The sequence below is a fragment of the Nansenia antarctica genome (genome assembly GCF_963989245.1).
Source record: "Nansenia antarctica genome assembly, chromosome: 9".
NCBI lineage: Eukaryota > Metazoa > Chordata > Actinopteri > Argentiniformes > Microstomatidae > Nansenia > Nansenia antarctica.
The window spans coordinates 33,845,344-33,917,432 of NC_137679.1; the positions used below are offsets into that span (position 1 = coordinate 33,845,344).

The 72,089-nt window shown below is 42.2% G+C and overlaps 2 protein-coding genes across 2 annotated transcripts; one reads left to right on the forward strand and one right to left on the reverse strand.

The window, feature by feature from the left end:
• Window positions 1–3,569: 3,569 nt before the first annotated feature.
• Window positions 3,570–28,676, forward strand: slc12a4 (solute carrier family 12 member 4; the record flags this gene model as incomplete). Its single annotated transcript, XM_080539043.1, has 24 exons — window positions 3,570–3,711; window positions 13,006–13,103; window positions 15,022–15,153; window positions 16,098–16,244; window positions 16,581–16,635; window positions 16,743–16,873; window positions 17,085–17,326; window positions 17,630–17,844; window positions 18,899–19,063; window positions 19,373–19,471; window positions 19,582–19,639; window positions 20,351–20,525; window positions 21,496–21,614; window positions 22,118–22,216; window positions 22,957–23,076; window positions 24,413–24,517; window positions 24,733–24,901; window positions 25,595–25,790; window positions 25,965–26,134; window positions 26,243–26,374; window positions 26,527–26,634; window positions 26,841–27,028; window positions 27,417–27,550; window positions 27,787–28,676. The coding sequence occupies 24 exons, from the start codon at window positions 3,570–3,572 to the stop codon at window positions 27,876–27,878; spliced, it is 3,291 nt and encodes a 1,096-aa protein (XP_080395169.1). The 3' UTR covers window positions 27,879–28,676.
• A 794-nt stretch (window positions 28,677–29,470) lies between these two features.
• On the reverse strand, window positions 29,471–35,017 carry dpep2 (dipeptidase 2; the record flags this gene model as incomplete). Its single annotated transcript, XM_080539714.1, has 10 exons — window positions 29,471–29,671; window positions 30,220–30,355; window positions 30,440–30,515; window positions 31,973–32,057; window positions 32,644–32,820; window positions 33,415–33,484; window positions 33,831–33,975; window positions 34,308–34,437; window positions 34,568–34,694; window positions 34,857–35,017. 10 exons carry the CDS (start codon window positions 35,015–35,017, stop codon window positions 29,471–29,473), a joined length of 1,308 nt encoding a protein of 435 aa, XP_080395840.1.
• Window positions 35,018–72,089: the final 37,072 nt, after the last annotated feature.

Consider the following 72,089-nt stretch of genomic DNA (forward strand, 5'->3'; position numbering starts at 1 on the left):
AATTAACTGTAGTAATAATGAAATTAACGGATTCATTCTGTCTATATTATTGTCATGGAAATGAAAAGAAAATATAACAACAATAATTCAGTTATTATTTGCACTAATAAAACAGATGTGAGGTCAAATCCAGTATTGGGATTATTCCAGTAAGGGAATATCAGGAAACACTGTTGAATGCTGTACAAGTTGTTGTGCAACCGTGTGTGTCCTATGCTATAGACATGTTACCGGTACATGGGTTTCTCCCTTTTGAACGTCATGCCGTGGTTGCCAGATTCCTCACTCACGTGTTGAGTGTGCCTCAGTGCCGTTGGTGCTGGAGAGGCTAGTTCATGCTGTTCTCATTACCTATTTAGTACACACATGCCAGGTTTACTACATCCCCTTGCAATCAAGACTGGGAAATGCATTGTATTGACATGTTACATCAATGTGAACTTAAAATATGTGGTATTTGGGGAAAACAATTCAATGCAATCCTGAAGTGTTTGTCTTTAGCCCAAAGCTGCCCATGTCTGTCTTATCCACCAAGGGCCCATGTCTGTCTTATCCACCAAGGGCCCATGTCTGTCTTATCCACCAAGGGCCCATGTATGTCCTGATTCCACCTTCAAACACCAACATAACATAAAACACTTTTCTCATACAGTATATAGTATATAGTAAATAGCGGTGTAGTTGCCAATAATAGTCAACATGTAACATTTTTAGTTTTTGTTTTATTGTTTCAACCAAAAAATACCACAACGTACACCAAACAAAAACAGAACACACACATACCTACAGCGACAACAACAAGCACCTACAATCTGACACAATGCTTTTACTGAACAACACGAGCTTCCTACTCACTAAATAATTTCAAATAATGTTTTCAAAGATCTCAATGTAACTTCTCTGCTGCAGGCATGGGCGACAACAAACAAGAGGCAAGATATGATATATACTAATCACAAGTGATATGATATATACTAATCACAAGTGATATGATATATACTAATCACAAATGATATGATATATACTAATCACAAATGGGCAACACATTTTTTGTATTCAAATCCAATTATTACTATTGATATGATTCTCTTGAAAACAATACATTTAAACATTGTTCTAACTAAACCTAACATTGTTACCAACAGCAATAAGGAGGTCAACTTCTCTGAAGTACCAAAGCAGCAGCACTCAAACATATATTTTTAGAGTATCTGTTAACTTGTACTTCAGGACCTTCTGTTTGCACTCTTAACATCAATCTGCGGTGACCTCTGACCTCTGCTAACCCTCTGGGGCACGCTTGATTCATAGCTTTGCCCTAGCCTGAGGAAATGCCACACTGGGTCCATACAAAGGGGTGTGCGTCGTGCATAAATACATTCAGCAGCTTCTCAGTTCACTTCCTGCTGTGAATGTCGGTACACAAGCTGACTGTAGCAGGCCTCTATTCCCAGTAAGCTGCCACAGGTCCCTGGCTCTTTGACATGACTGAGTCATTGTGAGTGGGAAGGCTGAGTGTGTGTGTGGACCTGGCTGCCGGGTGTTCACTGGCCCTCTCTTACCGTATCCAGCAGTGGGATGGGCAGGCCGGGCCAGGCCTTATATGGCTGCTGACATCTCTATGGAAATGACATTACCAGGCCAGCACTGCAGGCGAGAACAAATGCTCCTCTACTACGTCATTGGCTTCCGTCTGTCCAAGGAGCATGGAAATGTTGTGTCTCCTGAGACTAGAGTTTCTACAAACAGACCAGTAGATAAGCCCCTTAAAAAAACATTTTGTTTGTAAAAGTGAGCATGAGGTTTTTTCTGTGCTTTTTACTTGGCAGGCTAAATCAAAATATCTGTCGGCGCAGGCTGGGTTTCACAGGCAAGTCAGATTCTGTTTCCACCTGAAAAGTCATTAAACTGACACGTAATTAGACAGAACCTTTGAACCATAGCCCAAACAGAAACCATTCTTTCAACGATTATCATTCTGCAATGGAACAGAAGAACATAATCCAAACCGATAAACCTCACTACCAGCTCAGTGACATTGGCTCTGGAGGCCAAACAAAGCAGCCGATGACCTCAGATGACTTAAAATAGGGCCTAATTACAGCCCTGCCATGGACCCTTTGATCAGTTGGTTTGGGGGGGTTGGGACTGATGTTTTTGTAAGAATGAAGACCATAAGTTATGTTATGAGGTTACTGTAGCTGCCCCTGACATCATAAACAGCTGCTCTTTAAAACTATGAATTATAAATGCCTTTTTGGGATTCATGGTTTGAAAATCATGAGTATTTACATTTATATTTACATTCAGTTATCCATATACTGTTAAATACAGTAAAGACAGGTTAAAACATGTAAGCCAATGAATCTCAGGGAAGGTTGGAAAATGATGCGAAGGCCAAAGGCAAGAGAGGGCATGACGCTTTTATTCCAGTTGCAGTCCATTACCAGTGCTTTGGGTTGGGTCGGTGTGGTGAAGACACTATAAACACTCCCAAAAAAGGTCAGAACAATTGCTTTACTGTTCTTACTACTGTATGATGGATAGTGAATCTCCTGAAAAATGAACATATCTGTGTGATACCACCAAAGAGTTTCAGAATGATATTAAAATACATAAATTATATATTTTTTGTTTTGTTAGCTGAAAGGAAGGGATACAACTCCAACAATGAACAACAGTGTGTGTGTGTGTGTGTGTGTGTGTGTGTGTGTGTGTGTGTGTGGGTCTTTCTCTGTCCCTCCTCTCTCCCTCACATGGCTTGATTATTTTCCAACTGCCACGTTGTGGAGTGTGTGTGTGTGTGTGTGTGTGTGTGTGTGTGTGTGTGTGTGTGTGTTTGTGTGTGTGTGTGTGTGTGTTTTGGGAGAGGCCCACATAAACAAGGGTGTCTGTCTGACTGTGTGTGTGTGTGTGTGTGTGTGTGTGTGTGTGTGTGTGTGTGTGTGTGTGTGTGTGTGTGTGTGTGTGTGAAGAGGCAGTGTTCACACACAGTGAGTGTTAATAATAAGTAGCATGATCCACGGAAGGAGCATAATAAGGGGCATCAGCTGTCCTTCTCTTTAGTAAGTAGATATAAGCAGATGTAAATACGTGGGAGTGACGGAGGGAGTGTCTCCTTAAAGAATACAGAGAGTAGACGTCAACTCTCCTGGGCTGAATGTCAGTCCCGGCCGCGAATTTGCGGAACCTAGGATGGTAGGGGAAGGTAGGGCAATACCGCTACCTGATTGGTTGGCGAGGAGTGCTTCGCCAACCAATCAGGTAGCGGTATTGCCCTACCTTCCCTGCTTCGCCAACCAATCAGGTAGCGGTATTGCCCTGCCTTCACCTACCATCCTAGGTTTCGCAAATTCGCGGCCGGCAGCCCCCTTCTATTCACCCAACGAGTCCAGGAGGCTGGCCCGTTATGTGGGTGGAGCGTATGCTAATGTCCCACAGGGGAAGTGAGCGCAGTGTAGTGGAATGTAGTTGCGATCAGTGGGAGTTCAGCTGGGTGGGTGAGACTGGGAGAGCTGCTCGCTGCTGAGCCTTATCTGGAGATACTGCGGTAGGGGGCAGATGTAAACATGCCCCACTTCACAGTGGTACCAGTGGAGGACAGCGCTGCTCAGTCTAACTATGACAGTCTGGAGGGGATTAACTGGGTGGATTACCGGGACACTGGACAACAGGGTTACCCGGGACACCTAGACACTGTCAGCTCTGATGGTGAGTCTTTAATAAACAACTTACACACAACTACTGCAATCCTGAACTTTTAAACTAAGACAGTTTTGTCTTTAGTTCCTACAAACAAACTTGGAACTGTTAATCACACTAGATGGTAGGTCTATGTTGATTAGGTCTTTTTATTGTATTTTATTCTTTCAATTGACTCTTTTGATCTATCTATCTATCTATCTATCTGTCTGTCTATCTATCTATCTATCTATCTATCTATCTATCTATCTATCTATATCTATTTTATGAGGGGGCATTGTTAGTTTGACCTTACAAGCCGTGGGAATGCTGTACATTGGGGACTCGAACAGTTGGTTCTATGGTAACCATGACAATTCTCTCACAGGGCTGTTTTTTGACAGCTTACCAAGGAACTTTTAGTGTGTTTTTTAAAGTTGTTTTCAGAGAAACAGGGCTGTGAGAGAAGCTCAGAAAGACTACCCTATCACAAGTCCCCTCTAACGCCTGAGATGTCTGTGGTGACAAAAGCTAAACAATTGGAAGGCAGAGGGTGGGGAGCATTGGGTGAGGGAGGGAGGGAGAGAGAGAGAGGGGGGGGGGGGACGGCAGGGGACAAGCCCTGCTGTAACAAGAATGGCCTCAAGTGTTCCCTTACACAAAAGATGGAGCTCTCTTTGTGCCAAGTGTGTCTTTCTTTCCACAGAGAGGGGCTGAGCAGGGCTGTTACACCGGAAAGCAAAAAGTTGTTTTCTCTCTACGCCTCAGCCTGTCCCTCTTTCTGTTTCTCATTTTGCTTCTGTAACAAGTGGGAAAGTGGAGGAACCACTCCTTGGCAGGGAGAAAAGAAGAGAGAAGAGGAGGAGAGAAGGGAGAGAGCGTGGCCTCTGTAGCCACTGGGCAGGATTATGTGAGACGGGCTGATTTGTAAAGGCCAACATGGGAAACCACACTGGCGTGTCCTGTTGTGTGTGGGTGAAAGTCTTTTAATAAAAGACAGCCACTGACTATTAACTACTAACTTTTACTGTCTGGCTAAAACATTTCATTGCACTGTATCTAGTATATTGTGTACATGACAGAACATTTTAATTTAAATTTGATTTGATTTGGATAGTCAATCCATTCCCACCACACTGGGTGTTCTCAATACTGAGACATTTGGGGCACTGTGTTGTGGGCTGAATACTTCTTTGAAATGTTAAAATTGTGTTCAAGATGGGCTACCACTGGTTGGGCTGCGGCGGGTACATGTGTGTGTGTGCGTCCAAAACAATTTGAACAACAGCTCAATTCAGCACATTTTACAACAAAATAATTGTGCACCATGACGACGCATCACATCATGTCTTAAAGGCTGTTCATCTGTTGCCCATAAGAGGGGCCTCATGAGTAAAGAAAACATCAGATGGCCTGAAATGACCTGGAATGTTCTCCAGTCGCTCTCTCACCACATGGTTCCTCTCACCATCTTCTCTCCCAGGCACTGAGGGGGGTTTCAGCTCCTGAGAACAGATCTATGGGATGCTGAGGTAGGGATGGATATACTGCGTACTAGAGTAGAGGGCTGTATGTGTTAGTATGTTGTAGGAGAAGGAGGAAGAGGAGGAGTGTAGGGTATTGAGTAAGAGGGCTGTAAGTGAGGCTGTAATGGGTCATTCCACAGTGGGAAGGGTGGGCCTGGTTTGGTGGGAGAGAGGGGGGGGTTATGGAGGAGCGGAGGTAGGCGGTCAGCCACAGTGCTACGTCTGTTCCAGGCTGTGAACTCAGCTCTGGTCTGGACTGGACAGCACACTGTCGCCATTGTAGCAGAGATGCATTCCACTGGAGTGGTAGCAGTAGCGCCCAGCCAGTCAGCCCATGACTAGGCAAAGCCCAAGTTATGGGTTTTAGCGTGTGTGTGTGTGTGTGTGTTTATGTGTGGGTGTGTGTGCATGCACTATGTGTGTGTCACATATAACCTTGCTGGAACCCAACCCACAGTCTTCCACCTGGGTACACCACTACTAGTGTGCCCTGAGCAAGGCACTTAGTTACTCCAGGTCCAAATGTAACAAATCTGAAGGTTTGTCTTTCATCTTTCATAGAGACAACCGTTGGCCACATACTGAACAGTGACATAATGTCACCAGAGTATCAGTTGGAGAATGCAGCATACTTTTCCTTCCTGACCCCCCCCCCCCCCCCCCTCCCCAACCAGCTTCAGGAAAAGATGTGTCCATTCCTGTCATGCTGTCCCACATGCCTATCAGACAGCATTAGCTGTGTGGAGATAAACATGCACTGAGGGAGAACAAATGTGGATCTCATGACAGAGCCTGTACAGACACACACACTCACGCTCACGCGCACGTACACACACACGCAGCCTCACATTCACACTCACACTCACACTCACTCTCATCCTCACACACATACACACACATACACACACACACACACACACACACACACACACACACACACACACACACACACATATATACACACACACACACACATACACACACACACACACACACACACACACACACACACACACACACACACAATGTGTGGGACTGTCAGGGTCTGGACAGCTGAACTGATAATGTGAACCCTGAGACAGAAAAAGACTGATATCAGTTGAAGGACGGTGTACAGACAGTTGTCAGTCAGATGGCTGAGCTGCTCTGGGGTTTGTTGAATTTCACGGAAGAGAGCTTTATAGTAAAGGCCCTCAACAATGTTACATATTAGGAGTTTGTCTCAAGGTCACCAGTTGTACATAACCATGTCAACTAAGGGCCAATACCACTTAATGAACTGTACACAACATGAAAGGTCTGTTTCTGCCTAACTATCATGTCAAAGCTTTGAAACAATTAACAACAAGTTACTATATTTACTATAACTGTGAAACACACCTCCTTTGTGTGCTTTAAACTGTTGTCCCAGAGTATGTTGTTTGTGAGAAACACTCCCAGTATTATTTTCAATCCCAGGTGGCTACTGCTACTGGGTTTGACTAATAACCCTTTGGGAATACGGCTATGTGAAACATGTCAAAACAACACTGTGCTATTTTAAAGTGGGAGCTGGCAGTGGTGTTGAGAAGGACTGTTTTCCACATCCTTTAGCCTGGCAACAATGGAAAACCTGGCTCCCTTGAGTATGCTACAGTGTATTAGTTTCTGTTGAAAGACACCAGAACAGTAGGAGAGCATGCCACTGTATAGTATTAACTTGTCTTGCAGACTGGCACGAAACCAACACACACCGGTTGAACAGAGCTCTCTGAATAGTGTCCTCTACCAAAGTCCTCTACCAAGTTAATTACCCAAAGATGTTGATTTATCCCCCAAATGAATGTCATGATGTTTTCAACAGACTATATTGTGTTCACCTTGTGTTCCTTCCAATTCCGTTATTTCTTGGTCCTGTTGGCCATTTTCAGGCCCATGCCTTCTCCTCTCAGTAGGATACAGTAGGATACAACCTCCCTGCACCTTCACCCTATCCAACTGCCCCTCCACCTTCACCCTATCCATCTGCCCCTCCGCCTTCACCCTATCCAACTGCCCCCCCGCCTTCACCCTATCCAACTGCCCCTCCGCCTTCACCCTATCCAACTGTCCCTGCACCTTCACCCCATCCAACTGCCCCTCCGCCTTCACCCTATCCAACTGCCCCTCCGCCTTCACCCTATCCAACTGTCCCTCCACCTTCACCCTATCCAACTGCCCCTCCACCTTCACCCTATCCAACTGCCCCTCCACTTTCACCCTATCCAACTGCCCCTCCGCCTTCACCCTATCCAACTGCCCCTCCGCCTTCACCCTATCCAACTGCCCCTCCACCTTCACCCTATCCAACTGCCCCTCCACCTTCACCCTATCCAACTGCCCCTCCACCTTCACCCTATCCAACTGCCCCTCCGCCTTCACCCTATCCAACTGCCCCTCCGCCTTCACCCTATCCAACTGCCCCTCCGCCTTCACCCTATCCAACTGCCCCTCCGCCTTCACCCTATCCAACTGCCCCTCCACCTTCACCCTATCCAACTGCCCCTCCGCCTTCACCCTATCCAACTGCCCCTCCGCCTTCACCCTATCCAACTGCCCCTCCGTCTTCACCCTATCCAACTGCCCCTCCGCCTTCACCCTATCCAACTGCCCCTCTGCCTTCACCCTATCCAACTGCCCCTCCACCTTCACCCTATGCAACTGCCCCTCCGCCTTCACCCTATCCAACTGTCCCTCCACCTTCACCCTATCCAACTGCCCCTCCACCTTCACCCTATCCAACTGCCCCTCCGCTTTCACCCTATCCAACTGTCCCTCCGTCTTCACCCTATCCAACTGCCCCTCCACCTTCACCCTATCCAACTGCCCCTCCGCCTTCACCCTATCCAACTGCCCCTCCGCCTTCACCCTATCCAACTGCCCCTCCGCCTTCACCCTATCCAACTGCCCCTCCGCCTTCACCCTATCCAACTGCCCCTCCGCCTTCACCCTATCCAACTGCCCCTCCACCTTCACCCTATCCAACTGCCCCTCCACCTTCACCCTATCCAACTGCCCCTCCACCTTCACCCTATCCAACTGTCCCTCCGCCTTCACCCTATTCAACTGCCCCTCCGCCTTCACCCTATCCAACTGCCCCTCCACCTTCACCCTATCCAACTGCCCCTCCGCCTTCACCCTATCCAACTGCCCCTCCGCCTTCACCCTATCCAACTGCCCCTCCGCCTTCACCCTATCCAACTGCCCCTCCGCTTTCACCTCATCCAAGGCAGCGGTCCTTTCCCCATCGTTAGTGCACATCAAAGTTAGCACTAAGGGCCCCAGCACAGCAGGCTGGCATTCCTCTGTTCTGTTCGGCTGCAGTTTCTCATGAAAAAGCCCTATTACTGCTCATGATGGTCCATTGTTGTGGCATGAAGTGTTTTTCTCACCAGGAAAGGGAGGAGGGATGATATTAATAACCCATGCCCTTGGTACTTCAACAGACTCTCCAAGTTAGCTCAATGAACTGAAAGGATCATCTGAAAGAAGCAGAAATGTGCTAGTGTGAACCCAGAGAATGTTTGTCCTCTTTGGTTGAGGCAGAATTGAAAGACTAAAGCAGGTTGTAGGGTGTGTATGCTTTTATGGATAAAGACCCATCAAGTGAGTTGTCTCCTCTCTTCCGAATATCTATATTTAAGCAGAGCAAGCGTGAGCTGAAAAGTATATTGAGAAAAGTGGAATACACCTAACTGCTTTGCTTTGAATTAGTGAGTGACCAACCCTCAGAGAAAAAAAATATTATTACCATGTGCAACTTGGTGTATTAGATTTAATCACAATTAGATTTTCCTATCAGTGAGCAGTTCATCTAATTAAAGTAATCTGATCAATTACAAATTCCTCCTCTTCCAATCCCAGAGGAAATTAAATACAATCGAATTTGATTACTATTAGCCTGTAATTTAGTTTCCCTCTTATTTACACTGTACAGAAAAGTAGGTAAGGATATGTATCACCTCTTTTGATTGTACATGTACTTGTTCTTATCTACATTATACATTAGTTACACTTTAATGACAAACTAACATCAAATTATTATGCACTGGAACTACACAACTGAACAGAATTTAACTGTCTAACACTTTCTAGTATTGTTGTGTACCCACCTTAGGTTTGGTTGACATCTCTGAAAGACTTTGGTGTCTGTCGAGTTGAGCTAATGTTGATTTACTGAGTGATCTTGGCATTGACCCAGTTGGTCCTGTTACATTATAAATATGACTTGTTTGGTCTCCACACAAAGTCACAATCACCCACACCCAAAGCCCCTTGACATGCGCACATTACCCAAGCAAACCTTCACACTCCTGCATGTAGTGTTAATATCTCTCTCACACTCTCCCTCTCTCATTCACACCCGCCCACACACCTACACCCACGCCCACACACACACGCACGCACACACACACACACACACACACACACACACACACACACACACACACACACACACACACACACACTCCCTCTCTCTAGGACCATTTTACCCCATTCTTGTCCCTATGCCAAAAATCCTGATGAAATTGGACCTGCCAGGGGGATACACCCTAATACACCCTAACATACTCTATATCACTTGTTTATCAGTTGGGCATGTTACACACACACACACACACACACACACACACACACACACACACACACGCACACACGCACACACACACACACACACACACACACACACACACACACACACACACACACACACACACACATTAACTTTGAACACCACTAATCACAATGCAACCTTCGCCAACTGACCACACTACAGATTGAGTGTCCTGCTGTAAGCTGCATGACTTCTCTACCTCTTAATGAAGTCTTAAATGTTCATTAAAGGAGAAGTTTAGCAAAGAGGCTTTCCTCCCTAAGCAGCTAATGAGGTGAGAAATTGTTTTCCACCACTAATCGGCTTTAGTGCTTGCTGACATGCAGAAGTGTCTGGCTTCCTGACCTGTGACTCAGGCATTAATGGCCTCAGCCACTGGTCACCCAGTCATAGAAATGAAAAGCTACCACATGTAAACACAAACTCTTCCTCTGTCCTAGAAAGGTTTCTGATAAGGTCCACAACAAGTGGTTGTGTGGCATTAGGTTATTGGGTCGTTGTGAACTTACCGTGACCTTAAGATTATGTCTGCTTGCCCTATATTGGTTGTTTCGGTAAACAACAGGTCAGACTCCATGTGAACTTTGGCCTTGGTGAAAGTTAATGTCTCAAATGGACCTAGGGCTTAACAGACAGTTTCTCGTACATGTAAAAAAGAGTAATAGACACTCAGACTGTACAAAGTAGATGGAACATTTCCTAAAACTGAATGTCTTGATAGCTATGGATGCTGTGCTGATTAAAACAAACATTGTTTGTCACAGAAACAAAGTAAAAGTAAAATGCTGTATCATGCTGACTTATACACTACAGTCATCGCAGGCTGTTCAGAAGTGACTGTTGTGTGCAGCTGTAAACTCAGCGGGATCGGCAGTCTCACTTTTTTGGCCAGTCTTTAATCCTGTGGCTGCGAGACATTCTTGTAGTGGCGACGTTGACTTGTTGGGACAAGCCCCTTACAGCCACTGTGCTTTTCTTTGCTGCACAGTGGGTGTCTGTGTGCCTTCATAACAGTGTGCTAATCTTTAATCTCTTTAATTAAACATCCAATGTGAGGTCATTAACAGGGCTCCACCCCCCATCCTTATAAGTGTAAGTAATAAGTGTGAATGAGGAGATTGTCGTGGTTGTGAGATAGCCAGAGAACAGTGAGGAGAGAGAGAGAGGGGGGGGGTTATTCAGCTTGTTTTACAATACAAACGCAAATAGATATTTTCTCCATTTGTTCACTACAATGTTCTAACATAGCACCAACACAAAATGGACACCAGAGGGCAGTATTTGTATAGTTTTGCTCTTTTGTTTCCCTGCACATATGACATCCTAGTGAGAAACACGCGCAGTACAGTTTTTCTGGCTGCATGCCTGTAGTGATACATACAGATACCTTTAACAAACAGCTGCTACTGTAGCCTATATTAAGTATGTTTACAAAATCCTCAACTGCAATTGTAGTTGCTTTGTTAGCGCAAGTCAGCTTATTACAATGACAGTAATACACACATTCTGTTGGCCCTCAATGACAAGTCAGGCCACACGTTACCCAAAAACATACTGTATATAATATACTGTACTTTCTATAAGCTGTGGCCTCTGCTTTAGAGAACCCCCTCTGTGTGTGCACGACACATCATATCCACACAGTGTGTGTGTGTGAGTGTGTGTGTGTGTGTGTGTGTGTGTGAGTGTGAGTGTGTGTGTGTGCAGGCATGCGTGCGTGCATCCTGGTTTGTGTGTGTGTGTGTGTGTGTGTGTGTGTGTATGTGTGTGTGTGCATACGTGCGTCCTGGTTTGTGTGTGTGTGTGTGTGCATGTGTGCGTCCTGGTTTGTGTGTGCGCCTGCGCGTGCCCCCTTGCTGTGTGTGCCAGATCAGGCCCCATAATGAGAGTTTGCCCTGGGTGACAGGGCGACCTGGCTGCTGCCTTACTATGCCCGAGCCTGAGCCCAGAGTACATGGCTCTCTGTACACAGCGTGGAAGCATGGTCACCCTCAGGAGCACCAATGGCAATGTGACGGCGGACACAGGTGGGTGTGGGTCGGGGATACGGGGGTCTGACTCTGTTCTTAGGCGATTGGCGAGAGCATCTCGCGTTGGTCTTATGCTCAGATCTATGCAGACTAGTGGGTTGAATATCTATACTGCAGAGTGTTTGTAGAACAACAGGTTGGATTTGGGATTTAGTTTGTGTGCGTGTGCGTGTGTGTGTGTGTGTGTGTTTGCCACAATTTTCCTCAAGCATCTGCTTTCTGTGTCAAGAGAAAGACCTCCAAATGAGGAGGAAGTTATATATGAACTTGTCGGTTATTTCTGCGATCAAACATTGATGGGTCTGGTTTAGACATGCATCTGCACTATGCAAATGCGTAGTATAGCCTACTGTATGCAAACGTGTTTTTTCAGTCGGTTTGTCTTTCATCTTGATTAAAGTGATGGGTTGCCACATTCTGCAAATTGTAATATTGAATGCTTGAGTTTTCATCGCTGTCCTCTCACCAGAAGCATTGGTAAGCCTTTACGATGAAGGTCAAGGTGGAAACATGACCATGTTCTATTATCCTCATCTAATGAAGTCCAGTTGTTTTCCCCCATCCACTTCCAGCTCAGAAGCATGGGAAGCCTGCGGGAGACAGTGATGTCATTCTTTAAAGCAGAGGCAGACTGTGGGAACCTTTGAGTTCGGTCAGTGTGGAAAAACTATTGAAGGAAACAGCCTGTCCTTTGCCTAACCCTAACATCTCATGGCACAAGATTCATCCCTGTCAGGGGTTATTAAATTGATCCAACCATTGATGAAATGGCAGCTAGGATACACCGTAGTTGCCGTTAAGTTGTTTCATAGGGAACATTTCTTTGTACAGTTGGATGGTTTTGTCACATGGCAAGCATTTTATTTAATTTGGCAGGCTCCCTCCTCCTGTATGTTATTATTTCTCTAAACTAGTTTACTTAGTTTACTTAGTTTAAAATGTCATGCCTCTGGTTTCCTGATAGCGGTATGTTTTTCGTTATAATTTTTTTATGCACTCTTTCCCAATACCAGCATGCAAAATGGGAGCTGGTTCTAAAAGATATTTTAACCAACAAAGGAGATTTACTTTATATCCCATCCCTTCTCCTCCTCATTAATCTATCATCTCTTTCCTTTCATCTGTCTTTACTTAGGACATGGAAATCACAAAGAGGACAGTCCGTTCCTCAGCAGTGCAGATGCTGCTGCAAAGAAGACGGATTTCTATGACAGGAACCTGGCCCTGTTTGAGGTCAGTGAGGCACCCTGTTTCCACTCCAATAACATGTACCACTCTCTTAACTGGTACCGGACTGGACAGGACTGTAAACACCTGCTGCTTTTTCAAAAGTACAGAACAGCCCGTTTTATAAACAAACCATCCAGACTATCAATGACACTTTAAAGCAGGGGTCGGCAATAGGCGGCCCGTGGGCCATTGCTGGCCCGTCACCAATAATATTTGGCCCAGCAGATTATTTAGAGAATCCACTTTTTTTTTTTTTTTTACAATATCGGACCGACAGTCCCACACCGCGCCTATAATGTCCAAATAGAGAATCTACCTCCACCTGAATAATGCTTATTGTACTTTTATTCATGTTGAGAGTGAATGACACAGGGACAGAAAATCAGGCAGCGGGGTGCACCGAAGCGCACTGACCCTGAACCCCTCAGAGTGAATCATAAGCAGGTGGACAACGTGTAGTGCTGAAATAGCCGACATGCGGTGTGGTTTGAAAAAAATAACATCAGCTCATTAAATCATTCAAACGTAATGTTTACGTATGTGACTGCAACACACATATGAACATCCCATCGGTCACTATTTGCTTGATATCTGGTGATATGGATGTCACTTTAATCCGCAGGCCAGGCAGTTCTCAAGGTTTTTATGCATCAATCAATTCCTCTCGTGCGTCTTTATCACATTCATTGAGGAAAAGGACGACCCGCATGTATAGAAAGGGAACATTGTGAGCACGTAAAATGTGAGTCTCACAACGGCTTTGCATTGATGAAACCAGGTAGGATGAACGTATAGTTCACTGTCCATTCCTCTTTAAATGCCCTGTTTTCACCGTCAACTTTCCTCTTTAGACCTTTGGAGAGTGACATGATGTTTCTCTTGCTAGCTAGCAGGTTAAATGTTTAGCCAACTTCACCCGACACGCAAACAATCAATCCAATAATAATGTGACCTTGTCTGGGAGGAGGGGGAATAATTCAGAATAAAACTATGTTAAATAATTATTAGAATAAGTTAGGCTGCGCTACATCGTCAGTCCACACATTTATTATTCAAAAATATGGAAAAGGGTGAAACTACGTTTCAACGTTGTTGAGAATCACAACACAAACTCGCTAGTCAAGCCCAAATACTGCAACGTAATGGATTGGACTGCTACCTAGTTAACTAGAACACTACTTTACATTGTTAGCAGGCTCACAAAACAAGCTGTGTTAGTTGACTAGCAATGTGTACATTTCTCGAAAGAAAAGTCAAAGCATTAGAACGTGTCACATTTTTTAACAATCAATTACTTAAATGAGCCTTTGATTATGTTCGGGCCCGCCATCTAGTGGCTAAACATTTTTTGGCCCCGAGGCCAAACCTAATTGCCGACCCCTGCTTTAAAGCAATGAGAGACTACTGCATCTACAGTACACGTTTCAGCCCAGCTTTTGCTCTCCTCACCTACACACAGAACGCGCGCAGACACACATTTACACTGCACATTATACATTTTGCATAATAGTTTGCATGACCCTACATTTTCTACAAAACCATGTGCAGAGCTCTCCCTTACAGGGTTCCCGCGCTGGTCTTAAAAAGCCTTAAAGGCTAAAATCCTGCAATCCAATTTATAAGGCCTAAGAAGGCCTAAAATGTCAGTTATTTGGTCTAAAAATGAGGTGCTAGGTCTTAAAAATGAGATCCTGCAATGAAATCAGTCCGACCACATCTATTTACTCAGAAATGTGCTTCCTTTTTTGTCTGTATGCCAGTGAAATCCCTAATTTCATCACCTTGAGGATGACAAAAAGCTATCATATGGTGTCGCGAATAGGTAAACAATTATTTTCAAAGAGGTCTAAAAAAGGTCTAAAAAGGTCTTAAATTGGACTTGTTGAAACTTGTAGGAACCCTCCCTTGTCTCGTCCCACAGGAGGAGTTGGACATCCGGCCCAAGGTGTCCTCCCTGCTCAGCCGGCTGGTCAACTACACCAACATTACCCAGGGGGCCAAGGAGCACGAGGATGCAGAGAGCGCTGAGTCATCCCGCAGGAAGCCCCCCAAGGTCAGAGGTCAACAAGACTCAAGACTGTAGACTCTCTGTCTCATTCTCTGTCTGTCTGACTGTGTGTGTCCATGTACTGGGATGTGTTGGTGTCTATCAGGAACAGGCTGTACCCGTAGGGCACGCTGATGAGAACTAAGCTGACTGTATGTATTGTGATTGTAACGACCTTGAAACATAAGATCAATACTTTTGATCAATGTTGCTGTTTCCAGTGTGTCCTAATGCATGTGCACTCATACAGAACTATGACTATAAAACAGTTTAAAACACTGCTGCCATAATAACTTGGTAGTAGACCAATTCGATCCATACAACAAATCATTTTTTTATTTCTCAATAGTATTTCCTGACAACATTTTAAAACATACGGTACATTCAGATATTAAGTGGTCAGCTTTCTGTCAGTTTCTTTGTTTGATTCCCCCTGCCCTCCTCAACCCTCAGTATGTTTTAGGACTGATATTAGATTGAACTTACTTTAATGACACTCATTTTAATGGAATCCGAAATTAATGGAAAGGTTCAGATAATTATACAGTGTCTATCTTCTCCAGTCATTTGGAGTTGATGCATATAGCTGTATATATAACAGTATATTGACATCCGACTACCGTTGAGGTCTGACCAGCGTCTGACCAGCTTTGAATTTACCTAACTGTACATATCTGTACTACATACTGTACTTATCACGTAATAACTGTACATATTCTATTTTGTCTACAATATCATGTTTTGCACTATATCACTATTTGCACTTCTGATTAGATGCTAAACTGCATTTCGTTGTCTAATCTAAATTTGAAATGTCATGTCCATTTAATCTCTCTCTCTCTCTCTCTTTCTCTCTCTCTCTCTCTCTCTCTCTCTCTCTCTCTCTCTCTCTCTCTCTCTCTCTCTCTCTCTCTCTCTCTCTCTCTCTCTATATATTTCTGTGTTTGCAGTCCCCCAACATGGGCACCCTGATGGGCGTGTATCTGCCCTGTCTACAGAACATATTTGGCGTCATCCTCTTCCTCCGTCTAACGTGGATAGTGGGCACAGCCGGCATCGTCCAGTCCTTCCTCATCGTCTTCATGTGCTGCTCCTGTGTTAGTACACACACACACACACACACACACACACACACACACACTCCCTCCCCCTCTCTAGGATACCATTTTACTCCATTCTTGTCCCCATGCCAAAGGTCCTGATGAAATTGGACCTGCCAATTGCTATGGCCAGGGGGATATAATACACCCTAACATACTCTACAGATATCACTTGTTTACTTCGAAGGAAATGAAATCTGTTGATGATTCAAGTATAATTCATGAATTATGTTATGTAGATTAACAGCATTAATTCTGTTTTGATGTACAGGCCAGATCTCTCACTCAGTGACAATCTTATGGTGATCTAATTGCTTACTTTCTGTCTCACAGACAATGCTTACTGCCATATCCATGAGTGCTATAGCAACAAATGGGGTCGTCCCAGGTAACGATATAAGCTTGAGAACATTTCAATAGTAACAGCACCATGTCCTTTGACCCCAGGTCAGGTTTAATCTTGCTAACTGTGTTTTGGTCTGGTCGGTGTTGCAGCCGGAGGAGCGTACTTCATGATCTCCCGCTCCCTGGGTCCTGAGTTTGGGGGCGCAGTGGGGCTCTGTTTCTACCTGGGTACCACCTTCGCTGCTGCCATGTACATACTGGGGGCTATCGAGATCTTCCTGGTTAGTCATGACCTTTGAACCCTGTAGTGAGGATACTCACAGTCACATTCAGGTGGCTTACATGTAAACAATGGGGGATGATAACATAACTAACATAACGAAAGAACTTTGCATCCCTCATACATGTTGGGGATGGATGATGTTCATGTGAAAAGAATTGCCAGCTTTATCATGGCCCTAAAATAACCCATGTCTTCCTCCCACCCCACAGAAATACCTGCTTCCTCAGGCGGCCATCTTCCACTCCACAGACCCACACGGGGGCGACGGTGCCATTCTCAACAACATGAGAGTGTACGGCACCATCTGCCTCAGCCTCATGGCGGTGGTGGTCTTCGTGGGGGTCAAATACGTCAACAAGTTGGCGTCCCTCTTCCTAGCCTGTGTCATAATCTCTATCGTGTCCATCTACGCTGGGGCGGTCAAATCCATCTTTCACCCGCCGGAGTTCTCGTAAGTCCGCGTAGGAGAAGGAGACACTTTGTTTACCGTCTCAACGGGAAGTGAGATGAATGATTGGGTTTAATTTGAGATTATTATGGTTGTTTGTTGGTCCCACAGGAAACCTAAGAAAGACATGTTCATGCTGTTCTGTTGCCTGCAAATTCCTTTGCTTTACTCTTCCTGAACTAAAAGGACAAACATCCTATCTATGGTTTTCAGTGCAGCCATATAGCCTACTATCTGATGCAGAGTGAGCATAGTTACTGTGTCATCCTCCCCATATCTCCACTAATCATTTCACTCCTTCTCCAGGATATGCATGCTGGGCAACAGGACGTTGGTGAGAGATCAGTTTGACGTGTGTGGGAAGACAGTGATGGAGGGTAATTTGACTGTACCCAGTCAGCTATGGATAAAGTTCTGCGGGGCGGGGAACATGAGCATGTCTCAGTGTGATGAGTACTTCAGCCACAACAACGTGACAGAGGTCCAGGCGATCCCAGGGATGGCCAGTGGCATCATCAGAGGTAACCTCCCACCCTCCACGGCACAGGTCCAGAGTCCAGAAAGAGTCCAGAAAGTCATGTCATAGTACTCCCATCTTAGCGTCTCTACACTGGCTCCCCATCAAATTTAGAATTCAATTCAAGGTTCTGGTCATCACTTACAGAGCCCTTCATGGTCAGGCACCTGCATACGTCTGTGACCTACTGTGTCCTTACAGCCCCAGTAGGTCTCTCAGGTCCTCTCTCAGGACCAGGGTTTGTTGGTTGTCCCCCATGCCAGATTAAAAACCAAAGGTGATCGAGCATCAAACCGTGGCTCCCAAACTTGGAATGCTCTTCCCTTGGATCTTAGATCGGCGGTCTCGGTTGAAGCTTTTGAAAAACAGCTGAAGACTGTCCTGTATAGACAGGCTTTTGGCTAACCTCAAAAGCCTGTCTTTTTGTGTCCTGTTATTATTTGTTGTACACTTGTTATTTGTTTCTTGTTCTTATTTTCACTTGTTTACCTATATCTTTTAACCTGCTATAACTTTTGCTCTTTTATTATGTTTTTATATATGTAAAGCACTTTGTGACCCCTGGTCTGGGATAGGTGCTTTAGAAATAAACTTGACTTACTTAATTACTTACTTACACAGCCAAGCACAGTCATATACAATGATCAAGTAAAAACATATTCGACACAGGTTTTCTGTGCTGATTTATGTAATAATTTGCTGTCTTGGGCACCTGGGTGGCGTAGCTCATGAAGGCACATGCCGCCACGTAATCACAGGGTCCCTGGTTCAATTCCAGCCAACAACCTATCCTGCCTGTCTTCCCACCTCTCTCTCACCCATCCTTCCTGTCAATCTCTACTGTCTCTATCCCAATAAAGTTGAAATGCCTAAAAACATATTTTAAATAAATAAATAATTTGCAGTCTGAATAGGTCTAATGCTGAGTGGTTGGTGTGCGTGTGCGTGTGTGTGTGTGTGTGTGTGTGTGTGTGTGTGTGTGTGTGTGTGTGTGTGTGTGTGTGTGTGTGTGTGTGTGTGTGTGTGTGTGTGTGTGTGTGTGTGTGTGTGTGTGGTAGATAACATGTGGGGAGACTACCTAGAGAAAGGGCAGTTCTTGGAGAAGGCTGATCTGCCGTCTGTGGATGTCAACGGTGCCTTGGAGAACTTTGGCCTGTACGTGTCTGCAGACATTGCCACGTCCTTCACCCTCCTAGTGGGAATATTCTTCCCCTCTGCCACAGGTAAGACCTGGCAACCCAGACCTTTACTAAATGGAGAATAAGGGACTGGATTCCTCAGTACCCATCTAGAGTGGAAGAGAGGAGTCATGTTTAATGATTGAAGTTCACATTCAGAGGACGAGAACTATGAAACAGATTAGCAGCACAGTGCCACTACCATCTTGTTTAATACTGTTGACTTTTAAAAAACGCATCTTGTGTCCACATTGAGGTTCTGATTTTTTTTTTATATAGCCAAGTACATGACCATGTTTTAGTTGGGAGTAATTTTGGTCAGTAATGTATTGTTCTTCTTCATTTTTCCAAAAGGTATCATGGCAGGTTCAAACAGATCTGGGGACCTCAAAGATGCTCAGAAGTCCATCCCTATCGGAACCATCCTGGCAATTACCACCACTTCCCTAGTTTGTATCCTTTCATGGTGCTAATATGGATATATGAACAATATGCAACTTTTGTCTACAAAAAGAGACTTGATGTTGTGTTCCTGTATGTGCTCCTTAATGTCCTGAAATCAGATTTCAGCTCTGTTGTTTTGTTCGGAGCCTGCATTGAAGGGGTCGTCCTGAGGGACAAGTAAGTGAATATCGCGTGAATATCAGCCTTTAATATTAGCCTTTAATATCAGCCTTTAATATCAGCCTTTAATATCAGCCTTTAAAACACAAGCCCATCTGGTTCTGTGTTTGTTGTCTTTTTTCTGCAGCTGATTCCTAGAGTGCATCATGTTAAATTGGTGCAATCTGTCAAAGAGATCATTATCCTGAAATGCCAATGGTTGCAACCTTCTACTTGGTTAAGAAAAAACATCTATTGTCCATCATACCTTTCTTGTATAGTAGTTGGACTCTTTTTTATGTATTTATTTTTGGTTTATTTTTGGTTTAGCTTTTCTTTCATCGTTCTGTTTGTTTGTCTAGTCCTGACATGTATGACCACTGTGGGGAGCTACCGCACAAGCCCTTTTTGGTTCCTCCTGCACTTACTGCATGTGCATGTCATTAATCTTGTTTTTAAATGTGTACAGATTGTTCTTTTGCACAGACAAAACAAGAACAATCTGTACACATTTAAAAACAAGATTAATTACAGGGAGACTGTCCCAGTAATCTCTGATTGTAAATCGCTTTGGATAAAAGTGTCTGCTAATGGTTAAAATGTAAATTAACACAAGTAATAAGGAAGAAAGAATGCACACCCTTACACGAAGTGCCTACTAATGGACCATAACTTCAAAACTTGAAGTTGAAATAAAATCAGCGCATCTACTCTTGTTGTGTTCCACAGATTTGGGGACGCGGTCAGTAGGAATCTGGTGGTGGGGACTCTGTCCTGGCCCTCCCCTTGGGTCATTGTGATTGGCTCCTTTTTCTCCACCGTGGGGGCGGGGCTACAGTCCCTGACCGGAGCCCCTCGTCTCCTACAGGCCATCGCCAAGGACAACATCATCCCCTTCATGAGGGTAGGACCCTCAGCCTGTCAATCAAATCATACACTGTACTACCACAGCCGTACCCATGTTATGGCATGGATGGAGCTATATTGTCATGCCGTTTTCACCAGCCCATACCTTTCCTTTCCTGTTTAAAAAAAATGTTTAGGGCATTTTTGCTTTTTATTGGGATTGAGACAATGGAGATTGACAGGAAGGATGGGTGAAAGAGAGGGGGAATGACATGCAGGATATGTCAACGGACGGAATCGAACCAGGGACCTTGCGATGATATGGCATATGCCTTAGTGTGCTATACCAATTATGCCCCCTCCAGAATGTACTTTTTCATGTAGCCACCTTAATTTAAACTGCTTCTAGCTGCACCCAAAGGTTCCACCACTGCTGGTGCACATAGCAGGTCTCTTTCCATGGTTCTCACAAGTCAAGCCAGACAACATGTTTACCAGCTCCATATTCTTGATGTGGATATTTTTACACTGCTACAAACTGTGAACATATCATGTTAACGGAAGCCCAGGGGACCAGAGATAATATTAGGTTGTCTTTGTTTATTCATTTGAATACATATACCGATATCGATATGTGCAAATAATTTTCCCTGAAAGATGTACTTAGTCCCTCTGGGTAAGAGAGGGAATTTGTTTTCTCGCTCGTAAAATTGATTTTATCTCAATGAGACTTACTGTGACCTGGCTAAATAAAGGTTTATGAAAAACACCCCAATCTATCCGAATCCTAATCTAGAACCAACGAAATTAGGTGGCTGTCCTCCAATTCTTAATGCCACCACTTGATGTTGCTTTTTTGCTGCTTTTATTGTATTGATCAAATATGTTTTAGTTGTTTTTTGTTTCTAACCTGTTCCTTTTTTCTTTCTTTTGCGCTGTATTGTACAGCACTTTGAGGTGGATTCTTATGTATGAAAGGTGCTATAGAAATAACGCTTGTTATTATTATGACTTATTTCCTTCTGTAGGTATTTGGGCATGGCAAGGCCAATGGGGAGCCCACATGGGCACTACTCCTGACTGGTCTCATTGCTGAGCTGGGCATCCTTATTGCCTCTCTGGACATGGTGGCTCCCATCCTCTCTATGTGAGAACACACACACACACAAACACACACACATGCATTCAGGTAAAATCAGGTAAAATGATGTTTGTACGTTGGTTGAGTGTTCCTGGACTTGTGCATCTCTTAAACTCTTGCCCTCAGGAAAATGAGATCACTTTTCCAGAAACATTATTTTTCCTCCCACTCACTGTAATCTGAATCATCTGTCTCCAGTGGTTTGTTCCACTCCATCTCACCGCAAAGAGTACTTTATTTACTTTTGTACTTTTTTAGACAAATTCTTAGGAGTCAAACTGCTCATGTCAACCGGCACTGTGTACACGCATCACAAATGGATGTGTGTGTGTATAAGGTCACCGCGGGACTTTTACTTCGATTTTCACTTTTACTTTCTTGTTTTTCTGTTTGGAAACGGAGAAACGGAGAAACAGCTGAGAGAGATTCTAAGGCTATGTATTCTGTGGCTATTTCAAGGTCCTATATTGTAATTCCACTAAGTAATCCAACATGTGTTTATTCAACAGGTTCTTCTTGATGTGTTATCTGTTTGTGAACTTAGCTTGTGCTGTGCAGACTCTACTGCGAACACCAAACTGGAGGCCTCGGTTTAAATACTACCACTGGTAAGTATAGTTGTGTGTGGGCATTGGTATGTGTGCATAGGCAGCATACTGCTCATTTGTATATGTGTGGGTGTGTTGGGTAGACATGTTAATGTGCTACAGCACACCTTTTATTTGAATAAGCTCATGTGGTCAGATGATATTGACAAGAGTATCAACTCTTTGTTGAGTTGTTGACTACACCTGCTGTAGTGTGAGTTATGTAGTGTTGATGAATGTGGTGACTCCAGTGGCATTTTGGTAATTTTAGCCTCCATCTTCAGACCACAAACATTGGTTGGGAAGAAGGATAATACCAGTACACTTGTAGAACAAAAACCTTCTTCAGCTGTCTAGGTAGAACTTTTTTTTTTTCTAAGAGTGTAACTAGAATTAGTTTTCATCAGCCCTGAGTCCTGTCATGTGCTAGCTGGCCTGTTTTGGTGGTTGTGTAAAGTTGACAAGCCAATCACTAATAGCATACGTGCACCTGCACATGGAAGTAGTTACCGGCTAAACATGCATGCATTCAATATCAACCAGCAGTATTTTATAGTGCTTTGTGGGAGCGTGCAGATTTCACACTATTGTAACGTGCATATGTGTACATCATGGTGGCCTTGTACTATTGTTTCTGGTGGTTCAACCAGAAGCAATTTGCGTTAAATTGAAGCTTCCTGCTCTCAGCTGTTTTTGTTTTGCTGTCTGGTTGTGCCAACTGTTGATGTGAAAGCTGACTGCACACTGTGTGTTTCCCCTAGGGCTCTGTCATTCCTGGGAATGAGCATGTGTGTGGCTCTGATGTTCATCTCATCCTGGTACTATGCCATTGTGGCCATGGGCATCGCCGGCATGATCTACAAGTACATTGAGTACCAGGGGTATGTGAGGATCGGCAGGGGTTTATAGTGCCCTGTGTACAGTAAGTAATGGGACAGTGAAGCATTTTTGGTCTTTTGGCTCTACACTCAAATCAAACAAGTACTATGAGGTAACTAGAGATTCTCAGCTTTTATTTGATGGTATTTGTTTACGTATTTGTTTCCCCATTCAGAAATGTGTATGCATGGACCCCCTATTTCAGGGTACCCAAAAGTAATTGGACAGATTCATCAAATGTCTAAATTAAGCACTCATATTTAGTATTTGGTCGACAATCCTTTGCATGCAACAACTGCCTGAAGTCTGTGACCCTTGACCCCACCAGACGGTGAGCCATTGACCCCACCAGACAATAAGGAATAAGGAAATGAAATGCATGTTCAATTGGATTTAAAGATTAAGATTGACTTGGCCAGTTCCACTTTTAAGCCCTGAAAAACTCCCTAGTTGCTATGGCAGTATGTTTTGGGTCATTGTCTTACTGTATGATGAAGCGTCATCCAAAGGCATTTGCATCACTGGAGCAGACCATTTTATCTTAATCTTGTCTGTCCACAAGACCTTTTTTCAGACCTCTGAAGGCGTTTTAGGCGTTCCTTTTTGAGGATGTGGTTGTATCTTACAGTGTTGCCTCTGTAGTTCGGCTAGTGACGTATTCTGCGGATGGTCGTCTCTGACACATTGACGTGGGACATCTGTGGGACATTTCTTCTTTTTTAAAAGAAAATTATGGTGAACATTCTTCAGTCAAGTTTCCCATGGCCTACCAGCAGTTTGCAATTGCTGAGCTCTGTGCTTTGTTTTCTTTTTAATGATCCAAACTGTTGCTATGTTGCTAAGGTGTTGGCTATGTTTTTGATTTTTCTGTACAATAATGGCTTCCTTGACTTGTTTTTGGTCCTCATGTTTCACACCAATAGCACATTTTAAAGGCTAATGCATAGAATCCATACTACACATTGACAGCTCTCTTATGCCTCCATAAATGATGTGATGGAACACACCTGACTTAACAGAAACACCTGTCAAGCCTATTATCCCTTTACTTTTAGGGTTAGGGTTATGCATGAAACGTGTTGTACGTTCTGTATGTACACAAATACCATCAAATAAAAGCTGAGAATCTCTACTCTACTGTTTGATTTAAAATCCAACCTTTTGGCGTGTAGAGCCACAAGAAGAAACAATGCTTCACTGTCCCATTACTTATGCAGGCCACTGTACATATAAATAAATAAACAATTCTCTCTCTCTCTCTCCCTCTCTCTCTCTCTCTCTCTCTCTCTCTCTCTCTCTCTCTCACTCTCTCTCTCTCTCTCTCTCTCTCTCTCACAGAGCAGAGAAGGAGTGGGGGGATGGGATCCGAGGCTTATCACTCAGCGGTGCGCGATACGCTCTCCTGCGCCTGGAGGCTGGACCGCCCCATACCAAAAACTGGAGGTGACTAACACACGCTCAGATATCTGGTGGCAACCGTCTCAAATATTGACATGAATCCCCCTTCAAACACCCAATATAACCAACTCAGATTTCCACCAACATAGGCTTTATTTCACTCTCTCCTAATTTTCTATTTGAACTGTGAGCAACAGGACTTGTCCGTTTCTCATGATGTTTATGTCTCTTGGCCGACCACACACTCCTGCCTGATGTAGACCCCAGGTGTTGGTGCTGTTGAAGTTAGATGAGGATCTGCATGTGAAGTACCCTCGCCTGCTGACTTTCGCCTCCCAATTGAAGGCCGGAAAAGGCCTGACTATAGTGGGCTCCGTCATCCAGGGCAACTTCCTGGACAGTTACGGGGAGACCCAGGCCTCTGAGCAGGTAGGTCTGGATGGATTTAATGTAATAATAATAATAATAATAATAATAATAATAATAATTAATTATATTTATATAGCGCTTTTCCGAGGCTCAAAGACGCTGACAATATGGGAAAAAACTGAAAACAAAGAAACAACAAGCAACAGATAACATGAGCACGTAGAACACAGAGTTAACGAACGGGGAACACAGTAACGCAGCAATGTCCACGGGGGGGAGGGGGGTGGCAGGGTTAGGGGAGATGGTTAGGGGTAGAGGAGGTTGTATGCGTGGGAGAACATGTAGGTTTTCAGGTGGGATTTTAAAAATGTTGTTGCGTGTCTTGTATGTGGAGCTTAATGAACAATTCCAATGGCTAATCAATCTGACTTGACTTGAGGTAGGGCTGGAACTGAACATCATTCTCTGACCATACCTCTGCTAAGGTAGTGTAGGGTTACATTACTGCCCTGTGTAAAAAAGATGCTAACTGTTTGTTTACGACTGCTTAGGGCTGTTGCCTTCAGCTCTGCAACCGCTTCCATTAGATTCCCTTGTGGACATACCCTCATGAATTTAAGTGAGCCTTCAAATGGAGCATTTCATGTCGAAAAAGCTATAAAGTTGTGTCTCCTCGTCTCGTCTCCTCTCCTTTCCTCTCCTCTCCTCTCCTCTCCTCTCCTCTCGTCTCCTCTCCTCTCCTCCTCCCGGCAGGCCATTAAGAACATGATGGAGATCGAGAGGGTTAAGGGCTTCTGCCAGGTGGTGGTGGCGTCCAAGGTGCGAGAGGGCATCGCCCACCTCATCCAGTCCTGCGGTCTGGGGGGGATGAAGCACAACACGGTGGTGATGGGCTGGCCTTACGGCTGGAGGCAGAGCGAAGACCCCCGCGCCTGGAAAACCTTCATCAGTAAGACCCCCTGACCACTGTAAACCAGGCTGATCCTGAATGGTCCACAATGCTAGCTTTGGGCTATATCTGCCCTTTGTATCATTTGAAGCATTCAATTTCGCATTCTACAGTAGAAAAACAAAGAAAAGATCTCAAAACATCTCTGCCACTCTGTGCCCCCCCCCCCCATAGACACAGTCCGCTGTACCACGGCTGCCCACCTGGCTCTGATGGTGCCCAAGAACGTGTCGTTCTACCCTAGCAACCACGAGCGCTTCACGGACGGCACCATCGACGTGTGGTGGATCGTGCACGACGGGGGCATGCTCATGCTGCTGCCTTTCCTGCTCAAACAGCACAAGGTAACCACGACGACCAAGGAAACCCTCATTAACCCTCATTAACCCTGTGTTGGCCAATATTAAACCTGACCAAATATGAATTCATTCATTCATTTCCTACGGTTTCAGGTGTGGAGGAAATGCAAGATGCGCATTTTCACGGTGGCCCAAATGGACGACAACAGCATCCAGATGAAGAAGGACCTGGCTACTTTTCTGTACCAGCTGAGGATAGAGGCGGAGGTGGAAGTTGTGGAGATGGTGAGAGAGATATACATACAACACATACAACAGAGCTCACTTCTTCTTTCCATAACCTCCTATCCTTAGTGTATTCAACGGTCAACGGCAGCATTTGTTTGTTACAAGTGAAGTGTGTGCCATCTGAAAGCAACAACATATTGTTCCGTCAGCATGACAGTGACATCTCAGCCTACACGTATGAGCGTACTCTGATGATGGAGCAGAGGTCCCAGATGCTGAGGCAGATGAGGCTGTCCAGTGCAGAGAGAAACAGAGAGGTATGTGTCCATGTTACACACAAACACACACACACGTATGCATGCACACACACACACACACACACACACAAACGCATGCACGCGAGAACACACAAACACCCCTGCCCCCAAACCCTCTACTTGACACCAGATTTTCCGCCAGATGTTACTGGGCCGCTTCTCTGACGTCGAGGCTACCACCCTCTCCTACTCTCTCTCCCCTACAGGCCCAGGTAGTGAAGGACAGACACTCCCTGATCCGCATGGGCAGCCTGTATTCAGACGAGGAAGAGGAGGTGGTGGAGCCTGTTCCTGAGAAGAACCAGATGACGTGGACCAGGGAGAAGTACGACGCGGAGAGGCGGAACAGAGTCAACGCTCCAGAGAACTTCAGAGAGCTCATCAGTCTCAAACCGTGAGTCCTGTGTGAGGTTGCAGAAGCGAGACTTCTTCTCTTCTTCTAACGAGATTAGTTCCCCCTCTCTTTTGTCTATCTTCTACCCCTCACTCTCTCTTTACTTCTCTCCTCTCTTGTTTTTTTTTCATCTCTGTAAAAGGCAAAGGGTTTAATGTTATTTAATAAGGTCTTATGTGGACTGTCATTGATGCCTTTGCTGGGTTGGTCTGGGGTGTTGCAATATATTACAGCTTATTTGCAGTGCAAACTGCATACCCTAGTTAGTCATAACTAATCTTAATGTTCTCTCTGTGTGTGTGTGTGTGTGTGTGTGTGCGCGTGCGTGCGTGTGTGCGTGCGTGCGTGTGCGCGTGCGTGTGTGTGTGTGCGTGCGTGTGTGTGTCAGGGATCAGTCCAACGTGCGGCGGATGCACACCGCTGTGAAGCTGAACGAGGTGATCGTGAACAGATCCCATGACGCTCGACTGGTGCTACTCAACATGCCAGGGCCGCCGCGAAACACAGAGGGAGACGAGAACTGTATCCTTACACCAGGGCTAGCACAACACACTACCAGTGTCTCTCTATGTTAGAGAGGGATATTTCACCATTGAATCAAAATGTGACACTTTCTTTCCCCCCTCAAATGTGATCTCTAGGTCATTCAATGGTCTGGCATCATCTGGTGCAGACCACACTGTGCATTAGAAGGAGTGTAATGCAGAGTGAGCATCAGCAATCATGTGGTTAGTGGTGTTTCCTTAACCCCAGAACAGATATGGAGTTCTTGGAGGTGTTGACTGAGGGACTGGAGAGAGTGCTACTGGTTAGAGGGGGAGGACGTGAGGTCATCACTATCTACTCCTGACAGAAGCCGGTCACCACAGGTCATGACACTGCCTTAACCGGAGACATTCCACCCCCAGTCACCGGGGGCAGCACTGGCTTCCAGCCAACCCTGGACTTACACACAAACTGTTACTGACTTGTTACCCTCGATATTATGAAATTAAGATGACTTTTGCTGTGGAATGAGGGCCACAGAAAGTATTCACTTGCCTGACATTTTCTGCAGAATGTTTTGGTTTCGTTAGCAACCTCTTTGCAGAGAAATCTATCAAACAATCAGTATTTTGTATGGTCTGTTGTTTAAAAACAGATTAATTTGTCTGTGTTGATGGATTTCCTCATCTATGATAGCTTGCCAAAACGGAACCGTCTCTTGGGTGGCCCATATGTGTTACTAAACCAGCTTTCATGTAGAGTGCCACATTCAGCCCTTTCTCAGCTTCATGATGGTGGAGAAATCATATTTATTTTCTTATTTATTTTCCTCAACCTTCCCCAATGACGGAAGAATGTCCGATTGTAGATAATGAACAACGAAATGTCAGTTGGGATATTTCAGCAGGTGCCACAGATGTGTTCGTAAATGTGGATACCAGTGTTCATAATATAATGATTTAAGAAGTTAAAACACATAATTTATCTTTGTTTTTTACTTGACTATGATTTTTAATTGTTGAAAGAGAAAAAGTTTTAAAAATATAAATGTGCGACCATAATGACGGTATTATAGTTGTTATGCAGGCATGAAGACTACTTTCCCGGGCCACCAGAACAGCATAAAAAACACATATTTCCTTTCTTGTAGAATGCAAGAGATGTGCAGGCAAATAGTATTTGTATGAAAGAGCCTATGAAATAATTAAAGAAAAGGTCTGACTTCTCCTGTGTGTTACAGTACTTACTAGGGAACACCTTCACTTTATTAATTTCCGTAATAAACCATATTCAAGTAATATTTAGTAAAGACATTAAAATCACACAAAACAATGCCAGAAAGACTGCAAACCGCATAGTTTCCATAATTCTTACATAATTCAGCATTCAAAATGATTGCTTAAAATACAGAATAGATAGACATGCACAGTTTGTGCCACTGCAAATACAACTGAAGGTGGGGTTGTTTTCCCAAGCCAAGCGTATACCCGTAGTGGTAATGCTACAATAATCCTGCATCTGAATAGAAATCTTGACTTACTGTAAAATAGTTACATTATACACTTGTGATAACAAAGTTGTGCATGGCGTGCAAAATGGACGCAACTCCAAACGCAGCAGTATTGACATTTGATATTTAAAATAGAGCGCTATACATTTCCTGTTTGTGAATCCCTCAACATATGGCCTTGTGACCAGGTTGAAAGTCTTTAAAATAAATATGATACAGACAGATGCATATTCAGTAGGTAATATATACCCAGATATGAATGCTATTGTATGTAGGTAAATTACATTTACGTTGTCGTGGACATTTAACCATCCAGCATTTGCTAAAAACACATCAAAAGATTAGAAACAAAAGTGCTGTCACAGTTAAGTAAGGCAAGTCACAGTTAAGTAAGGCAAGTCACAGTTAAGTAAGGCAAGTCACCGTAGCAGAAGTAACTACGTGTGTTAGTTGTGAATTAGAATACAGAGGCAGGAGAGTAAGAGGAGCACGAACCGGAGCGGCTCACTGGAGGTCATCGGTCCACTGTGTCCTTTAGACCTGGGTGTCAGGCCCGGGGGCCTCAGCACCAGCCTGCAGGAGTTCTGGACCTCTGACAGAGGGATCTGAGCTTCACTGGGGAGAGCTCCACTCGACTCGTTGCGCACCTGGAAAGACAAGTTTTTAGTGACTTTCAGTGAATCATGCTATTTATCTTTCTCTCTCTCTCTCTCTCTCTCTCTCTCTCACTCTCTTTCTTTCCCTCTCCCTCTCTCTCTCTCTCTCCTTCTCTCCCTCCCTCTCTCTCTCTCCCTCTCTCCCTCCCTCTCTCTCTCTTCCTCTCCCCCTCCCTCTCCCTCTCTCTGACCCATATACAGTACCAGTCAAAAGTTTGGACTCACTTTCCCACTTTTCAATTTTCAATGGGGAAGTGTGCCCAAACCTTTGACTGGTACTGTATATATAATATACTGTGAGAGTGACTGTTTTGAAATCTGTCCCTCACTTTTGGTGGCCTAAAATAGGGGGTTAAAACGTGTTGTAATTTCTTAATGGTGAAACCAATGTACACAACATACCAAATAAAATAATCTCTTTTTGGACCTCAGTTATAATAGTTTTTGGGATGGGGTCTCTTTTTTGACTGTGGACTAGCTACACATTTTTGGACTTCATTACGTATAAGAGAGCTAGTCTTGTGTCCTTCAGAACTCACTCTTTCCACCTCCTCAAACACCCGCAGGAAGTTCAATCGGAGGACCCCAGCCAACTCTTCCTCTGTCCAGTTTCTCTGTATAAGTTCCTGTATCAGGGCAGGATACTTGGACACATCCTCTAATCCAATAGGAAACCTGCAGACATGAACAAACACCCAATTTTAACAGAGCCCCATAGGTATCTGCCATCGGATGCAGCATGGGAAGTCAGGGTCTTACCTAAAGGCTCCATCAAAGTCCCCTCCAATCCCTATTGACCCAGCGCCAATCACCTTCTTAATGTGGTCAAAATGGTCTGCAAAACAAAAGTGGGTATCAGAAAAATGATTCCACTGGAGCAGAAATATATGCAGTACATATTGAATTTGATTTCTCATGATAGTAAGTAAGTAACGTTTATTTATATAGCACAATTTTACAACGACAAACAGCCGACCAAAGTGCTTAACAGATAAAAAGATAAAACACTGGTAAAAGAGAAAAAACTAAATAAAATACAGATAAAAAACAGATAAAATACAAAGGTGCAATACAAATAAAAGTGCAAAAAGTGCCATGTCGGGAGGCAGGCTCACCTCAGGTCAAAGGACAGGGAGAAAATATGTGTTTTAGCTAGTTTTTTTAAAAGCCTCGATGCTCTGGGCGGATCTGATGTGGAGGATGAGACTATTCTAGAGCCTAGGGGCTGTTTTGGAGAAGGCTCTATCCCCTCTTGTTTTGAGTTTGGTCCTAGGGACCTCCAGAAGCAGTTGGTCAGCTGACCTAAGGGCTCTGGATGGAGTGTGGTGGCGCAATAGGTCAGCCAAGTATGGGGGTGCCTGCCCTTTAAGTGCTTTAAAAACAATCCAAAGTAATTTAAAATCAATACGGAAGCGGACGGGGAGCCAGTGGAGTGAAGCCAGGATTGGGGTAATACGGTCACGCTTCTTGGTACCGGTGAGTAGTCGAGCTGCAGCATTTTGAACTAGCTGCAGCCGACGGAGCAGGGACTGGTCGATGCCAAGATACAATGAGTTGCAGTAATCCAGCCGGGTTGTAATGAAGGCATGGATCACCTTCTCTAGGTCCTTCTGTGGAAGATAGGCCCTTGTTTTAGCGAGGAGTCTGAGGTGAAAAAAACTATTTTTGACCACAGAGCAGACCTGCTTGGTAAATTTGAAGTCACTGTCAAAAATCACTCCAAGATTTCTGACTGAGGAGCATATGAATGAATGAATGAATGAATGAATGGTCTTTATTGTCATTGCTATAGTACAGGTACCAAACAACGAAATTTGGGAGGGGTGGCTATGTTTGAGCCAAGAGGACCTAGGGCATCGACAGAAGGGCCTAGAGAAGTGTTGGCAAATAGAATTATCTCAGTCTTGCTCTCGTTTAGATAGAGGAAGTTTGCACTCAACCATGCTTTGATGTCAGTCAGGCAATTGAGCAATGGCTGAAGTGCAATCTTTCCTCTACAGATGATCTTGAATGATATGGATGCTTATTTCCACCAAATGTATTTCATAATGAAACTCTTCACTGATCAAAGCCAAGGTTTCAGGTTTCAAGTTTATTGTTACATCCCATTATACAAGTATAAGAGAGTAACATTCTTAGGCTTTAGTTCCTCGACATTGCAGCAACAAGATCATTAAAGTGGCAATAGTTATAAGAGACAAGTGAGACAAATAAGACAAGTGACAATAGTTATCTATTCTGTATAAGTGAGGCAAGAGACCCAAGACAAGAGACAAGTTGACTGCTTCTCACCAGCCACAATGGAGATATTTGCTTGGCCACTGCAGGCCACAAACCCACTGTGGAGGTTCACCATGATCACCCCTCTGTTCTTTTTCTGATACAAAACACCCAGATAATAGTGGACATTTGTTAGTCTTACAACATATTTGATTGGCTTTTTACTATTTACTGAGAAGGAGAAAGTGCATTCAATGAAATAGTCAAAATGTCTGCAATAGAAATAAATCTACCTGTTAGTCTAAATATTCGCTCTAGGACCAGTGTGGCAGTGTGATGGAGGATGGGTAGGGGTAATTTAATTTAATTTTAATTTTGCCATTTAGCAGACGCTTTTAATCCAAAGCGATTTACAATTACGAATTACAGGGACATTCCCCCTGGAGTAAATGAGGGCTAAGTGCCTTACTCAAGGGAACACTAGTAGCAGTGTGGTTTCAGGCGGGATTTGATCTCACAACCTTCCGATCACAAGTCCAACTCACTATCCACTAGACCACCACTAGACCTAACAGTGGGGATTGCTTTTAATGTGTGACTTAGTATGTTGGCCCTGTTCTCTGCTGTCCCTATACTCCATTTACCTATTTTTTTTCTTGTGCATTTGTTATGTTTTTTTACTTGTTTTCTGCTTGCCATGTTAAATGCTCTGGGTTTGTGATAAGTTTGTGATTGGGGCTCACCAGCGCATGCAGCAGTTCATCGGGAACGTTGCGGCTGTGGTTACAAATGGCGTGGGCGGATGAGTGGCTGAAGATAACGGGGGCCTTGGAGAGCTGTAGCGCAGCTTTGGCTGTGGCCCAGGAGCTGTGTGAGAGGTCCACCAGCATCCCCAGCCTGTTCATCTCCTCCACCACTGCCTGGCAACAACACAGGCACACAGACAGACTGAAAAGACTACGGTCTCAACACTATCGATCGCAATACACTATACAATATAACCGTTGGTATTACAGAGAGCATTGATGGAGAGAACCCCCCACCCCCTCTCTCTCTCTCCCTGCCCCCCCCTCCCTGCCCCCCCCCCCTCCTCTTGCTCCCCGAAGTGTGTTGAGGAAGCCAAGGAAACAGGAAATGTGCTACCATTTGGGTTTCCCTCAATACCAACCATGCCATTTGTGGTCATATCATTGTAAGGAATTATGTGGGCCTACTATGTTAGGGTAAAATATTTTAAGTGTAAGTGTCAACAAAGTGTGTCATTAAGGACACACAGAATAGCATAGTTACTGTATACAGTAATATATTTTCTTCTTTTTTTTATCAGAATCAGCACCGAAACACCCAATGTTTCAAGTATGTATTTTTCAAGGGTGTGCTAACATACTGAAAGTGTACTTAAATAGTACAGTAGATACTTAAATCTTTCAGGGTGCTGTTTCCATGACGTCAGTGCTGTGCCATTACCAAAAGGCCTGCAGCAGTCCTTGAGAATGTTCCAACCATCGCCTTACCTTACCAAAATAGGTTAGGCTGTCATTCTCTCTTTGATAGGAATTATAAAGTGTTGAGGAGGTCTCAGCCCTACAGTAAGAAAAAAAAAACAATGTTACAGCCTCGTCGCAAGAAGCCACTGTAGGCACAAGAATTGTGTGTATGTATGTATGTGTAAATGTAAAAATATGTCCTCTTGTATATATTTACCCTACTGCCTCACTGCCAGTATAGGTTATTGCTACTGACTGTGTGTTAATATTGTTAATAACTTATTGTTATCGACTGTTGTTGTTGTTGTTGTTGTTGTTGTTAATGATTGCATATTGCTGACATTTATTTACTTCTGTGACATCACTGCACTGTTGAGAGGAACCTTGCAAAGTAAGCATTTCATGGTACAGTGACTTGACATTTGTGAGTACTGGCACCTCACCAAGGAGTGTTGCAGTTGTGTGTTAGGGCCATGGAGCGAACCCCCAGCTGGTAGAACATGCGCAGGGTGGGCAGGCTGCTGTCTATGGAGTGGCCTCCCTCAACGCTGAGCAGACATGCAATCTTCTTCCTTAAGTCCTTAAGACCTGCACACACACATACACGCACACACGCACGGCGCGCACACACATACATACAGACACACACACACACACACACACACACACACACAGACATACGCACGCACGCACCCACACCCACCCAAACACACCCAAACACACACACACACACACACCCACACGCACACACACGCACACACACATACACACAATCTGGAATAATCATTAACATCCAGGAGACATGACATCACATCCTCCTGAGACCATTATTTGATAGCATTGTTGGTTAATCCAGAAACATAAAGCTCCACAGATGGGATTGTGTGTTGACCCCTGTGGCTAGGGCATAGTAGCTGTACCTTGGGCAGACGTCACCAGCTCCAAGTCCTCATGCTTGGTGCACATGCGGTGGATCACATCTATCTGCTCCAGGGTGAGCCTCACTGCATCCTTGTTCTGGGCCCCACACAAGACGTAGGCAGCAAACACCTAACAGGAGCATGAGGCAGGGGGTCTCGCAGGGACAATCAAGAGGTCACAGAGCAACATGTGAGGTCGAAGGAGAATAGGGCCTCAGTACAACCTGTATGTCTGTGAGAACCATAGTACAGTATATTACCTGAGCCCCAACATGACCTGCCTTGAGCCGATTTATATCTGTGGCCACTTTGCTGATGTTGCGCAGGTCAATTTGGCTCAGTCTATTGCCATGGAGGATCCTCAGCTGAAGAGCAAGGTCATTATGTCTGTATGAGAACGAAGATTAATTGAAATTGAATGTATTCAATTACATCCTACATCCAACACGTTACAAGCTAAATCAAACTTTTACAGAGTTACTGCACTGAAATGATCTAACCGGATGAATGTCAACTTTAGGGGCCATGGCGAGATCCGTCTGCACTTACCCATCAATGAGAGGATATTTTGACATCAAGTCACTTGCATTTTCTCTCGGAGAATATGCAGATTTCACACCACAGATCAAACACAGCATCATCAGGATGTTGGCCGAGCGCATCCAGAAACTGCGCACACCATCAATAGACTGCGGGATCCACGACAGCATATTCTACAGAGAAAAATCAATGTTCGCTTTTTACCTGTTCTTTGGGGCTGATGAACTTTTAAAATAGAGATATAGGTGAAACAATCGAATATTTACTACGTTTTATGAAAGCAAGATTTAACATTGTTTGGGACTACTGTGAATACGAAGGCAGTATGCATGCCATGCATTTCATCTGAACATGAACACCGATATGGAAAACAAAATAACTTTCGTTATAGGCTTTAGCTAAAATAGTTAACATTGTTCTTTTAACGATACCATCCAACGATACCATCCAAAGTGTAAAAAAAAAACATATTGCACATTACAGTGTTAAACGAGACACACTTACGGGATACGTTCCTCAGCTGTCCGGCCGGTTTATAAAGAAGGCTTAGTTTAAACGATCATACTTGCTACCTCCACCCAGAGTGACACCACAATGTTTGACTGACTATTTAAATAGGTTTGATCCACTGTAAGATTTGACAGCTGAAGCGTTAATTTGCTCAATGGGATGAGCCAATTGCTGCCATCTCCTGTCCAATATCGGTAATACCGCTGAAAGCCTGAAACGAGTCTCCTTAATCAAACCTAGTTCGGAGATTAGCCTGGAACCACAGCGAAATGTATTCTGGTTGTCTAGATCCAGGTTGCTAAGACTAGCTGTGAGGCAAGAGATGACAATATTTCGTTAGAAAACTGTATAGAAGCTCTGTTTATTTAGTCATTTCATGTTGACAGTTACTTTTTACAAACAGCTGTATTTACAGAGTTAACCCATAAATTGACCCATTTTGATTTAGGCACACAAATACAATAAAGCTCAGTTCAAAAAGTAATTCATTTTTGATTAGATTAAATAAACCAACACAAAAAGAGATGCACATCTCAAGCTGTTCTGTAGAAGTTCATGGTATACCCTTCTGGTATACCCTTCTCCAATCGAAAGAAAAGCAGTCACTTGTGATTCATGCCTAACTCAAATCAAAAAAGTGCCATTTAAGTTAAAACCAAAGAAATCAAACAGTTGGCACTGTCTGCAAGTGTGAACAATGAAGAGCCTACCACAAATGCAGTGTGAGTTTGTGCAACCAACTACAGGTTCTGGATCAGTTTATCGTGTTAGTATGCAAACCTCAACCCTCTTGTTTTCAGCCCTGTGGGGCCTTTCACTATGCTTTTCATGTATCCCTAGATGGATGAAGCGATATGTTACACATGAACAGCCTAAAGATTGCCCAGTCATCAGGGGCGATGCTCTGCTGCTCTGTGTACTGTTGAAGGTGTATTGTACAAATAACCTGGAATATGTAGCTAAACTATCCAGTCATCCAATTGAGAAAGAACCATTTAACACATAAAACCCAAGTGTGCGCAAGGGCTAGCACACTCCTCCTCTGCAGCATATTGTGGATAGGTACATTCATATTTCAATACTAAAGTGACATTCTTCTTACTCAAAGGCAAGAAATTAAACGTGACGTGTTATCGTCTAGCCAACTCTTATTTCACAGTAGAAACTATCCCATAAAATGACACATACATCAGTTGAGTTTACCCACTCATTATATAAACCTCTCCCCATTAATAAAAATCAGAACATTTTCATAAAACGATAGAGAGGAGCTTCTCCAAATTGAAGCTAATGAAAACCTACCTAAGGTCGACAATGGCTCAGGAGCGTCTCAATGGACTTGCATTAATGAGCATCAATCGTGAGGTTAATGTTTGAATATGTTTATTTGTACCTTGTTTTCTGATTTCTGTAAAAAAAATATATAAAAGACAAATTGTCTTGAAACCATTGTTGTCCATATTTTGTTCTGTATGTAAAATTTAAATTTGAAAGCTTTTTTTTCATGTACATAGCAACTTTAATATATATCACCTTTGGTGTATGTACCTATATATTGTACCTTCACCAGATTTTTAAAAAGGTATATTTTTGTGGATTATTGCCAAGTTTACAAGGCATCGTCCTTTTTTTTGGTCATGTATTCACTGGGTAATATTTACTATTTTGTTAAGTATGCTGTACTCAAAATGGAAGCATTGGTAACCAGTTTTACAGAGTCAGTGGATGGTAAAAGTATGTTCTTAAAACGTGTAATGATAGTGCTATTTGGTCACGTGTCAATGTTTTCTTTTTGTAATGGAGAATTGATCCACTTGTGATTAAATGGTTTCAACTGAACTGTGATAGTTTACCTGACAACCATAGTGGTGAGATTTTGGCTTGGGTGCTTATTCTGGCAACTCAGTCAATTAATTCTCCACATACTGTGATAGGATGCGTTTTACATTGTGCTTAGGTAAACCCTAAATACTTTTATCATTAGTGATTATCAGCAAGTTGTAACATCTGACTATTGAGAAGTGAGCCAACCTCTCTCGCTGTATCAGCACAAACTGCAAACAGGCTTTTCTGTAATTGGACCTGGGCCAGATTTAGAGAGCACGGGTAGTAAGACCAGTATAGGTTACCAGTGGTCAGCAAGACAGAACAGCATGGACACAGGATGGAGACTTATTTGGGAACTGTTGTCAGTATATTTGGGAACGAACGGTCAGCTGACTGAGAGTCAGGTAACTGTTGACCGGAACGAACAAACCGTTATGGTATTGGAAAGAGGCGAAAGCCACATCTAACTTTAGTGGCAAGGTACAGCTGTTTCCGGAGTCAGCGGAAATCTAGGATATAAGCCCGCTGCAAAGTGTCATTCGGTGTGGGTCTCTCCTCCTTGCTTGCCGTGTGTTGAGAGGCTGCCCAGCGCTGTATGGAATAAACTTTATCTTAATTGTCTACTTGAGCAATCTATTAATTATTCACTTAACGGGGAAGGAACAAATCTAGGTCGCCGCCCTCTTCTGAACATTCACCTACTATCAATTGGCGTCTACGAACAGGATCAGCTTCAAAAGGTAGGAAATATCTAAACATATTGACTGCCTTCCCAGCTGAACAAAAAACCTGTAATTTTTTTCCTTGAATGAAGGAAAGGGGGATGAATTTGATGATGGGGGGGCCAATGACTAAATTTGACTAAATATTAAAGGTTGAGTATTGATGTGTACATGAAGGTCATTGATCCACATATAGGATAATGCGTTATAAAAGGACAGAGCTGCTAGGTGTCACTCTGGAGGTGATATACTGATACTGGATATTGATTAATTCATAGAAGAATTGATTAAACGGAATTGGGCATTCCGTGGGGTTTTATTTATGGTTATCTGTAAGGTACAGACATATTGAGGTATTTGACAGGAAATAAGGTGAACTGCAGAGCACGCTTGAGTCAATTGAAACTATGAAGTAGAATGTTGATTAAGATGGTTAAATGAATAAGGTATTGACACGCAAGTGGTTATGGTATGTAATTTGAAGTATGATTTAAAGAAAGTGTTTATAAGTGGTCAAGTAATGTGGGTATATTCTGTAGAGAAACAGGATAATGAAAGATAAAGATCAGCGGTAAAAAGACAGTTGTAGGACGATAAGAAGTTGAACGGATACGGCATTTGTGTTAATGTTAAAGCGCAACAGATTTGAGTGACAAGATTGATTTATTGAGACAGGAGAGAACAGATGAGACGTGGATTTAAATGACCTTGATGAAACGCAATACAACGGACTGAATTAAAGCATATAAGTAGTACTAAACACGAATTGGGTAACTATAAAGCTCTAACGAGACAATTTAGATAAAATAATTCCTTTTTACTAACGTTGTGTGCATTGTAATTAATCAAACATGGGTAATCAAACGTCTAGGACGGCAAATTGTGAGAAACGGATTATTAAGTATAAGTCGGTTAGGGACCTGCCAAGAGGGGAAAGACAAGCCATTAAGAAACTATTGGAAATTGATCCACACATAATTGATATTCCGATAAAATACACTGATACAGTGACACCAAAGGGATGGATTTTACTTAAATTAGGACCATTCTATGCAGAACAATTTCTAACAAAGATTGCGGAATGGAGTGACGATAATTTCCCAAGTATCGGGAGTTTTGAAAAGAATAAACTGAAGATTATTGATGAATATTTGATATCGAACAAAAGCATTTGCGACCCATTATGGGATATTGATTACATGAAAGAAGTCTATCAAGCATGGGTAATAATGTCTAAACAATGGCCTGGTAATATTGTCAGAAAGCAGGAACACAATAGGTCTAACCCTATACCCAGGATACAGGAGGTACAGAGCGTGTCCCCTCCTATAAGGGCGTCTCCTCCTGTGCAGGCTGAGCAGGCTGTGACACGCAGCGTGATCCAGGTGCAAGCGCCACTGCTAACTATAGAGGAGAAAGTCCTGTATAAACCATTAACCATATCTGACGTATCTGCAATCATAGTCGACGCACCCAGACCCTTGATTAACCCAAAAGGATTCATAAATTGGTATAAAACAATGTTGCTACATGGTCATTTGAATGGCACGGATTTAAGATACATTCTGATCACGTTAATGCCAGATGTTGAAATTGATACTTTGATAAATGCTTGTGAAACTTTGAATGAAAATAATGATGGGCCATGTAGAGGTAAAACAATTACAGAACGATTCCCATGGTTTAATAAAGAACACAAGTTGACTCACATTGAACAATTAACCCAATTTCTAAACGAACATGCCAGCCAAAACCGTGATATCTCACAAATTCTGAACTGTAAACGTAAGCCTAATGAAACAATGTCTGACTTTGTAATCAGATTCCAAAATACCTGGAGAGAAAAGGCGAATTTGGAATTAGAGGACAAACCTAACGCGTTCTTTACAAACATGATTCTAGATGGTATTGGAGACGATGCAAAGAACTTCAAATTATCAACACCAGACATTTTCTCAATGACACCAGCATTGATTGAAAAACGAATAAGGGAATTAGAAGCTTTGGGATTGTTTAATAAGCGACACCAATCACAAGCCTTGGAGCTTGCGCAATACACGGACCTAGAGGGATGGAATGAATACTAAGCATTATGGGTAATGAAGTCTTACGTGAAGCATGGCGAGTGATAGAGTTATAGAGAAATCATTGAGTTAAGTAATAAGAATCCTTGTATTGATTAACATATTGTAAACAAATGATAAAGAGTGAAATGAATAACTATTGTATTTTCAGGACAAGCTAAATAGCTTAGCACGAACAGCAAAAAGTGGTAAGAGACGCGAGTGGTAAGAGACTGCACAAAGCTGCACCAGAGACGACACTCTGAACCTACACTATTAATAGAACTGCCCTTGCAAACAAGACGCAGCCTCTGTGAAACAGACACACAGACGCATTCTTGCAGATAACACATAGAAGTGTTCCTCATATACACGTAAATGTAGTTGTCTCTTATTGTAATTGTCATACAATTCTGCATTGACTCAGTAAACGTAACATTTGAATTTACTTAGTGAACAGAGATAAGACCATGCATTGATGACTGTTGATGTTCACACAAGCAAAGAGGAATATGTGACATTTTGATTGATGAATAATCCCGAACGGACAACACAACTCTTGCCAATTCTATCTCCTGACAGAACCAAGAAAATGCAGAGAAACTGAGCGACGGACTAAAAACGGGGGCGTTGCTGAGGGCCAATCTAACAGAAGTGGGGGCTGAAATGACAGTGAACGATTGACGGATGAGAGAAAGGGGAAACCACAAATAATAATTCTCTGTGTAACTGTAAATGAAAATGTTGTTTTTCTGTTTGGAAGCGGAAACATGATAATGACATGACAGACTACAGACTTTGATAAAGCAATTACACATACGAATAATGACAGTACTTCACACAACCAACAGTGTTAATCGGCCAACAGCTGAATGCACGAGCATTACACATTAAAGCAACATTTATGATAGAAAACCATTCACACTGACTCAAGAATGTCTCTGATAAATCTACTAAAACCAACGGGTGATTGACTGAGAAATATTTGATTATAAGAGAGGGATAGAACATTTAAATGTTCACAGCAAATTTAAACCTTAATGCAAAATAAGCTTATAGTGTACATAGACCAACGGGGAAGTATTCAAGCCATCAGTAACGATTGTGATCAGAATTTTTAACATACGGGTAGAATAGAACCTATCTACCTCATTAAAAGTATGCTTATGGGAATTGACTCAGATTGCACATTGACAGTGAATAAACTAAGTATTGAAGACTGATTTGGATATTAAAGGGACGGTTCACGGTTTTTCACAACACACGTCCTAGTTTGATACCCATGGCATGAACCTCAAATGACAAATCTTTTGTTTCCTCTAGGAGCATTGATGAAGGACGAGTTAACCACAAAGTGACCTTTTACTCATGCCAAGTCAATTGTGGAGTGAGATGTTTGTTCACTTTGTCAGGCCACATGACTGGGGACTTGCATTTGTCCATAGGAAGGGTCATTTAATGGCGATTCCGGGGGAGGAATGCAAGATCTCAACCATGGGGAAAGAAAGAGAAATAATTAAAGTTACTGTCCATTAGAGGAGAAAAAAAAAGAGTGGGCTGATAGGATGCGTTTTACATTGTGCTTAGGTAAACCCTAAATACTTTTATCATTAGTGATTATCAGCAAGTTGTAACATCTGACTATTGAGAAGTGAGCCAACCTCTCTCGCTGTATCAGCACAAACTGCAAACAGGCTTTTCTGTAATTGGACCTGGGCCAGATTTAGAGAGCACGGGTAGTAAGACCAGTATAGGTTACCAGTGGTCAGCAAGACAGAACAGCATGGACACAGGATGGAGACTTATTTGGGAACTGTTGTCAGTATATTTGGGAACGAACGGTCAGCTGACTGAGAGTCAGGTAACTGTTGACCGGAACGAACAAACCGTTATGGTATTGGAAAGAGGCGAAAGCCACATCTAACTTTAGTGGCAAGGTACAGCTGTTTCCGGAGTCAGCGGAAATCTAGGATATAAGCCCGCTGCAAAGTGTCATTCGGTGTGGGTCTCTCCTCCTTGCTTGCCGTGTGTTGAGAGGCTGCCCAGCGCTGTATGGAATAAACTTTATCTTAATTGTCTACTTGAGCAATCTATTAATTATTCACTTAACGGGGAAGGAACAAATCTAGGTCGCCGCCCTCTTCTGAACATTCACCTACTATCATACTGTGTAGGGTTTCATCTTAAAACAGTTATATCTTAAAGTCAGATAGATGGAAATAAAGCAGCTATATGTACCCTGAATATACACATGGTTAGTGATTTTTTTTCTGTTTGATACATTGTTTATAAAATGTAAATGTTGTACATACATTATTACTTAAGTATGAAATAACAACAGATCATGAGAGTGAAATATATATTATACCCACAAATTGTATTTTGTTTTATTTTTCATCTGCTCCCGCTTAATATATAATAGTAAAAATAATTATGGAGGGCATTTTCAATGTAGGAGATCACTAGGAATACAATCCCAATGTTTTTATTAAGAGGGTGCAATTACTGAGGGCAAGTACATGTATTTTATGAGGACTCTTAAAGATACAGTTAGCAAGAAGCAGTTGGGGTGCTCATGACTTCAATCAAGAGTTCTGTAAACTAGACAGCCATGGTGAGTAGCTTACTGTAGCCTATTCTACATTTTTCATTCATATACCGGTAGTCTACACTTTCTTGTTCAGTTCTGATATGCAACTAGTATGTATACTGCACACTCATTGATATATATACATTCGTCTATAGGACATTAGGCTATAGGACATTCGTCTATAGGACATTAGGCTATAGGACATTCGTCTATAGGACATTAGGCTATAGGACATTAGGCTATAGGACATTAGGCTATAGGACATTCGTCTATAGGACATTAGACTATAGGACATTAGACTATAGGACATTAGACTATAGGACATTAGACTATAGGACATTAGACTATAGGACATTAGGTTATAGGACATTAGACTATAGGACATTAGGCTATAGGACATTCGTCTATAGGACATTAGGCTATAGGACATTAGGCTATAGGACATTAGGTTATAGGACATTAGACTATAGGACATTAGACTATAGGACATTAGACTATAGGACATTAGACTATAGGACATTAGGTTATAGGACATTAGACTATAGGACATTAGACTATAGGACATTAGGCTATAGGACATTAGACTATAGGACATTAGACTATAGGACATTAGACTATAGGACATTAGACTATAGGACATTAGGCTATAGGACATTAGACTATAGGACATTAGGTTATAGGACATTAGGTTATAGGACATTAGACTATAGGACATTAGACTATAGGACATTAGGCTATAGGACATTAGACTATAGGACATTAGGCTATAGGACATTAGACTATAGGACATTAGGTTATAGGACATTAGACTATAGGACATTAGGTTATAGGACATTAGACTATAGGACATTAGACTATAGGACATTAGACTATAGGACATTAGGTTATAGGACATTAGACTATAGGACATTAGACTATAGGACATTAGACTATAGGACATTAGACTATAGGACATTAGACTATAGGACATTAGGCTATAGGACATTAGGCTATAGGACATTAGACTATAGGACATTAGACTATAGGACATTAGACTATAGGACATTAGACTATAGGACATTAGGCTATAGGACATTAGGTTATAGGACATTAGGTTATAGGACATTAGACTATAGGACATTAGGTTATAGGACATTAGACTATAGGACATTAGGTTATAGGACATTAGACTATAGGACATTAGGTTATAGGACATTAGGCTATAGGACATTAGACTATAGGACATTAGACTATAGGACATTAGGTTATAGGACATTAGACTATAGGACATTAGGTTATAGGACATTAGACTATAGGACATTAGGTTATAGGACATTAGGCTATAGGACATTATACTATAGGACATTAGGTTATAGGACATTAGGCTATAGGACATTAGACTATAGGACATTAGACTATAGGACATTAGACTATAGGACATTAGGTTATAGGACATTAGGTTATAGGACATTAGGCTATAGGACATTAGACTATAGGACATTAGACTATAGGACATTAGACTATAGGACATTAGACTATAGGACATTAGACTATAGGACATTAGGCTATAGGACATTAGACTATAGGACATTAGACTATAGGACATTAGGTTATAGGACATTAGGTTATAGGACATTAGACTATAGGACATTAGACTATAGGACATTAGACTATAGGACATTAGACTATAGGACATTAGACTATAGGACATTAGGTTATAGGACATTAGACTATAGGACATTAGGTTATAGGACATTAGACTATAGGACATTAGGTTATAGGACATTAGACTATAGGACATTAGGTTATAGGACATTAGACTATAGGACATTAGACTATAGGACATTAGACTATAGGACATTAGGTTATAGGACATTAGACTATAGGACATTAGACTATAGGACATTAGACTATAGGACATTAGGTTATAGGACATTAGACTATAGGACATTAGGTTATAGGACATTAGACTATAGGACATTAGGTTATAGGACATTAGACTATAGGACATTAGACTATAGGACATTAGACTATAGGACATTAGACTATAGGACATTAGGTTATAGGACATTAGACTATAGGACATTAGGTTATAGGACATTAGACTATAGGACATTAGACTATAGGACATTAGACTATAGGACATTAGGTTATAGGACATTAGACTATAGGACATTAGACTATAGGACATTAGACTATAGGACATTAGGTTATAGGACATTAGACTATAGGACATTAGACTATAGGACATTAGACTATAGGACATTAGGTTATAGGACATTAGGTTATAGGACATTAGACTATAGGACATTAGACTATAGGACATTAGACTATAGGACATTAGACTATAGGACATTAGACTATAGGACATTAGACTATAGGACATTAGACTATAGGACATTAGGTTATAGGACATTAGGTTATAGGACATTAGACTATAGGACATTAGACTATAGGACATTAGACTATAGGACATTAGACTATAGGACATTAGACTATAGGACATTAGACTATAGGACATTAGGCTATAGGACATTAGACTATAGGACATTAGACTATAGGACATTAGACTATAGGACATTAGACTATAGGACATTAGACTATATGACATTAGGTTATAGGACATTAGGTTATAGGACATTAGACTATAGGACATTAGACTATAGGACATTAGACTATAGGACATTAGACTATAGGACATTAGGTTATAGGACATTAGACTATAGGACATTAGACTATAGGACATTAGACTATAGGACATTAGACTATAGGACATTAGACTATAGGACATTAGGTTATAGGACATTAGGTTATAGGACATTAGACTATAGGACATTAGACTATAGGACATTAGACTATAGGACATTAGGCTATAGGACATTAGACTATAGGACATTAGGTTATAGGAAATTAGACTATAGGACATTAGGTTATAGGACATTAGACTATAGGACATTAGACTATAGGACATTAGACTATAGGACATTAGGTTATAGGACATTAGGTTATAGGACATTAGACTATAGGACATTAGACTATAGGACATTAGACTATAGGACATTAGACTATAGGACATTAGACTATAGGACATTAGACTATAGGACATTAGGCTATAGGACATTAGACTATAGGACATTAGACTATAGGACATTAGGCTATAGGACATTAGACTATAGGACATTAGACTATAGGACATTAGGTTATAGGACATTAGGTTATAGGACATTAGACTATAGGACATTAGACTATAGGACATTAGACTATAGGACATTAGACTATAGGACATTAGGTTATAGGACATTAGACTATAGGACATTAGGTTATAGGACATTAGACTATAGGACATTAGACTATAGGACATTAGACTATAGGACATTAGGTTATAGGACATTAGACTATAGGACATTAGACTATAGGACATTAGGTTATAGGACATTAGACTATAGGACATTAGACTATAGGACATTAGACTATAGGACATTAGGTTATAGAACATTAGGCTATAGGACATTAGACTATAGGACATTAGACTATAGGACATTAGGTTATAGGACATTAGGTTATAGGACATTAGACTATAGGACATTAGACTATAGGACATTAGACTATAGGACATTAGACTATAGGACATTAGACTATAGGACATTAGACTATAGGACATTAGGCTATAGGACATTAGACTATAGGACATTAGACTATAGGACATTAGACTATAGGACATTAGACTATAGGACATTAGACTATATGACATTAGGTTATAGGACATTAGGTTATAGGACATTAGACTATAGGACATTAGACTATAGGACATTAGACTATAGGACATTAGGTTATAGGACATTAGGTTATAGGACATTAGGCTATAGGACATTAGACTATAGGACATTAGACTATAGGACATTAGACTATAGGACATTAGACTATAGGACATTAGACTATAGGACATTAGGCTATAGGACATTAGACTATAGGACATTAGACTATAGGACATTAGGTTATAGGACATTAGGTTATAGGACATTAGACTATAGGACATTAGACTATAGGACATTAGACTATAGGACATTAGACTATAGGACATTAGACTATAGGACATTAGGTTATAGGACATTAGACTATAGGACATTAGGTTATAGGACATTAGACTATAGGACATTAGGTTATAGGACATTAGACTATAGGACATTAGGTTATAGGACATTAGACTATAGGACATTAGACTATAGGACATTAGATTATAGGACATTAGGTTATAGGACATTAGACTATAGGACATTAGACTATAGGACATTAGACTATAGGACATTAGGTTATAGGACATTAGACTATAGGACATTAGGTTATAGGACATTAGACTATAGGACATTAGGTTATAGGACATTAGACTATAGGACATTAGACTATAGGACATTAGACTATAGGACATTAGACTATAGGACATTAGGTTATAGGACATTAGACTATAGGACATTAGGTTATAGGACATTAGACTATAGGACATTAGACTATAGGACATTAGATTATAGGACATTAGGTTATAGGACATTAGACTATAGGACATTAGACTATAGGACATTAGACTATAGGACATTAGGTTATAGGACATTAGACTATAGGACATTAGACTATAGGACATTAGACTATAGGACATTAGACTATAGGACATTAGGTTATAGGACATTAGACTATAGGACATTAGACTATAGGACATTAGACTATAGGACATTAGGTTATAGGACATTAGGTTATAGGACATTAGACTATAGGACATTAGACTATAGGACATTAGACTATAGGACATTAGACTATAGGACATTAGACTATAGGACATTAGACTATAGGACATTAGGTTATAGGACATTAGGTTATAGGACATTAGACTATAGGACATTAGACTATAGGACATTAGACTATAGGACATTAGACTATAGGACATTAGACTATAGGACATTAGGCTATAGGACATTAGACTATAGGACATTAGACTATAGGACATTAGACTATAGGACATTAGACTATAGGACATTAGGTTATAGGACATTAGACTATAGGACATTAGACTATAGGACATTAGACTATAGGACATTAGACTATAGGACATTAGACTATAGGACATTAGGCTATAGGACATTAGACTATAGGACATTAGACTATAGGACATTAGGCTATAGGACATTAGACTATAGGACATTAGACTATAGGACATTAGGTTATAGGACATTAGGTTATAGGACATTAGACTATAGGACATTAGACTATAGGACATTAGACTATAGGACATTAGACTATAGGACATTAGGTTATAGGACATTAGACTATAGGACATTAGGTTATAGGACATTAGACTATAGGACATTAGACTATAGGACATTAGACTATAGGACATTAGGTTATAGGACATTAGACTATAGGACATTAGACTATAGGACATTAGGTTATAGGACATTAGGTTATAGGACATTAGACTATAGGACATTAGACTATAGGACATTAGACTATAGGACATTAGGTTATAGAACATTAGGCTATAGGACATTAGACTATAGGACATTAGACTATAGGACATTAGGTTATAGGACATTAGGTTATAGGACATTAGACTATAGGACATTAGACTATAGGACATTAGACTATAGGACATTAGACTATAGGACATTAGACTATAGGACATTAGGTTATAGGACATTAGACTATAGGACATTAGACTATAGGACATTAGACTATAGGACATTAGACTATAGGACATTAGACTATATGACATTAGGCTATAGGACATTAGACTATAGGACATTAGACTATAGGACATTAGACTATAGGACATTAGACTATAGGACATTAGACTATATGACATTAGGTTATAGGACATTAGGTTATAGGACATTAGACTATAGGACATTAGACTATAGGACATTAGACTATAGGACATTAGACTATAGGACATTAGACTATAGGACATTAGGTTATAGGACATTAGACTATAGGACATTAGACTATAGGACATTAGACTATAGGACATTAGACTATAGGACATTAGGTTATAGGACATTAGGTTATAGGACATTAGACTATAGGACATTAGACTATAGGACATTAGACTATAGGACATTAGACTATAGGACATTAGGCTATAGGACATTAGACTATAGGACATTAGGTTATAGGACATTAGACTATAGGACATTAGACTATAGGACATTAGACTATAGGACATTAGGTTATAGGACATTAGGTTATAGGACATTAGACTATAGGACATTAGACTATAGGACATTAGACTATAGGACATTAGACTATAGGACATTAGGCTATAGGACATTAGACTATAGGACATTAGGTTATAGGACATTAGACTATAGGACATTAGGTTATAGGACATTAGACTATAGGACATTAGGTTATAGGATATTAGACTATAGGACATTAGACTATAGGACATTAGACTATAGGACTTTAGGTTATAGGACATTAGACTATAGGACATTAGGCTATAGGACATTAGGCTATAGGACATTAGGCTATAGGACATTAGGCTATAGGACATTAGACTATAGGACATTAGGCTATAGGACATTAGACTATAGGACATTAGACTATAGGACATTAGACTATAGGACATTAGACTATAGGACATTAGGTTATAGGACAGTAGACTATAGGACATTAGACTATAGGACATTAGACTATAGGACATTAGGCTATAGGACATTAGACTATAGGACATTAGGTTATAGGACATTAGACTATAGGACATTAGACTATAGGACATTAGACTATAGGACATTAGACTATAGGACAGTAGACTATAGGACATTAGACTATAGACTATAGGACATTAGGCTATAGGACATTAGACTATAGGGCATTAGGCTATAGGACATTAGACTATAGGACATTAGACTATAGGACATTAGGTTATAGGACATTAGGTTATAGGACATTAGACTATAGGACATTAGACTATAGGACATTAGACTATAGGACATTAGACTATAGGACATTAGACTATAGGACATTAGGTTATAGGACATTAGGTTATAGGACATTAGACTATAGGACATTAGACTATAGGACATTAGACTATAGGACATTAGACTATAGGACATTAGGCTATAGGACATTAGACTATAGGACATTAGGTTATAGGACATTAGACTATAGGACATTAGGTTATAGGACATTAGACTATAGGACATTTGACTATAGGACATTAGACTATAGGACATTAGACTATAGGACATTAGGCTATAGGACATTAGACTATAGGACATTAGGTTATAGGACATTAGACTATAGGACATTAGGTTATAGGACATTAGACTATAGGACATTAGACTATAGGACATTAGACTATAGGACATTAGACTATAGGACATTAGGCTATAGGACATTAGGTTATAGGACATTAGGCTATAGGACATTAGGTTATAGGACATTAGACTATAGGACATTAGACTATAGGACATTAGGCTATAGGACATTAGGCTATAGGACATTAGGCTATAGGACATTAGACTATAGGACATTAGGCTATAGGACATTAGACTATAGGACATTAGACTATAGGACATTAGACTATAGGACATTAGACTATAGGACATTAGGTTATAGGACAGTAGACTATAGGACATTAGACTATAGGACATTAGACTATAGGACATTAGGCTATAGGACATTAGACTATAGGACATTAGGTTATAGGACATTAGACTATAGGACATTAGACTATAGGACATTAGACTATAGGACATTAGGCTATAGGACATTAGACTATAGGACATTAGGCTATAGGACATTAGACTATAGGACATTAGGTTATAGGACATTAGACTATAGGACATTAGACTATAGGACATTAGACTATAGGACAGTAGACTATAGGACATTAGACTATAGACTATAGGACATTAGGCTATAGGACATTAGACTATAGGACATTAGACTATAGGACATTAGGCTATAGGACATTAGACTATAGGACATTAGGTTATAGGACATTAGACTATAGGACATTAGGTTATAGGACATTAGACTATAGGACATTAGACTATAGGACTGTAACAGGTTTCGGCCACAGAGGGAGACAGACAATAGGCTGGGTAGTTTCTACAAGCGGGTTTTTATTATGAGAGCAGCTGTTCTGGAGTTTCCGTCAGGCTGAGCCTTGCTCCAGCGAGGACGTCTCGGCCCGCTTCTAGTCCGACCCTTTCGGTCGCGGCTCTCCGGCAGCGCTCGTCCGTCCCTCGCTCCCTGACACTCCGCTGCTTCTCCGTCTTAGTATCCCCGCTTCTGGTACCCTCGTTCTGGTCACTGGTTTCGTTCGCTACTCCGTTCTCGGGCTACCCCGTCCGACTCCCCTTCTGGGGAACAAAGCCACACGTTAAGAGCGCGCGTTGATGAGGATCTAATTGGCATCAGCCGATGCCAATCGGACCCTGATGAGGATCCGATTGGCACCAGCCGATGCCCATCGGACCCTCATCCCTTCACCAACTGTCCTATAGCTCCCCCTGCCGGTCGGAACGCGTCATGTTCCCCACACACCCCCACCACCAGATCAAGGCCGGGCGCGCCCGGCCGCCAGCCTACTCCCCCCCCCCCCCATCACGGGAGAGGAAGTCGGCCACGACCATCTGCGTCCCCGGCCTGTGCACCACCGCAAAATTGAAGGGCTGTAGCGCGAGGTACCAGCGTGTGATCCTCGCGTTAGAGTCCTTCATACGGTGGAGCCACTGGAGGGGAGCATGGTCGGAGTAGAGGGTGAACGCGCGCCCCAGCAGGTAGTACCGGAGGGCGCCGACCGCCCACCGGATGGCCAGGCACTCCTTCTCCACCGTGCTGTACCTGCCCTCTCGCTCTGATAACTTGCGGCTCAGGTACAGCACCGGACGGTCGGCTCCCTCCACCTGCTGGGTCAGCACCGCTCCCAGCCCCCTATCCGACGCGTCCGTCTGCAGGGAAAAAGGGATGTTAAAATCCGGAGCATGCAGGACAGTTTTACCACAGAGAGCCGCTTTAATACCTTCAAACGCCACCTGGCACGGCTCCGACCACTGGACCGGGTCTGGGGCACCCTTCCGGGTGAGGTCGGTCAGGGGGCTGGCCAGCTCCGCGAACCCCGGCACGAATTGCCGGTAATAGCCCGCCAGTCCCAGGAACCGCCTCACTTCCTTCCGGGTCCTGGGCTGCGGGGCGGCGGCGACCGCAGCGGTCTTATCTACCTGCGGGCGCACCTCCCCACCGCCCAGGATGTACCCCAGAAAGCGGATCTCCCCCCGCCCGATCACGCACTTCGCTGGGTTGGCCGTGAGCCCCGCCCGCCCCAGCGACTGCAGCACGGCCGCTACCCGCTGCATATGCTGCGGCCATGTATCGCTGTAGATCACGATGTCGTCGAGGTAGGCCGCTGCGTATGCAGAGTGCGGCCGAAGGATACGATCCATGAGCCGCTGGAACGTAGCCGGGGCCCCGAACAACCCGAACGGCAGCGCGGTGAACTGGTATAGACCGCGCGGGGTGGAGAACGCCGTTTTCTCGCGGGACCCTGGCGACAGCGGAATCTGCCAGTATCCCTTCGTACAGTCCAGGGTCGTATAGAATTTCGCCGCGCCAAGCCGGTCCAAGAGCTCGTCGACCCTGGGCATTGGATAGGCATCGAATTTAGACACCGCGTTCATCAGGGTCCGATTGGCTGGCTCGTGCCATTGCCGCCTGTTGCTCCTGCAGCTGTGCCAGGTGGGCGAGCACATGTCCCAGGGGCGACTCCATGCCCCCGCCTGTCTGTTCTCTGGTGTTTTCGGGTCCGCCTCTCCTCTGTGCCCCACGTTGGGCGCCACTGTAACAGGTTTCGGCCACAGAGGGAGACAGACAATAGGCTGGGTAGTTTCTACAAGCGGGTTTTTATTATGAGAGCAGCTGTTCTGGAGTTTCCGTCAGGCTGAGCCTTGCTCCAGCGAGGACGTCTCGGCCCGCTTCTAGTCCGACCCTTTCGGTCGCGGCTCTCCGGCAGCGCTCGTCCGTCCCTCGCTCCCTGACACTCCGCTGCTTCTCCGTCTTAGTATCCCCGCTTCTGGTACCCTCGTTCTGGTCACTGGTTTCGTTCGCTACTCCGTTCTCGGGCTACCCCGTTCTCGGGCTACCCCGTCCGACTCCCCTTCTGGGGAACAAAGCCACACGTTAAGAGCGCGCGTTGATGAGGATCTAATTGGCATCAGCCGATGCCAATCGGACCCTGATGAGGATCCGATTGGCACCAGCCGATGCCCATCGGACCCTCATCCCTTCACCAACTGTCCTATAGCTCCCCCTGCCGGTCGGAACGCGTCATGTTCCCCACAAGGACATTAGACTATAGGACATTAGACTATAGGACAACACCCCTGTCCCAGAGGAGGAAGAACAAGGCACAGGAGAGCAACCTGAATCCAACACATCACGACCACCAGTAGAGAAGAAGATCCAGGGGCGAAGGCCATTAGTCAAGTGGCCAAAGTCCTGCAACAAGACGCTGTGGAAGGAGGTCAACACTGATCTCTGCAACATCCTAGAAGGGATCAGAGGCACCACCATGAAGAAGTTGGAGAGAATGGGCAACCTCATCTATGCCTATGGAGTGGAACAGTTCGGAGTGGTCGAAGGCAAACGATCTACTCAGTCAATTCCCACCAAGTCCAGAAGGCAGACAGAAATAGACCGACTAGTCAAGGAGAGGAGGCAGCTGAAGAAGCATTGGAGGAAGGCCACAGAGGAGGAGAAGGAGGGAATAAACCTGCTGCAGGAAGAGATTAAGAGCAGGCTTGCAACACTGAGGAGAGCTGAAAACCTCCTGAAGAGGCGCAGAAGGAAGGAGCAAACAAGATCACGCTTCTACAAAGATCCTTTCAAATTTGTGAAGACTCTCTTCACAAAGGAGAAGAGCGGAAGTCTCTCAGTGGCAAAGGCCCACCTGGAAGAACATCAGAAAAAGGGCTGCACAGATGACCGACACCAGGAAGAGGTCACGCTCCCACCTGACATGCCACCAGTCAATCCACCAGAGCACGAACTAGATATCAGTCCACCCAGGTGGAGTGAAGTAGACAACACTGTGCGAAGAGCAAGGGCCGCATCAGCTCCAGGTCCCAACGGAGTTCCATACAGGCTCTACAAAAACGCACCAGATGTCCTGAAATTCCTCTGGAAGCTGATGAAAGTTGTGTGGCAAAAGAAGGCGATACCAACGTCCTGGCGGAGAGCCGGAGGGATCCTTATCCCCAAGGAAAAGGACTCAACAGAAATCGGACAGTTCCGGCAGATCAGCCTTCTAAATGTCGAGGGAAAAATCTTCTTCAGCGTGGTCGCTCATAGGCTGGCAGGATACCTGCAAAGAAACAACCTGATTGACACGTCAATCCAGAAAGCAGGCATCTTATACCCCTTATACCCCTTATACCACCTTATACCCCTTACACCACCTTATACCACCTTATACCCCTTATACCACCTTATACCCCTTATACCACCTTATACCCCTTATACCACCTTATACCCCTTATACCCCTTATACCACCTTATACCCCTTATACCACCTTATACCCCTTATACCCCTTATACCCCTTATACCACCTTATACCACCTTATACCCCTTATACTCCTTATACCCCTTAGACTATAGGACATTAGACTATAGGACATTAGGCTATAGGACATTAGGTTATAGGACATTAGACTATAGGACATTAGGCTATAGGACATTAGACTATAGGACATTAGGCTATAGGACATTAGACTATAGGACATTAGACTATAGGACATTAGACTATAGGACATTAGACTATAGGACATTAGACTATAGGACATTAGACTATAGGACATTAGACTATAGGACATTAGGTTATAGGACATTAGGTTATAGGACATTAGACTATAGGACATTAGGCAGAGGCTGGAAAGGGTCTTCAGGTGGTGGCAGGTGGTCTGGTCGGTGGTCTGGTCGCCTCCTGTCTATATTCTTCGCCTCTTGCAGTTCCTCTTGGCTGGTGCTTCCGCACGTCCTTTAGACGCTCTGCCTGCAGTCCAGTCCATGAACGAGTCATTATCATGCCCATGGTGGGCAGGTTTGACACTCTGCTGGCTGCTGTGGCCCAGCTGAGGTCCTGCAGTCCAGTCCATGACGGAGTCAGGACCGTGTCCATGGCTGGAGGCAGGCAGGAAGGCTGGAGGGTGAAATACAAATACAATGTATTTAAATAAACTCTATTAATCAGTCAATGTTGATGATCTTCATGTGGCAAGTTATACAGTAGAGTAAAACAATGTGGCAGACACACTGGACATAATGTGGAAGTGCTTACATCCAGTGTACAGTGCAGAGTCACTAGACACAACATATCATATGCATTCATGAGTCTAAATAATACAAATTCCATTATATTTATATAGTTTTAGCACCTTAAGACATGTACTCACCAGCAGCAGAGACTGTGGGGACAGCTGGGACAATGAATTTATATAAACTGAATCAATCAGTAAATGCTGATGAGCTTTATGTGGCAAGGCTACAGTACTGTATATATATATATATATATATATATATATATATATATATATATATATATATATATATATATATATATCAGTGGAGGCTCAGTGGAGGTGGAGGAGGCCTGGCCTCCCCAATCATTTGAGAGAAGAGAGAGTGATTTAAAAAAGCAATAATTATATTTATTTTATTTATTTATTTAACAAAAAACATATTTTAATATTAACATTATTTCCGTTTTGTTCATAAATCTGAAGTTTTCCATGGCTAAAACCCAATATTGCAATTGTAAAGCACCTACAGGCCAGAATCCCTATCCGTTTGTATTGAGGGAGGCCTCCCCCAGGAAAGTGGTTTCTCATAGAAGTCAATGTAATGCCATTTTTTTCATGGCAATAATATGTGATTGGCCAAATCACTGAAAATGGGTGGGCAGAGGAGGCCTGGCCTCACCATGCATTGAGTCCAGGGCTGAAAGATTGACATTTTGTTCATCCAATCACATGAAGCCATTGAGAATTCGCCAGTCACTTCAGTCAAAGAAACACTCGCCATACTGGCTACGAGTGTCCTATCAACTTGTCCTTTGCAGGACACGTCTAAAACACCCATGGCTATTATCCCTGAAAAACTAATTTGGCCAAACACTTTTGCTTAAAATGACCTCGGAAGTCGGCGAGATTCTGGCGCGATTTATACATCGAATAGGTAGACAACATTTAGGATTTATTGAACAGTTTTATTTTTTAATGTAGTCGATTTCGTTTTATTACAAGTCAATTTAATATTCTTCTATAAGAACAGGGAACATTCCATCGCGAGCAAGCGGAAAAAAATTGGCCTCCTCAATTCTGGAAGTCACCAGCCTCCACTGATATAGTGGACCTTTAAGAAACTCACCAGAAGCACGGAGTATAGGTCTGTTCAGATGGCCATGGGCCTGGTTCCCACTCTGCTGGCTGCTGTGGCCCAGCTGAGGTCCTGCAGTCCAGTCCATGACGGAGTCAGGACCGTGTCCATGGCTGGAGGCAGGCAGGAAGGCTGGAGGGTGAAATACAAATACAATGTATTTAAATAAACTCTATTAATCAGTCAATGTTGATGATCTTCATGTGGCAAGTTATACAGTAGAGTAAAACAATGTGGCAGACACACTGGACTTAATGTGGAAGTGCTTACACTGGCTCAGGTACTGTAGCATGTGCATCTCACTGGATTTCGTTGTCTTGTGCTTGTAAATGGTAAATTGTAAATGGTAAATGCAACGTTGTCTTGTCTTGTTGACATTCAAGTTCTGTCATTGTTTGACATTCAAGTTCTGTCATCGTCCTGGGTAACCAGAACTCTGGGTCAGAGATCTGGTCAGATTGCTATCGTGACATCATCAGCAGCAACAGTCCTGTACTACATTACCCTACATGCTTTGCAATATCATATCTGGGTTGTTTGAGTGAAGTTTTATGAAGCAGTGTTCACTATGTGGCCACGTTGCAACGTTTTTTTTTTTTTGGGTGGGGCATTTGGCGCCCCCCGGGCATTTTTATTTTCATTTAAATAATTGTGTCTCTGATGAAATGAATTTTATGTCTCTATGAAAACATGTCTCAGCCTACTGTCTCTATTACGCTTCGCGACACTCGCCTCATGCGAACCTCCCCTCCCCTACTGTTGAGTGTGTGGGTGGTGATGAGGCAGTACTGGTGGCTTAATGTGGTTGTGGTGGGGGTGGCGCCCCTAAAAAATGTTTGGGTGGGGGGGCATCAAATCATACTCTCGCCTAGGGCACCTGAATGCCTAGGGGCGGCCCTGCTTGCTACCTCCACCCAGAGTGACACCACAATGTTTGACTGACTATTTAAATAGGTTTGATCCACTGTAAGATTTGACAGCTGAAGCGTTAATTTGCTCAATGGGATGAGCCAATTGCTGCCATCTCCTGTCCAATATCGGTAATACCGCTGAAAGCCTGAAACGAGGCTCCTTAATTAAACCTAGTTCGGAGATTAGCCTGGAACCACAGCAAAATGTATTCTGGTTGTCTAGATCCAGGTTGCTAAGACTAGCTGTGAGGCAAGAGATGACAATATTTCGTTAGAAAACTGTATAGAAGCTCTGTTTATTTAGTCATTTCATGTTGACAGTTACTTTTTACAAAAATCTGTATTTACAGAGTTAACCCATAAATTGACCCATTTTGATTTAGGCACACAAATACAATAAAGCTCAGTTCAAAAAGTTATTCATTTTTGATTAGATTAAATAAACCAACACAAAAAGAGATGCACATCTCAAGCTGTTCTGTAGAAGTTCATGGTATACCCTTCTGGTATACCCTTCTCCAATCGAAAGAAAAGCAGTCACTTGTGATTCATGCCTAACTCAAATCAAAAAAGTGCCATTTAAGTTAAAATCAAAGAAATCAAACAGTTGGCACTGTCTGCAAGTGTGAACAATGAAGAGCCTACCCAAAAATGCAGTGTGAGTTTGTGCAACCAACTACAGGTTCTGGATCAGTTTATCGTGTTAGTATGCAAACCTCAACCCTCTTGTTTTCAGCCCTGTGGGGCCTTTCACTATGCTTTACTGTACATGTATCTCTAGATGGATGAAACGATATGTTACACATGAACAGCCTAAAGATTGCCCAGTCATCAGGGGCGATGCTCTGCTGCTCTGTGTACTGTTGAAGGTGTATTGTACAAAGAACCTGGAATATGTAGCTAAACTATCCAGTCATCCAATTGAGAAAGAACCATTTAACACATAAAACCCAAGTGTGCGCAAGGGCTAGCACACTCCTCCTCTGCAGCATATTGTGGATAGGTACATTCATATTTCAATACTAAAGTGACATTCTTCTTACTCAAAGGCAAGAAATTAAACGTGACGTGTTATCGTCTAGCCAACTCTTATTTCACAGTAGAAACTATCCCATAAAATGACACATACATCAGTTGAGTTTACCCACTCATTATATAAACCTCTCCCCATTAATAAAAATCAGAACATTTTCATAAAACGATAGAGAGGAGCTTCTCCAAATTGAAGCTAATGAAAACCTACCTAAGGTCGACAATGGCTCAGGAGCGTCTCAATGGACTTGCATTAATGAGCATCAATCGTGAGGTTAATGTTTGAATATGTTTATTTGTACCTTGTTTTCTGATTTCTGTAAAAAAATATATAAAAGACAAATTGACTTGAAACCATTGTTGTCCATATTTTGTTCTGTATGTAAAATTTAAATTTGAAAGCTTTTTTTTCATGTACATAGCAACTTTAATATATATCACCTTTGGTGTATGTACCTATATATTGTACCTTCACCAGATTTTTAAAAAGGTATATTTTTGTGGATTATTGCCAAGTTTACAAGGCATCGTCCTTTTTTTTGGTCATGTATTCACTGGGTAATATTTACTATTTTGTTAAGTATGCTGTACTCAAAATGGAAGCATTGGTAACCAGTTTTACAGAGTCAGTGGATGGTAAAAGTATGTTCTTAAAACGTGTAATGATAGTGCTATTTGGTCACGTGTCAATGTTTTCTTTTTGTAATGGAGAATTGATCCACTTGTGATGAAATGGTTTCAACTGAACTGTGATAGTTTACCTGACAACCATAGTGGTGAGATTTTGGCTTGGGTGCTTATTCTGGCAACTCAGTCAATTAATTCTCCACATACTGTGTAGGGTTTCATCTTAAAACAGTTATATCTTAAAGTCAGATAGATGGAAATAAAGCAGCTATATGTACCCTGAATATACACATGGTTAGTGCTTTTTTTTCTGTTTGATACATTGTTTATAAAATGTAAATGTTGTACATACATTATTACTTAAGTATGAAATAACAACAGATCATGAGAGTGAAATATATATTATACCCACAAATTGTATTTTGTTTTATTTTTCATCTGCTCCCGCTTAATATATAATAGTAAAAATAATTATGGAGGGCATTTTCAATGTAGGAGATCACTAGGAATACAATCCCAATGTTTTTATTAAGAGGGTGCAATTACTGAGGGCAAGTACATGTATTTTATGAGGACTCTTAAAGATACAGTTAGCAAGAAGCAGTTGGGGTGCTCATGACTTCAATCAAGAGTTCTGTAAACTAGACAGCCATGGTGAGTAGCTTACTGTAGCCTATTCTACATTTTTCATTCATATACCGGTAGTCTACACTTTCTTGTTCAGTTCTGATATGCAACTAGTATGTATACTGCACACTCATTGATATATATATATACATTCGTCTATAGGACATTAGGCTATAGGACATTCGTCTATAGGACATTAGGCTATAGGACATTAGGCTATAGGACATTTGTCTATAGGACATTAGGCTATAGGACATTAGGCTATAGGACATTAGGCTATAGGACATTAGGCTATAGGACATTCGTCTATAGGACATTAGACTATAGGACATTAGACTATAGGACATTCGACTATAGGACATTATACTATAGGACATTAGACTATAGGACATTAGACTATAGGACATTAGACTATAGGACATTAGGCTATAGGACATTAGACTATAGGACATTAGACTATAGGACATTAGGTTATAGGACATTAGGTTATAGGACATTAGACTATAGGACATTAGGTTATAGGACATTAGACTATAGGACATTAGACTATAGGACATTAGACTATAGGACATTAGACTATAGGACATTAGGTTATAGGACATTAGACTATAGGACATTAGGTTATAGGACATTAGACTATAGGACATTAGACTATAGGACATTAGACTATAGGACATTAGGTTATAGGACATTAGACTATAGGACATTAGACTATAGGACATTAGGTTATAGGACATTAGGTTATAGGACATTAGACTATAGGACATTAGACTATAGGACATTAGACTATAGGACATTAGACTATAGGACATTAGACTATAGGACATTAGGCTATAGGACATTAGACTATAGGACATTAGACTATAGGACATTAGGTTATAGGACATTAGGTTATAGGACATTAGACTATAGGACATTAGGTTATAGGACATTAGACTATAGGACATTAGACTATAGGACATTAGACTATAGGACATTAGACTATAGGACATTAGGTTATAGGACATTAGACTATAGGACATTAGGTTATAGGACATTAGACTATAGGACATTAGACTATAGGACATTAGACTATAGGACATTAGGTTATAGGACATTAGACTATAGGACATTAGACTATAGGACATTAGGTTATAGGACATTAGGTTATAGGACATTAGACTATAGGACATTAGACTATAGGACATTAGACTATAGGACATTAGGTTATAGAACATTAGGCTATAGGACATTAGACTATAGGACATTAGACTATAGGACATTAGGTTATAGGACATTAGGTTATAGGACATTAGACTATAGGACATTAGACTATAGGACATTAGACTATAGGACATTAGACTATAGGACATTAGACTATAGGACATTAGGCTATAGGACATTAGACTATAGGACATTAGACTATAGGACATTAGACTATAGGACATTAGACTATAGGACATTAGACTATATGACATTAGGTTATAGGACATTAGGTTATAGGACATTAGACTATAGGACATTAGGTTATAGGACATTAGACTATAGGACATTAGACTATAGGACATTAGACTATAGGACATTAGACTATAGGACATTAGGTTATAGGACATTAGACTATAGGACATTAGACTATAGGACATTAGACTATAGGACATTAGACTGACATTAGGTTATAGGACATTAGGTTATAGGACATTAGACTATAGGACATTAGACTATAGGACATTAGACTATAGGACATTAGACTATAGGACATTAGACTATAGGACATTAGGTTATAGGACATTAGACTATAGGACATTAGGTTATAGGACATTAGACTATAGGACATTAGGTTATAGGACATTAGGCTATAGGACATTAGACTATAGGACATTAGGTTATAGGACATTAGGCTATAGGACATTAGACTATAGGACATTAGGTTATAGGACATTAGGCTATAGGACATTAGACTATAGGACATTAGACTATAGGACATTAGACTATAGGACATTAGGTTATAGGACATTAGGTTATAGGACATTAGGCTATAGGACATTAGACTATAGGACATTAGACTATAGGACATTAGACTATAGGACATTAGACTATAGGACATTAGACTATAGGACATTAGGTTATAGGACATTAGGTTATAGGACATTAGACTATAGGACATTAGACTATAGGACATTAGACTATAGGACATTAGACTATAGGACATTAGACTATAGGACATTAGGCTATAGGACATTAGACTATAGGACATAAGGTTATAGGACATTAGACTATAGGACATTAGGTTATAGGACATTAGACTATAGGACATTAGGTTATAGGACATTAGACTATAGGACATTAGACTATAGGACATTAGACTATAGGACATTAGACTATAGGACATTAGACTATAGGACATTAGGCTATAGGACATTAGACTATAGGACATTAGGTTATAGGACATTAGACTATAGGACATTAGGTTATAGGACATTAGACTATAGGACATTAGACTATAGGACATTAGACTATAGGACATTAGGTTATAGGACATTAGGTTATAGGACATTAGACTATAGGACATTAGACTATAGGACATTAGACTATAGGACATTAGACTATAGGACATTAGACTATAGGACATTAGACTATAGGACATTAGGCTATAGGACATTAGACTATAGGACATTAGACTATAGGACATTAGGCTATAGGACATTAGACTATAGGACATTAGACTATAGGACATTAGGTTATAGGACATTAGGTTATAGGACATTAGGTTATAGGACATTAGACTATAGGACATTAGACTATAGGACATTAGACTATAGGACATTAGACTATAGGACATTAGGTTATAGGACATTAGACTATAGGACATTATGTTATAGGACATTAGACTATAGGACATTAGACTATAGGACATTAGACTATAGGACATTAGGTTATAGGACATTAGACTATAGGACATTAGACTATAGGACATTAGACTATAGGACATTAGGTTATAGGACATTAGACTATAGGACATTAGACTATAGGACATTAGACTATAGGACATTAGGTTATAGGACATTAGACTATAGGACATTAGACTATAGGACATTAGACTATAGGACATTAGGTTATAGGACATTAGGTTATAGGACATTAGACTATAGGACATTAGACTATAGGACATTAGACTATAGGACATTAGACTATAGGACATTAGACTATAGGACATTAGACTATAGGACATTAGGTTATAGGACATTAGGTTATAGGACATTAGACTATAGGACATTAGACTATAGGACATTAGACTATAGGACATTAGACTATAGGACATTAGACTATAGGACATTAGACTATAGGACATTAGGCTATAGGACATTAGACTATAGGACATTAGACTATAGGACATTAGACTATAGGACATTAGACTATAGGACATTAGACTATATGACATTAGGTTATAGGACATTAGGTTATAGGACATTAGACTATAGGACATTAGACTATAGGACATTAGACTATAGGACATTAGACTATAGGACATTAGGTTATAGGACATTAGACTATAGGACATTAGACTATAGGACATTAGACTATAGGACATTAGACTATAGGACATTAGACTATAGGACATTAGGTTATAGGACATTAGGTTATAGGACATTAGACTATAGGACATTAGACTATAGGACATTAGACTATAGGACATTAGACTATAGGACATTAGACTATAGGACATTAGGCTATAGGACATTAGACTATAGGACATTAGACTATAGGACATTAGGTTATAGGACATTAGACTATAGGACATTAGGTTATAGGACATTAGACTATAGGACATTAGACTATAGGACATTAGGTTATAGGACATTAGACTATAGGACATTAGGTTATAGGACATTAGACTATAGGACATTAGGTTATAGGACATTAGACTATAGGACATTAGACTATAGGACATTAGACTATAGGACATTAGACTATAGGACATTAGACTATAGGACATTAGGCTATAGGACATTAGACTATAGGACATTAGGTTATAGGACATTAGACTATAGGACATTAGGTTATAGGACATTAGACTATAGGACATTAGACTATAGGACATTAGACTATAGGACATTAGGTTATAGGACATTAGGTTATAGGACATTAGACTATAGGACATTAGACTATAGGACATTAGACTATAGGACATTAGACTATAGGACATTAGACTATAGGACATTAGACTATAGGACATTAGGCTATAGGACATTAGACTATAGGACATTAGACTATAGGACATTAGGCTATAGGACATTAGACTATAGGACATTAGACTATAGGACATTAGGTTATAGGACATTAGGTTATAGGACATTAGACTATAGGACATTAGACTATAGGACATTAGACTATAGGACATTAGACTATAGGACATTAGGTTATAGGACATTAGACTATAGGACATTAGGTTATAGGACATTAGACTATAGGACATTAGACTATAGGACATTAGACTATAGGACATTAGGTTATAGGACATTAGACTATAGGACATTAGACTATAGGACATTAGGTTATAGGACATTAGGTTATAGGACATTAGACTATAGGACATTAGACTATAGGACATTAGACTATAGGACATTAGGTTATAGAACATTAGGCTATAGGACATTAGACTATAGGACATTAGACTATAGGACATTATGTTATAGGACATTAGGTTATAGGACATTAGACTATAGGACATTAGACTATAGGACATTAGACTATAGGACATTAGACTATAGGACATTAGACTATAGGACATTAGACTATAGGACATTAGGCTATAGGACATTAGACTATAGGACATTAGACTATAAGACATTAGACTATAGGACATTAGACTATAGGACATTAGACTATATGACATTAGGTTATAGGACATTAGGTTATAGGACATTAGACTATAGGACATTAGACTATAGGACATTAGACTATAGGACATTAGACTATAGGACATTAGGTTATAGGACATTAGGCTATAGGACATTAGACTATAGGACATTAGACTATAGGACATTAGACTATAGGACATTAGACTATAGGACATTAGACTATAGGACATTAGACTATAGGACATTAGGCTATAGGACATTAGACTATAGGACATTAGACTATAGGACATTAGGTTATAGGGCATTAGGTTATAGGACATTAGACTATAGGACATTAGACTATAGGACATTAGACTATAGGACATTAGACTATAGGACATTAGGCTATAGGACATTAGACTATAGGACATTAGACTATAGGACATTAGGTTATAGGGCATTAGGTTATAGGACATTAGACTATAGGACATTAGACTATAGGACATTAGACTATAGGACATTAGACTATAGGACATTAGACTATAGGACATTAGGTTATAGGACATTAGACTATAGGACATTAGGTTATAGGACATTAGACTATAGGACATTAGACTATAGGACATTAGACTATAGGACATTAGGTTATAGGACATTAGACTATAGGACATTAGACTATAGGACATTAGACTATAGGACATTAGGTTATAGGACATTAGACTATAGGACATTAGGTTATAGGACATTAGACTATAGGACATTAGGTTATAGGACATTAGACTATAGGACATTAGACTATAGGACATTAGACTATAGGACATTAGACTATAGGACATTAGGTTATAGGACATTAGACTATAGGACATTAGGTTATAGGACATTAGACTATAGGACATTAGGTTATAGGACATTAGACTATAGGACATTAGACTATAGGACATTAGACTATAGGACATTAGGTTATAGGACATTAGACTATAGGACATTAGACTATAGGACATTAGACTATAGGACATTAGGTTATAGGACATTAGGTTATAGGACATTAGACTATAGGACATTAGACTATAGGACATTAGACTATAGGACATTAGACTATAGGACATTAGACTATAGGACATTAGACTATAGGACATTAGGTTATAGGACATTAGACTATGGGACATTAGACTATAGGACATTAGACTATAGGACATTAGACTATAGGACATTAGACTATAGGACATTAGGCTATAGGACATTAGACTATAGGACATTAGACTATAGGACATTAGACTATAGGACATTAGACTATAGGACATTAGGTTATAGGACATTAGACTATAGGACATTAGACTATAGGACATTAGACTATAGGACATTAGACTATAGGACATTAGACTATAGGACATTAGGTTATAGGACATTAGGTTATAGGACATTAGACTATAGGACATTAGACTATAGGACATTAGACTATAGGACATTAGACTATAGGACATTAGACTATAGGACATTAGGCTATAGGACATTAGGCTATAGGACATTAGACTATAGGACATTAGGTTATAGGACATTAGACTATAGGACATTAGGTTATAGGACATTAGACTATAGGACATTAGACTATAGGACATTAGACTATAGGACATTAGACTATAGGACATTAGACTATAGGACATTAGGCTATAGGACATTAGGCTATAGGACATTAGACTATAGGACATTAGACTATAGGCTATAGGACATTAGACTATAGGACATTAGGTTATAGGACATTAGGTTATAGGACATTAGACTATAGGACATTAGACTATAGGACATTAGACTATAGGACATTAGGTTATAGGACATTAGACTATAGGACATTAGGTTATAGGACATTAGACTATAGGACATTAGACTATAGGACATTAGACTATAGGACATTAGGTTATAGGACATTAGACTATAGGACATTAGACTATAGGACATTAGGTTATAGGACATTAGGTTATAGGACATTAGACTATAGGACATTAGACTATAGGACATTAGACTATAGGACATTAGGTTATAGAACATTAGGCTATAGGACATTAGACTATAGGACATTAGACTATAGGACATTAGACTATAGGACATTAGGTTATAGGACATTAGACTATAGGACATTAGACTATAGGACATTAGACTATAGGACATTAGGTTATAGGACATTAGACTATAGGACATTAGACTATAGGACATTAGACTATAGGACATTAGACTATAGGACATTAGACTATAGGACATTAGGTTATAGGACATTAGACTATAGGACATTAGACTATAGGACATTAGACTATAGGACATTAGACTATAGGACATTAGACTATATGACATTAGGCTATAGGACATTAGACTATAGGACATTAGACTATAGGACATTAGACTATAGGACATTAGACTATAGGACATTAGACTATATGACATTAGGTTATAGGACATTAGGTTATAGGACATTAGACTATAGGACATTAGACTATAGGACATTAGACTATAGGACATTAGACTATAGGACATTAGACTATAGGACATTAGGTTATAGGACATTAGACTATAGGACATTAGGTTATAGGACATTAGGTTATAGGACATTAGACTATAGGACATTAGACTATAGGACATTAGACTATAGGACATTAGACTATAGGACATTAGGCTATAGGACATTAGACTATAGGACATTAGGTTATAGGACATTAGACTATAGGACATTAGACTATAGGACATTAGACTATAGGACATTCGGTTATAGGACATTAGGTTATAGGACATTAGACTATAGGACATTAGACTATAGGACATTAGACTATAGGACATTAGACTATAGGACATTAGGCTATAGGACATTAGACTATAGGACATTAGGTTATAGGACATTAGACTATAGGACATTAGGTTATAGGACATTAGACTATAGGACATCAGGTTATAGGATATTAGACTATAGGACATTAGACTATAGGACATTAGACTATAGGACTTTAGGTTATAGGACATTAGACTATAGGACATTAGGCTATAGGACATTAGGCTATAGGACATTAGGCTATAGGACATTAGGCTATAGGACATTAGACTATAGGACATTAGGCTATAGGACATTAGACTATAGGACATTAGACTATAGGACATTAGACTATAGGACATTAGACTATAGGACATTAGGTTATAGGACAGTAGACTATAGGACATTAGACTATAGGACATTAGACTATAGGACATTAGGCTATAGGACATTAGACTATAGGACATTAGGTTATAGGACATTAGACTATAGGACATTAGACTATAGGACATTAGACTATAGGACAGTAGACTATAGGACATTAGACTATAGACTATAGGACATTAGGCTATAGGACATTAGACTATAGGACATTAGGCTATAGGACATTAGACTATAGGACATTAGACTATAGGACATTAGGTTATAGGACATTAGGTTATAGGACATTAGACTATAGGACATTAGACTATAGGACATTAGACTATAGGACATTAGGCTATAGGACATTAGACTATAGGACATTAGGTTATAGGACATTAGACTATAGGACATTAGGTTATAGGACATTAGACTATAGGACATTTGACTATAGGACATTAGACTATAGGACATTAGACTATAGGACATTAGGCTATAGGACATTAGACTATAGGACATTAGGTTATAGGACATTCGACTATAGGACATTAGACTATAGGACATTAGACTATAGGACATTAGACTATAGGACATTAGGCTATAGGACATTAGGTTATAGGACATTAGGCTATAGGACATTAGGTTATAGGACATTAGACTATAGGACATTAGACTATAGGACATTAGGCTATAGGACATTAGGCTATAGGACATTAGGCTATAGGACATTAGACTATAGGACATTAGGCTATAGGACATTAGACTATAGGACATTAGACTATAGGACATTAGACTATAGGACATTAGACTATAGGACATTAGGTTATAGGACAGTAGACTATAGGACATTAGACTATAGGACATTAGACTATAGGACATTAGGCTATAGGACATTAGACTATAGGACATTAGGTTATAGGACATTAGACTATAGGACATTAGACTATAGGACATTAGACTATAGGACATTAGGCTATAGGACATTAGACTATAGGACATTAGGCTATAGGACATTAGACTATAGGACATTAGGTTATAGGACATTAGACTATAGGACATTAGACTATAGGACATTAGACTATAGGACAGTAGACTATAGGACATTAGACTATAGACTATAGGACATTAGGCTATAGGACATTAGACTATAGGACATTAGACTATAGGACATTAGGCTATAGGACATTAGACTATAGGACATTAGGTTATAGGACATTAGACTATAGGACATTAGGTTATAGGACATTAGACTATAGGACATTAGACTATAGGACTGTAACAGGTTTCGGCCACAGAGGGAGACAGACAATAGGCTGGGTAGTTTCTACAAGCGGGTTTTTATTATGAGAGCAGCTGTTCTGGAGTTTCCGTCAGGCTGAGCCTTGCTCCAGCGAGGACGTCTCGGCCCGCTTCTAGTCCGACCCTTTCGGTCGCGGCTCTCCGGCAGCGCTCGTCCGTCCCTCGCTCCCTGACACTCCGCTGCTTCTCCGTCTTAGTATCCCCGCTTCTGGTACCCTCGTTCTGGTCACTGGTTTCGTTCGCTACTCCGTTCTCGGGCTACCCCGTCCGACTCCCCTTCTGGGGAACAAAGCCACACGTTAAGAGCGCGCGTTGATGAGGATCTAATTGGCATCAGCCGATGCCAATCGGACCCTGATGAGGATCCGATTGGCACCAGCCGATGCCCATCGGACCCTCATCCCTTCACCAACTGTCCTATAGCTCCCCCTGCCGGTCGGAACGCGTCATGTTCCCCACACACCCCCACCACCAGATCAAGGCCCGGCCGCCAGCCTACTCCCCCCCCCCCCCCCATCACGGGAGAGGAAGTCGGCCACGACCATCTGCGTCCCCGGCCTGTGCACCACCGCAAAATTGAAGGGCTGTAGCGCGAGGTACCAGCGTGTGATCCTCGCGTTAGAGTCCTTCATACGGTGGAGCCACTGGAGGGGAGCATGGTCGGAGTAGAGGGTGAACGCGCGCCCCAGCAGGTAGTACCGGAGGGCGCCGACCGCCCACCGGATGGCCAGGCACTCCTTCTCCACCGTGCTGTACCTGCCCTCTCGCTCTGATAACTTGCGGCTCAGGTACAGCACCGGACGGTCGGCTCCCTCCACCTGCTGGGTCAGCACCGCTCCCAGCCCCCTATCCGACGCGTCCGTCTGCAGGGAAAAAGGGATGTTAAAATCCGGAGCATGCAGGACAGTTTTACCACAGAGAGCCGCTTTAATACCTTCAAACGCCACCTGGCACGGCTCCGACCACTGGACCGGGTCTGGGGCACCCTTCCGGGTGAGGTCGGTCAGGGGGCTGGCCAGCTCCGCGAACCCCGGCACGAATTGCCGGTAATAGCCCGCCAGTCCCAGGAACCGCCTCACTTCCTTCCGGGTCCTGGGCTGCGGGGCGGCGGCGACCGCAGCGGTCTTATCTACCTGCGGGCGCACCTCCCCACCGCCCAGGATGTACCCCAGAAAGCGGATCTCCCCCCGCCCGATCACGCACTTCGCTGGGTTGGCCGTGAGCCCCGCCCGCCCCAGCGACTGCAGCACGGCCGCTACCCGCTGCATATGCTGCGGCCATGTATCGCTGTAGATCACGATGTCGTCGAGGTAGGCCGCTGCGTATGCAGAGTGCGGCCGAAGGATACGATCCATGAGCCGCTGGAACGTAGCCGGGGCCCCGAACAACCCGAACGGCAGCGCGGTGAACTGGTATAGACCGCGCGGGGTGGAGAACGCCGTTTTCTCGCGGGACCCTGGCGACAGCGGAATCTGCCAGTATCCCTTCGTACAGTCCAGGGTCGTATAGAATTTCGCCGCGCCAAGCCGGTCCAAGAGCTCGTCGACCCTGGGCATTGGATAGGCATCGAATTTAGACACCGCGTTCATCAGGGTCCGATTGGCTGGCTCGTGCCATTGGCGCCTGTTGCTCCTGCAGCTGTGCCAGGTGGGCGAGCACATGTCCCAGGGGCGACTCCATGCCCCCGCCTGTCTGTTCTCTGGTGTTTTCGGGTCCGCCTCTCCTCTGTGCCCCACGTTGGGCGCCACTGTAACAGGTTTCGGCCACAGAGGGAGACAGACAATAGGCTGGGTAGTTTCTACAAGCGGGTTTTTATTATGAGAGCAGCTGTTCTGGAGTTTCCGTCAGGCTGAGCCTTGCTCCAGCGAGGACGTCTCGGCCCGCTTCTAGTCCGACCCTTTCGGTCGCGGCTCTCCGGCAGCGCTCGTCCGTCCCTCGCTCCCTGACACTCCGCTGCTTCTCCGTCTTAGTATCCCCGCTTCTGGTACCCTCGTTCTGGTCACTGGTTTCGTTCGCTACTCCGTTCTCGGGCTACCCCGTCCGACTCCCCTTCTGGGGAACAAAGCCACACGTTAAGAGCGCGCGTTGATGAGGATCTAATTGGCATCAGCCGATGCCAATCGGACCCTGATGAGGATCCGATTGGCACCAGCCGATGCCCATCGGACCCTCATCCCTTCACCAACTGTCCTATAGCTCCCCCTGCCGGTCGGAACGCGTCATGTTCCCCACAAGGACATTAGACTATAGGACATTAGACTATAGGACAACACCCCTGTCCCAGAGGAGGAAGAACAAGGCACAGGAGAGCAACCTGAATCCAACACATCACGACCACCAGCAGAGAAGAAGATCCAGGGGCGAAGGCCATTAGTCAAGTGGCCAAAGTCCTGCAACAAGACGCTGTGGAAGGAGGTCAACACTGATCTCTGCAACATCCTAGAAGGGATCAGAGGCACCACCATGAAGAAGTTGGAGAGAATGGGCAACCTCATCTATGCCTATGGAGTGGAACAGTTCGGAGTGGTCGAAGGCAAACGATCTACTCAGTCAATTCCCACCAAGTCCAGAAGGCAGACAGAAATAGACCGACTAGTCAAGGAGAGGAGGCAGCTGAAGAAGCATTGGAGGAAGGCCACAGAGGAGGAGAAGGAGGGAATAAACCTGCTGCAGGAAGAGATTAAGAGCAGGCTTGCAACACTGAGGAGAGCTGAAAACCTCCTGAAGAGGCGCAGAAGGAAGGAGCAAACAAGATCACGCTTCTACAAAGATCCTTTCAAATTTGTGAAGACTCTCTTCACAAAGGAGAAGAGCGGAAGTCTCTCAGTGGCAAAGGCCCACCTGGAAGAACATCAGAAAAAGGGCTGCACAGATGACCGACACCAGGAAGAGGTCACGCTCCCACCTGACATGCCACCAGTCAATCCACCAGAGCACGAACTAGATATCAGTCCACCCAGGTGGAGTGAAGTAGACAACACTGTGCGAAGAGCAAGGGCCGCGTCAGCTCCAGGTCCCAAGGGAGTTCCATACAGGCTCTACAAAAACGCACCAGATGTCCTGAAATTCCTCTGGAAGCTGATGAAAGTTGTGTGGCAAAAGAAGGCGATACCAACGTCCTGGCGGAGAGCCGGAGGGATCCTTATCCCCAAGGAAAAGGACTCAACAGAAATCGGACAGTTCCGGCAGATCAGCCTTCTAAATGTCGAGGGAAAAATCTTCTTCAGCGTGGTCGCTCATAGGCTGGCAGGATACCTGCAAAGAAACAACCTGATTGACACGTCAATCCAGAAAGCAGGCATCTTATACCCCTTATACCCCTTATACCACCTTATACCCCTTATACCACCTTATACCACCTTATACCCCTTATACCACCTTATACCCCTTATACCACCTTATACCCCTTATACCACCTTATACCCCTTATACCCCTTATACCACCTTATACCCCTTATACCACCTTATACCCCTTATACCCCTTATACCCCTTATACCACCTTATACCACCTTATACCCCTTATACTCCTTATACCCCTTAGACTATAGGACATTAGACTATAGGACATTAGGCTATAGGACATTAGGTTATAGGACATTAGACTATAGGACATTAGGCTATAGGACATTAGACTATAGGACATTAGGCTATAGGACATTA